General features: G+C 37.1%; 4 protein-coding genes across 6 annotated transcripts in view; 2 read left to right on the forward strand and 2 right to left on the reverse strand.

Annotated features, from left to right (window-relative positions):
* Positions 1 to 3,551: 3,551 nt before the first annotated feature.
* Positions 3,552 to 7,923, reverse strand: LOC121410207. Of its 2 annotated transcripts, none has more exons than XM_041602136.1 (4): positions 6,853 to 7,923; positions 4,919 to 5,540; positions 4,051 to 4,583; positions 3,552 to 3,721 (listed from the first exon to the last, which is right to left on the reverse strand). In XM_041602136.1, exons 1-3 carry the CDS (start codon positions 6,858 to 6,860, stop codon positions 4,098 to 4,100), a joined length of 1,116 nt encoding a protein of 371 aa, XP_041458070.1. In that variant the 5' UTR covers positions 6,861 to 7,923; the 3' UTR covers positions 3,552 to 3,721; positions 4,051 to 4,097. The 2 variants fall into 2 exon arrangements, with proteins under 2 accessions (XP_041458070.1, XP_041458069.1); XM_041602135.1 differs by having other exon boundaries at positions 4,051 to 4,586.
* Positions 7,924 to 46,104: 38,181 nt separating this feature from the next.
* LOC121411963 lies at positions 46,105 to 47,487 on the forward strand. The gene has a single exon (XM_041604874.1). The coding sequence runs from the start codon at positions 46,105 to 46,107 to the stop codon at positions 47,485 to 47,487; it is 1,383 nt and encodes a 460-aa protein (XP_041460808.1).
* A 5,054-nt stretch (positions 47,488 to 52,541) lies between these two features.
* On the reverse strand, positions 52,542 to 57,056 carry LOC121410208. Of its 2 annotated transcripts, XR_005969288.1 has the most exons (5): positions 56,611 to 57,056; positions 54,935 to 55,102; positions 54,001 to 54,122; positions 53,153 to 53,584; positions 52,542 to 52,851 (listed from the first exon to the last, which is right to left on the reverse strand). XR_005969288.1 is itself a non-coding variant. In XM_041602137.1 (4 exons), exons 1-4 carry the CDS (start codon positions 56,689 to 56,691, stop codon positions 53,419 to 53,421), a joined length of 537 nt encoding a protein of 178 aa, XP_041458071.1. In that variant the 5' UTR covers positions 56,692 to 57,056; the 3' UTR covers positions 53,082 to 53,418. The 2 variants fall into 2 exon arrangements, 1 of the variants encoding a protein (XP_041458071.1); XM_041602137.1 differs by lacking the exon at positions 52,542 to 52,851 and having other exon boundaries at positions 53,082 to 53,584.
* A 5,419-nt stretch (positions 57,057 to 62,475) lies between these two features.
* LOC121411964 (dedicator of cytokinesis protein 3-like) overlaps positions 62,476 to 72,089 on the forward strand; it is a 52,361-nt gene continuing 42,747 nt past the window's right edge. Inside the window, exon 1 of the mRNA XM_041604875.1 lies at positions 62,476 to 62,726. Within this exon, the coding sequence (XP_041460809.1) occupies positions 62,684 to 62,726 (43 nt within the window). The 5' untranslated portion in view covers positions 62,476 to 62,683. The remainder of the gene's footprint in view (positions 62,727 to 72,089) is intronic.

A 72,089-nucleotide genomic window follows, 5' to 3' on the forward strand; every position in this document is an offset into this window, starting at 1 on the left:
ATTAGACATGCCCCTTTTTGATTGATACTAGGATTACCAGATACTATGATATATTTACTTCCATATCTTTTATCAAAAATGTCATACATTACATATTTGGCACCTTTTTGCGGCAGATTGTCGCGATCACAGATAGCTCGAGGCTTTTCAATAAACTGACAAAGATTATTAATAGGTTGTTTTCTTTCTTGGGAGGAAGCTATTAAGCGCTTACAACAAAGAGTAACCATATTCATCTCCTTCTGATAACTTGAAATCTTTCTACGAGTAACTTTAGGTTTCGCGAATGTTTTCAAATGATGCTTTCTTAAAACTGGATTTTCAACACTACTATCTTGCAAGATTTGGAATTTACAGAAGTACGAGTAAGCATCCTCACCTATCTGTCTATATGAAAGCAAACTAGTTTCTTGTTCCTTAGAAGCAGGGACTCTAGTAAATACATGACACAATCCTGGTTCCTGATCTGGTAAGAACATGCGGCTCTCAAAAAGTTTGCCAAAATACAACTTCACATTAGAAAATTCAGACTCGATTACAGAATGCGAGAGATCTCTATGGACAGATTTTGATGGATTATACACTTCTAATTGTTCCTGAAAATTATTTATTAATTGGGCTTGGTACTGTATCGTACCAGCTATCTTTTCCATATTTTTAGTAAGGCTTCTTGAGAGGGCCATTTTGCAATGATTGTTGATCAACATCTCATGAGCCTCATCTAAAGCAGTGGATGAAAAGTTGATCCCCTTTATATTGGATACAAATGCACCATTCCTAAAATGTGCAAGAACATGTTCAGGCAAACCTTCCATCATACTCAAATGGACTGGAATCATTTTGGAATAATTTTGACGATCACAAGCATGAAACAAAGGGACAATTTCTTTAAGAGCTGCATTTCTCAATTCCCAGTTGCCAGAACGTATAGCAAGATACAAATGGATGTATGACATACAGTCCTTATGAACGAAATCATTCCAATATTTGAAAGTGTGAAGTTTTTCAGACATTTCAGTGCAAAATGATGAGAATTCTTCCTTCACAGAAATATACATATCTGAGTTACGGAAATCTTCTTGTAATTTAACAAATCCACTGGTATCAAAAGTATCACCTTCTATTTTAACTGACGAGATTACAGATAGAACTCCTTCTAAAAATACTTCATTTGAAAAGGTATTGTTTGTTTTGCCATCTCTGTTATTCAGAAAACAGTTAAATTGAAACATAAAAAGTGCTTCATGAACTTGTAACAGGAATTTATGGGTTCTTTTAAAGTTTGAACAATGTGAAAGGCTATTGAGTGTCATGCTTTTGTGTGTAATTTTTGCTAGGTCCTTCAAACCCCCATCCCAAAATATCTTCATAAGTACTTCCTGATAGTTCTTAAGAAGATGCCAGTCACCAATATATGGAATCATCCAATCAAGTGCTTCACCGTATTCACGTTTTATGTTGAGTAGAAGTTTAAAAGTTGCACCATCACCCAAAATTACTAAATGATTGATCTGCTTGGTGATTTGGAAAAGATCATACAAAAGTTGGATTGACATCTGAAGAGTTTGTTTGGAATCGGCTGGCTGGTCTAATATATACAGATAAGAAAATTTAGACTTTTCAGTTTTGTCATGTTTACTATTGAGGAGCAGCTTGCATTTAAAACTGGGTAATAATGTAATTGATTGCTCCTCATTTCTTACAGGTAAATATCTCTCCAAGTCATAAAGCAACATGTCATTGTTGATTGTTTGTAGCATCTTTTTTTCTGTATCTGAAAGAATAAAAGTTTCCCAGGACACCTGTGATCTTAGATATGTTTTGAAATGAGTAAGTTGGAAATATTCTTTTGTAGGAGCATCAAGAGAGTGAGTGAGTTTGATCTTTTTTCGAACAGATGGTTTTCTTTTTGGAACTTGTGCAGTAGAGCTGGCACTTGGATCTGAGGAGCTTGTACTTGGATTGGAAAGCCTTTCAAAACGACTGTCTAAAATTTTGGTGGAAGGTTTTGGTTGCTGTGCCATTATTGATGTACCATGCCAGCTCCTTTCTTTGTCTGCAAACACACCTGCATGTGATGCCAGAACATCAATGTTATCAATAGTAACTAGTGTAAGAGCATTAGTATTAAGAGTTGACAAGGACCCATTTACATCTCTGACATCCTTTACATGTTGCAAAAACCTCTCAAGGGTTGATTCAGAACATGACAATCCTAACTTGTTCATTATTTTTAGTAGCTTTGAAGAGTGGGACATTCTCTTTACAACATTAGCAATAATAATATGAAAGGGGTATGTGCATGTATCACTCAATAAAAATTGCAAAATGAAAACTACAACTACCCTTCTGATTTTTCTTTGTATGCCAGATGATGAACTTTCGTTTGGAAAACATATATGGTCTTTTGTAATGCAAAGAGAAGATTGTTTGAAAAAATGTGTTTCTTCTGAATTTGAAGTAAGCAAACAGACAATATTCCAAATAATAGGATCAAACGATGCTGCAGCGTCGAGAAGAGTAAATTCAGCTACTGAAAGTGGATTAGGTACAAAAATATCATTTATACTCTTAGCCTGACTCCTAAGACGTTTATTCCCATCTTCTAAAAGTGAACGTAGAGAGCCTTCCACATGAACAGACTTTGTACTATCTTTATCAAAAGATACATCTTCAAACTGATCATCTCCTCTACTAAATGTCGGATCTTTGAGTGAGCATCGTGTAAACTTGTAAGTAGTTGATCAGGTGAAATGTTTTTTACATATATCAAAATTCCTTTCTTTTTGGATGTTCTTTGAACCGAAAAAAGATTTTCAAAGGTACTCAAAATTTTGGTCATCAGCCAGGGACTAGTTTGATAAGAATCCTGATATGCTTCAGAATCAGGAGGAAATTATTTTTCTAGTTCCTTGAGAAAGAAATCATATGCATTAGTCAACAAAAATGCATAATCTGTTTTAGTCCATACACATACCTGTTTCAAAGTAGTATGACATATTTGTTCTAATTCCAAATTTGAACCAGATAGTTTATCTTCATCTATGGCTATTACACTATCCATGATTTCTATATTTACTTCAGATTGAACTCTACCTTTATATGAAAATCTATAACATTCCCTGCATAACGCCTCCCTTTCACTCTCAAGGAAATCAGAATTGATTATTTTCAGTTTGTCTTTGTCAATGTTTTCATTATCGCGCCAGTTGTATTTCTTTTGTGATAATTTTACTACATAACCACATACAGCACATTTACAATTTTGGAGTATCTGGTAATTTGACATTTGTGCCCTATGTTTTTGACAAAACTCAATAGATACTGGAATTTCCTGTAAATTGAGAGAGAAAGCAGAATTGAATTCATCTTATGATATACCTGATGTCTCCACTGTTGAAATACCTGCACATTTTGACATATGTGTCAAAATACATATACCCCTTTCTCCTTTTAGCCTTGTTTTTTTAGGAGTGTATGTACTATTTTTTACTTTTGTGCTATATTTTTGTCTACATGCATTACAGATACAGTCTGTGTCACTGATGCTTAAAATGTTCATGTATTTTATCAATCAGATCTTGAGAATTTATTCCACTAATGTGACAGTACCTCGTTGATTGTCTATTACAGAGTGTGCAGGTACCACATTTGTCTTTTCCGCATGGCCTCACCCCAACAGAAGACTATGGCAGCAGTAGCTTGAGTAGAAAAGGTCCATCTGGAATGAACATCAAAGAGACAAATAGGAAGCAAAGGTTTTAAAGAATTGCATTATCAACAAAGAAGAAATATCTTTTAGGAATGACTATCTGTTTTCAATACTACTTAAATCTTCATCACTTCACAATGGTGAAAACAAAAAAAAAATAGAACACATTTTGTTTTAATTCTGCAATTTTTTTTATTATAGTATCTTGATAAATATTAATATGTGAATTCCAATAATCTGAAACTACATGTATCTGTACTTTGCTCGATACTCCATCTGCAACTAGAAGATAATCAGTTATGAGGTTGAAGAAAACATGGATTATAAAATACATTTACCTTTCTTCTGTCTCTCTTTCGTTTACTTGATCTCATTCGACTTTTCTTTAACCGGAGATGAATCTTGGTACGAACATATCCAGAATGAGGTCTGGGAAGGTCTTCGAAACTGTATGAAACCTTTGGAGGCAAAGGAAATCGCACGTAGGGGATGAAGTACAGCATGCTTGTATTTGGCCTGTGTTGGTTAGGTGGAAGTGGGAGATAATCTGGTTGCTTGGCTGGGTATTTCGGCAAGATAAATCCATTCTCAAAGCGCGGCAATTTCTTCCTCTACGTTTCTTTCGATTCTTTGATGAACGGTGAAAGGACTTGGGAGATGATGTTTGAGAGTTATTAGACTGGCAAGAGGATGGCATGGCAGTAAGACAAGTCTGGCTAGCTGATGTTGAGTGTGACTGGGTCTCGCGAGATGATGGAGGGGACATTGGTAGCCGGGATGATGATATTGGGATAGACTCATCCCGGTGAGATGGCGGAGGAGGTGTACATGTATTTTCCCGTGTCTTCTGACATGATGGCAGTGACTCGTTCTGCTGGATAGGTGGAAAAAAATTTTTCAAAAGGTCATGGTTACAGGTCAATCTAATGCTTGATTCTGAATCTGATTTTTTTCTTTGACATGGAAAGTGCATTGGACCTATCAACTACGTGTACTAAACAATAGACACAAAAATGTTGTTCACATATGGGGCAAAATTTGAGATTAGAGTTTGGAATATTCATTAGGTACACGTAGCGAACTAGGAATACATACATGTAAATGTACATTTTCATCAAAATGTTAAAATAAACACAATTCATTATCAATGACAAATAGAAGAGCAAATTTGGACAAATCGTTCATTACATGTAAACAAATATTTACCTTCTTTTTCCTCAGAGGGCGAGGTGTCCACAGTTTCTTTAACTCGGGCGGTACATACTTCCTTCCTGTACTGGGTTGTATCGACTTCACTATTCCTTTTCGTACCTCTTCGGAAAATATCCTCTTTCCAAAAAAGTTTAAATGAAGTCCATCATATGCAAAAAGATCGTCATAAAGACAAAAGGGCGAAGAAAAATCCAAGAAAGAACAGTTCCAGAAAGAAGTAGTAAGAGAGTGGAGATGTAGATTGTAAAAAAGACTGGCCTCGTACAATAGTTCGCAGTCCCAACGGGGAAGAATTGCACTAAAAATTATTTTTGATGAGGGATACCTCTCCCGAACAGTCGTATATAATTTTGTGTAGGATTTTTTGTCCCAATCCCACACATTCTTTGACAAATTGTTTGTTCCTATATGTAACAAAACGACTTCCACGTCTTCGACGTCAAAAATGTCCTTGTCTCTAATGAATGTCCTTAAAGATGACACCGTGCCACCAGGCAAAACGAAAACTTCACAATTAAAATCTAGCCTTTCTAGGTTGTCTTGCAGATCCCGAAAAATAGAATCACCATAGATATGGACTTTTCCTTGAAGCGATGCCTGCTGATGCTGGGGATACCTGTAATATTGTGACAAAAGAAAAGTAAAAGAAAAAATAATGATCGATCAAGGCTATAGTCATAAATGAAAAGTTGAACAATTGTGGACAGCAAGGCGCTGCATTTCATGAAAATGTCATGTACTGTAGTCTAGCTATTTGTACCATAAAAGCATACAGCTATTGTGATAAAAGTATTTACATCGTATATTACACAGATAAAATCAAGCTGTTTGGATATTTCAAAACATTTTTGGACTTTTTACATTACCTGTAAGATGAAGACTGAAGCTTTTGGTCTTAACTTTTTTGACTGGATCTATCGTAAAAATAATTCTATGGGATTTTCAGGAAGTTGAAAGCTTATGAGTATAACATAAAATGCAGCCCAGAAATATAAATGAAAATCAGCCATGCACCTTTGTTTTGCCCTTAAACCTGGCTTATGCTAAACACTGCTGTCAGCATAGGCCTACCCAGTTGTGTGTCCGGAAGATCGCAATCAAATTTAGAAAGTCATTTGGAAAAATTTACAAGGGAAGTTTCATCAATTTTTAGTACAAAATATTGGGAAATATTATAGAGGACGAAATAGAAGATGATTACAACTATTGAATTCATATTTTAGAGAAATCCATAGCAAAAAAGAAGGCTTCAAAATAAAATTATATGTCTGGATGGACACCCGACACCCACTGGCACTGCCCAAGTAGTACTTACTAACCTAGACCTAACCTACCTAGGATACCTAGGGAAGTTTCTGAATGTAGGCATGTTATGCCTCTGTAGTAGGTAGGCATATACAAAAGAGTACATATTTAACAAGTCAGATTAATGTTAGCATGGACCTGGTGCATGTCATGGAGGTGAGACTTAGTCTGAGGGCGAGAGTGAGTACGATCGCGATCGATGTACTCCCACGACATAAGCAACAAAAATATCTACGTATGGGACTGACTTCACTCTGCACCGCACAGATTGTAAGCATACGTCCGAATCCCGATTATACAATCATATTGCTTTTTTGAGAGGTCATGTGACTGTCCCACGTTCGTAAAATTGCAAATTTCACCCTCATTTTTAACATATTTCGTTCCGAGGGTACCATCGAATTTGGTACCACTCGAAAGGGGAAAGCACGACGAATGTGATGAACATATCACCAAATTATCTCCCTTTTTAGATGGGTCAGCAGCCAGCTACAAACTCAGACATTAGAAAAAAACAGAAAAAACACTATCATCTTCAACACACATTTAAGATGGCAAAAAATCGTTCAATATTAACGGAAAAAGGCTTATTCGAATCATGAGAAATTAAACTTCATGCTTACCCCAACATTTCGAAGAAAATGTGCACACAGTTTTGTACATCGCGTTACAAACTCAGCAGTGGAATTGTCTCGCAAACTGCGAGACTCGAACAATGTCCGAGAATGTACGAGAGGACTTGGATAAATTTGACGGTTTTGCTCATTAGCATACGGGCTTGCGGACTGACTGTATTTAGAGGGCATGTCTCAGATCGGTAAGCTAGTGGGTCCCTTGCGTTCTTTGTGGCTTCAGCACTTTGGCTTTCCATTAGATCACTTACCTCTCTCAATTCCCGCCACATTTTTGGAGACCTTGTAGATAATTTCAAGCATGTCAATGATCTCTTTAACTTAGTGCACTTCCTTAATTGTGTCTCCAGCAGTGAGCTTGAGGTGATGGGCCAGATAATGGACCGATACAATCCAGGAAAATTGTGTTTTCAGTCTTGATGCCAAGCCTCAGTTATCCCTTGCGTATTAGCTCTGTCTGCCAAGTCCAACAATCGCATCCCACCAGTCAAGGGAACCAGCATCGCAAATAACTTCAGGGGTAGAAAATGTAAAGCAAGCATAATATCTTGAAGTGTCAGTGATAAAGATTGCTAAGTGTAATGCTTGTTTTAATTCAGATCATCATCATCACAGTTGTAGGTTATATATGACTGGATGTATCTTATCTTCAATTTGTATTATATGAATGATGCACAGATATGAGTGCATCGGTAAGTTTTGTGAGCAGAAGGTAACTATGGAACTGTTAAACCCACTCAGCTGCACCTCATAGGTTCAGACTAGTTTCCATAGTTACCTTATGCTCACTAATCCTAAAAATGCATGAACAAAACTGTGTATCATTTGTTTTATAGAATAGTGGATTTTTTGGGCGAAAAATAGATTTTTATCAATCATGCATAAGTACATAATAACCCGATGATTGGCTAGCTGTGCATTAGTAAAGCAAAAAATGCATGGTTGCAACAACAACAAAAAATCAATTTTTGCACCCTGAACACATTAAAACTTATTATAAAACGGGTTCAAGGATGTAGCCAATGGAGAGTGCGTATTCAAGTCACGTGTTCATGCTTTAATTACGCGCAACCTTCCAGTCGTGCATTTTTCGTGCAGCACTGCATTTTTTGTGCAGCACTGTGCATTTTTTGTGCAGCATTAGTTCCAATAGCACGTAAAAACTGATACGCGTTCAGTAAAAGAGGCTGGCTAGGATTTTGACGCGCTTACTTAGGCGCGCATAGTAGATACGCCTGTGATGTCATAATTGACAGTCTTGTGATCTCTTTGTCTGTGCGATCGTACACAATTTGGAGGGATTTGAACAAGATTTCCATGAAAAAAATTCATTTTGCTGACCCGTTTTATAAAACAATGCACATTTTAAGATTCGTGATGTTAGTGACGATGCGAGCAACTCTCGGGCATTCACAATATTATGCAAAAGCACTCGGCGCAAGCGCCTCTTGCTTTCGCATAATTGTAAATACCCTCGAGTGTGCTGCATCGTCATAACACACTCATAAATGTGCATGAATTGTATACTATTATTTAGAAATTGGTAACCTCTTTATAATGACCCTCCTCACTAATCTTGCTTGTACTGTACTTCTTAAGTGAATACATGTACTTTTGTGTAGATAACTTTCCACTCCTCCCATGTTATGGCAATCAGGAAAAGTTTACAGGTGAAATATACCAATTATTCATGAGCTATCAAGTTGAAAAAGGAGAGGATACTAGTACACCATGTTTATTGATGATGTCTGATACCCACCTGTAAAGATAAAACCAAAGTCAATGGAAATAATACTTACCCAACTGCCAAATAGGCAGGTGCATACATGTACATGTATGTACGAATGTATATTTATGTACGAGAACGAAGTTGGCTCAGTCGGCAAAGCGCTCCCTTCTAGGCAACCCAGATTGGCTGGCTCCTCCAATGCGCCTTTGAATGTCTTTGACAGATATATGGCGCTATAAAAATGCTGTGCATCATCATCATCATATGTTAACTACACATTCAGTGAGTAAATATAAATGTAGATCTGAACAATTTAAAATTACACATTTCCATTTAATCTCCTTGTCAACAACAGTATCTCAAACCCTAATTTTTACTTATGTAAATGTTATATAACCCTGCGAACAAATCTTAAAAGGGACATATAATAAAAACATTGTACTGTTTACCATATTAAAATCTTTTGTGTTCTTATAATGCCAAACTCACCTCTGAACAAGAGGATCAAGGAGAGCTTTGGCTGTATGCCATGTTAACAGCAGAGCAGTCATCTGCATACATGATTTTATTAACATGTGTTGTGAAGGCACTGTGAGCCTTCTCAACACCATGCCTGGCTTCCCAAAGCCACTGCCAAACTGAAAATAGACTTGCAATTGATCGCAAGTTTCTTGCAATGCACCATTAGTATGAAAATGGTATCATGCTTACACTTGACTCTGTATCAAGTTTCTTATATGTGACTTTACCTTTATTGACAACCAGAACTATTTAATTGGATCACTCTCTGACATTTTACTTGGCCTAACCTTTGACCTACTAGTAACGTCTAACTTAAACAATGTGTGATCAAATTCCACACTGTATTCCTCACTACTACTACTACTGGAATCATGTAACTCTCTAGCTTCCTTCCAGCATTACTGTTAAACCTAGTTCCTTGTTTTCATGCATTTAAGGTACATCACCAAAATTATTTCTTCTTTTGACCTTTACTCTTTGTGACTCATCTTAGATTTACAGTCTGAGTGTACTGTTTGTTTCATTTCATTCTTGCTCTTGGTTTGACACTTTGAATGTGTCCTTTCATTTTAAAGTATCTGCATGTTTCGGACTTGAACCAGCACTCCGCTGGTGCATGGTGTCGACCACAACGATAGCATTCTTGCTTTCACCTGCTACCTTTCTGACCAGATTACTGTTTACCAATGAAATGCATGAAAACTGGACTTGTTGCAACCTGAACAGCCCTATAAACAGCATCGCCCAGACCATTTCTTTCATATTAGTTTTGTGCTTCATCTCATCATCAATTTTTGCCATTGTTATTGATAAAGCCATTATTGATTCTTGCGATTGTCATAATTTAAAAAAAAAATACCATTAAATTTCACAAACTTGAACAGCTTTAACTCACCTGCTGCTCCTTCCAGTCTTTTGGCAGCCCTTTCTGACTGTTCAAAGATTAATGATCAACATTTTATGAAACAAAGTGGACATTATGCACTCATTTCATTGTGACATGTTCAAAGACTTTATAACAATTGACCTATACAAACCTTAAAGAGAACCTTTTGATTGGAAGTCTGTCAACCATTGTAGCACATTATTCTCACTTGCACATCAAAGTCTCAGGGCTGCCAACCTTTGAGAAGAGCTTGGAGTGAGACATTGCGAGGAAGCGAAGCGACCAAGCCCGAGGGCGGGGATGGTGTGGAAGGGGGATATCCTCCCTTCCACGGTAGGGAGCTTTTACAATTTTGCAATTTAAATGGTGCAATCTGGCACATACTTTTAACTCTGATTCCATAAATACATAAGGCAGGATTCAAATAGGTTAATTGATTATTTTTAGTGAAGTTCGCTTACCTTGAAAAGAAATCCACATTTTTAAGTGCATTATTCCATATCAACTCTCTTTATAATAGCAGTGAAACCTCAACCTGTGATTATCTGCTGCTCCCCAAGACGATACTAGAACAAGTGGTCATTATGATGGCTGTCCATACTGGGTGTCAATTAGCAAAGCCATTTCCCTACCTCTCATCCAGTTAAATTAATCTAATGGGCTTTGTTGTAACTGGAGGTTGCTCTCCGCGATGCCATCAGTACCTCTGCTGGTGGCTCAAACTTGAAACAGGGCTCCGATGCTGCCATCTTGATCGTCATGATGGAGCTGAGCGTTCCATCTAAGTGGAGGGCATTCCTGGTGTCTGTCTTGTTTAGACCGATGGAAGAAAAAACCCGCTCAGCATCAGCATTGCTGTGGGGAAGACAGAGCACCAGCTGAGCCACCTTAGTGAGCCTCAAAAACCTCGGCCGTCCAGTTACCTCGTTCTTCAGCGAAGACAGGTGGACCCACAGCTTGTCAGCTCGAAGAAATTAAAAGTTGATCAAAACATATTTTCAAGACAAGAGACAACTTACCTACCGGCTGAAATCTGAAGTAGAAGTATACTGAGTTGCGCGGGCGCCGGCGCGGCATCTCAGCGCCGGGCCGGCGGGCTATCGCATGGCATGGCTGCTGGCATTGCATTGACACTCGATCGCTCGTTGTGCCTCGTGCGCACAAAACCCCCGCTTCATAGTAAAATTTCGACGCCACCCGCACTTACACGCGGAATACAGTAAGCCAATCGCAACTCAATATTTTGTCTTTGCGCGGCAAACCGAAACCAATTTGCATTGATGGTATATTAGCTTTGCGCTTGTGTGGTTAAAAACTTTCGCCTGGCCGGGTTATAATGTTATTGAATATCCGATATAGGCTAATAAACTTTTTTCTCTCTATTTTCGGGGTTCAGCGTGAGAATTCCTATGATCAGCGTGAGAGTGTGAGAATCGGGTGAAATGCGTGAGACTCATGCAGATTGCGTGAGAGTTGGCAGCCCTGAAGTCTAAGTGATGCTAAAAAGCTACTCAAATCCAATTGCTTCACAGAACACTTGTGGTCTGTGTATTACCAATAAGCCAACCTTAGGCTTAGTCATGTCTGGAAAAATCTTGTAACGGTCTAAAGTGAGGTGCCATCCTATTAACACAAATTTTGTCTCAGATGCTATTCCTTGGACTACCCCTACCCTCTCTATTTTAACGTTAGATATGGGGTCTACGGAAGCCAACAGCTAGGTCTGCATTAGGAGTAGTGAAAGCTAGCATTTACTCGTACTAGTGATGCCCACTTTATAGAATGTCAGGTTTACAGTCGCTTGTATTCATTTCAAAGTGTATGCTATTCGTTATCTAATTTATAACTGTAACATGTTAGACTATAGTACATGTTCTATCTTTTATTCTTCTGAGTATATGCAAATTAGTGCATAACTAGTTAGCTGAAATATTAATTTTTCTGCCCAATTTCTTATTAGCATTAGGGCCTAACTACGAACAGACCTACATGTATATTATGCACAAACATTTCTTAACTGTAACCTAACTATCTGCTTAGGAAAGTGCAGTGACGGGTATATGAAACCAAATTTAGGCCTATGCTGCTAAAAAAATATCCACTTATCCCACTCTTTGTTATTAACAAAAGGTTTTTTAATTCACAATACAGCAATAATTTAAAAACATACAGCCTACATGTAACAAACACATCATGATAATACATATATTAAAATAAATCAATTATCAGTAGACTAACTTTGACTTGGCTGTCATTCTGAAGCAGACCTGCCAACATTTGAAAATGGAAAAAAGGAGTCCACAAATCGCGCAGAAAGCCAAACTCCCAACTGCGGGGGTCAAGGGGCCCGCCTTAGGGCCCCTTGTGGGGTCCAGGGGCAAGGCCCCGGTGGGGGTGCTGGAGGACATTTAGGAAATTTCACCTTAAAAACAAGCCTTCTGGAGCCCTTCTTGAGCTTTTTATGCCTTGTCCTTTTTCTGGAGCCTTTCATATTCTTGATGGTCCTTGTAAGATTAGATGAATCACAATCTGCGAGGTGACTGATAATGTGTGAGGTCTTGGTTCTGGCACAACTGTATTCTTTGGCAATTTTGGAATCAGGGAACATCTGACGGAATAAGGGCCCTGCATGATCTGCTGCTGCCAATGGCAAACTGTGCTCTACTAAGAAGTCAGTAAATTTCACTTCTGCACTTATTGTTGCAATGTTTTCTGATGATGAAGAGGGGAAAAGGGTAGTTATTTTGTTTGAAGTTAGGGCTGCCTTCTTCTCAGCTTCTTCATTTTGTAGATGTTTAATTGTTAAAACATGGTTATCAAGGTCTCTTATTCCTCCATGTGCAACTTTAATGTCACATCTACATATTCGACAAAATGCAAATTGTTCTCCCCTTGTACTAGATGACGTCATACAGGGAAATTTAGCTTTGTAAACGTCGCGAAACTTTTGAGTGTGCCCTTTTGCTTTTGGCATAATGGATCATTCACACAGTCATGACAGTTCACAGACTAAAAAAAAATACAGCAGGGGTCTAAAAGTTTGCAAGAATCGGCACTGAAACGGCAGACTTGTAAAATCCTAAGCATTTAGCTCACTAAGCACAAAGCACATATAAAAATATCAGGACAAAATATTAGTTTAAAATGTTACCGTTTCTAAACCCTCAGCTGGCGAAACAATCCATTTCCCACACGGTATTCCAGAACGGTAGTAGTATAGTAGCGGAGGCACGCAAGCGCTGCGCTGCATCGTATACATAGAGTTACATTCGCACTACACGCGCTATGAATCCTCGCGATCGCGGGCGAACTGTCCAATGTCAATACACACGATCGCTGTCCGATAAATAGCGCGCTGGCCGTGGCTTGTTGCGCTTCGTATATGCACACACGGAGCACAGGCCCATCACGCGTTCTTATCTATTGAACTCTGAACTCCACGTACGCGCGCGTAGTGCATGCGTTTAATTAACGTTACGCACGGTATATAGATACGATCCAACACACGTGCATACGTACGTAAATGTAACATTGAGAGGACTCAGAGAGAGAGAGAGAGAGAAAGAGAGCCGTAGGCAGACGGAAAGTGCGTCATTTCCCAAAGAAAAAAGAAAATCATCTGAAATACAAAGAAAACGGAGTTCTCCGCTTTTGGGCCGCTATAAAATCTGAAAAACGGAGAAACTCCGGAAAAAACGGAGAAGTTGGCAGGCCTGCTGAAGGATAAGTCATATTTCAAGACTTGGGTCATGATCGCCCTTCTCCTTGGTGATAGCAGCAGAATACTTTCAATTTTTCATCTTTCAGATCTTCATTCATGTATGAAGGAAAAAATTTGCTCTTCACGGTACTACTACCGGATCCACCAACATTACTTGGTCCGGCTGTACCGGCCTCTACATGCTGACCATGGCCAGCCAATTCACCAACATCCATAATTGCTCCTTGAATTACTATTTCTCCATTGTCTTTTACATGGCAATGAAACTTCTCTGCAACAACATTTCATTATGTTCTCAAGAGGCATCTTCATTAAACAAATAAAAGAAAAGATACTCTTCTACGTTTCTTCTTGTCATTGGTTAACGTGCCTTGCCTTTGCACACAACAGTGCTTCCATAGCACTGATCTGAGGCCCGTCTTACAAAGAGTTGCGATTGATCCGACCAATAGCAACAATGGAAAACCAGCAAAGTCAACAAATAAAATGGAAGTTTGTTCGAAAAAAATTCTAGATATGAATGTATATCCATAAATTCATTGATTTCTTGACAATTTGATGTGTTCTCCTTTGTATACATAGGACAATTTACAAATTTCCTGTATTAAAAATTACGACACTGATGGATTTCAATAGAGTTACGATTGATTGGATCAATCGTAACTCTTTTCATAAGACGGGGCCCTGGAATACCATCCCAAGCAATCCTTGCCATGCAGATGTGGGTTAGCATCATAGTTTGGTCTGTAAATGACGATAAGCTCACCATTGCCTTCTTCTATGACCTTGTAATTATGAAAGTGATAAACCTTTTTTCTTATCAATGTCAGTAGCTTGTCTTTCTCTTTCCAAGGTTTTGTTGCCATGTACTGAGCAACCTCAACATCATGATCATATTAGGAATGCAGATGATCAGGAAGTTTCTTTTGTGGCTTTTCACATACCATACAAAAAGCAACCCTGTCATACTTCTGGCTACCAAAATTATCAGTTTTCATTACCAATATCTTCTCATTGCTCTTGCCATGAATTTCTGTGCTGCTTGATACCTCTGCTTGGTTTGGTTGTTTTTTTCCTGCTATTCTTTTTCTGGGGATGGAGATAAATTCTTCAGTAGAGTCAGAATTATCTTCAGTTTCACAGATGAAATCTGGATCATCACACTTCTTCATCATCATACTCATCAGTACTGTCTGTACTCTCCTGGGTTATATTTTCCATCTCTGAAGGACTCCATGAAGTTGTCACAATCTCATGGACTACTATGTTTTCTGTCTCTTCAGGACTTTCTGAAGTTTTTGTACTCTCTTGGGGTATATTCTTGTCTCTTTGGGATTCTCTGAAGTTGTTGTACTCTCTTGGAGTATATTTTTGTCTCTTTGGGATTCTCTGGAGTTTTTGTACTCTCCTGGAGTAAATTTTTGTCTCTTTGGGATTCTCTGAAGTTGTTGTACTCTCCTGAACTGTGTTTTCTCTGATCTCCATAGGACTCTCTGAAGGACTTCATGAAGTTGGTAAAGGAGGAAACTGAAAGTTCTTTGCAACTCCGTAATCGTATAGTAATTCTTCATCTTCATTAATCTTTCAGAGAGAGCACAAGTTCAGGCTTTCCACATTTGTTTTCTATTGTTTTCATTCTTCGCCAGATGATTAATCCGAGCACGCTCCATGAGGGTGAGAAAATTTACGCGCCGAGCTGAGGTGACAAGTTCTCCCACCTCCCTAATGTATGCAGGGGTCATAAATTTGACCCCCCCCCCCTTACGGGGAGATATGGAGAATCCGTCTCCAGCAATAGCTTAGGAACCTTCCTCAATGCGTCCAACTGCTCCCCAGTGAAATATTTCACCTTGCAGCCGAAGATAAAGTAGGTGTTGTGGAAAATTTTTCCCCAAGCCTCGACCTCTAGAGGTCCAAGCGTGCAACAGTGGATATGAATCCGCTGATGTCTGTTGACCCTTTTTCTGGTCGCTTCTCTAACGATCCTAGAGGGGACATTGGAAGTGTTTCCGTCTTGTCCCCGCAGATGCAGATGCCAGTAACCCCGATCTGCTCTAAGATGGTCGTATAGACAAGCAACAGCTCCGATGTTATATTACCCTGTGAACAAACCTTAAAAGGGACATATAATGAAAACATTGTACTGTTTACCATATTAAAACCTTTTGTGTTATTATGATGCCAAACTCACCTCTGAACAAGAGGATCAAGGAGAGCTTGGGCTGTATGCCATGTCAACAGCAGAGCAGTCATCTGCATACATAATTTTATCAACATGTGAGTGAAGGCACTGTTAGCCATCTCAACACCATGCCTGGCTTCCCAAAGCCACTGCCAAACTGAAAATAGACTTGCAATTGATCGCAAGTTTCTTGCAACACACCATTAGTATGAAAATGGTATCATGCTTACACTCTGGGATTCTCTGAAGTTTTGTAATCTCCTGGAATGTATTTTCTGTTCCTTCAGGACTCTCTGAAGTTTTTGTATTCTCCTGAACTGTGTTTTCTCTGCTCTCCATAGGACTCTCTGAAGGACTCCATGAAGTTGGTAAAGGAGGAGGAAACTTAAAGTTCTTTGCAACTCCGTAATTGTATAGTAATTCTTCAGCTGCATTAATCTTTTTCAGAGAGAAGAGCACAAGTTCAGGCTTTCCACATTTGTTTTCTATGGTTTTCATTCTGCAATTAACTTGACCTCTCCATCCATGATTAACTAGTCTTCCCATCTGTAGTCCTCCTTTTGGTTCTACTGAAGCATCACGACTACAGAGTAAAAGAAAATTGAAATACAAAAAAATTAATGCCTTGTTTATACAGCTGGAATGCATCTGACAGTCCTGCCAGCATTACATAATTCAATATATACATGTAAATGTAGCATGCATTCGTCAAGATTTTTGACCTGTCCTTGTTGGTGTTTCTCATAGAAGCCTTGTACACCTTCGCGATTGGGTTCCTGCTGTTGAGCACATCGAAAACAGCATCAATGTGGTGAAGAAATTGTACTGTTGCTGCACAGCCTCTGAACTAGGGTAAGTTCAACTCCTCACAAAATTCCAGTGCATCAGCAAAACTGGAGCTGAAAACCTGGGCAGCCAAGTTGACCTTCATCTTCTGCTTTCTCCACTGTATGTGAGCACTTTTGACTTTGTTGCCCAGTCGAAGTCCCTGCTTCGATTTTGACTTTTTTGGGGGAACTCGGCATGCGGAGGTACAACTTCAGGTGCTTCCCACGGAATAGGCCAATCAGCATTATTGTTCCCATCCAGTTAGTGGAGAGATCAGTGGTGGTAACTGGTCAATGGTAACTGGGTATCACTGGACAGCACTTGGGGTTGCTGGGTTACTGGTACATTTATGTAAATGTATTTGTAAAATCATTAATTCTTAACTCAAAATCAATATTTCTGATGATCACTAATTCAGAAAAGCATATATGGGACAGTGTATTAATGTAGCATTGAAAAATACCATACATTTGATGGAATTCCGAGCTTATTTCTCAGCAATTACGCATTTTCTGCCATGAGCTATTTGGCACAATTTTTTTTTATTCATACAAACACTTTGGCGGTGTCATTGGATTCTGTTTAAACTTATTTTGATATCATTACAACTTGTATTTATCTTTAACTTCAGAAATAACATACTAAGAATCAATCAAAATCACCAAAAATTACAACAGGAAAAGTTGATTTATTTAAAGAAAAAGTGAAGCCTTATTCATCACTTTTTGTGAAGAATAATTTAACATGGCCCACAAGTTCTCTAAATAAAGCAACTTGTTCCTGCTGCAGGGCCAAATTCTGCCTCATGATCTTCATTTTTTCCCTTTCAATATCAATAAAATCTTTGCGAATCTGCAAACTCTCATCAACATCATTTTCTTTCTTCGATGTACTAGTACTTCTACGTTGTACTTCGGGTTGGTGAGAACTCGATGGCTGAGTATCAATTGGCTAGAGTATCGCCTGTTGGTTGCTGATGCTCCCCGTCAATGACTGGGTTTCACTAGACAGGACTTGCTCAGGTTGAACTGGCAGATTCATAATTTTCTCAAAAGTGGCAATCCCCACTTCATCATCAGAGCTCTGTATAAAAATGAAGTATAAGACACATAATCTATTGAAGAAAAGAATGATTATGTACAGTACTATTGAGTATGAAATGAAATTGAATAACGATGCATGCCTAATTCGATTCAAAACATCTGAAAAAGGTGAAATAAAGGTAATTATATCAAATGGTGAATTTAAAAGATTTCTGGTCTCTTGTTGCCAGTTTGTCTATATTTTATATGAAATATTTTTAGCAACTTGGGTAATAACAGAAGTTTTACAATAGAAAAAGGCAGTCTACTAATTATATTAATTGTGAACTCATACTGCTCTGACTCAGGCCAAGCTTTATAGACGGACCAAGCACGCCATGTCTTGATTGGGGAGCCATTGCCTCCAATACTGCCTTGAGTGCAGGTTTACACCTCAGTTCTGGGCCTCCACCATTTTGAAAGAGGTGACAAAATAGAATGATAAAAGGGCGATCATTAAGTTAATTTTTCCATGGAAGCAGTTTGTGTCCCTTGGGGAAATGTTTTTTGACTAGGTTAATGAATTTCCCTCCAATTTTGGTTTAGACATTACTGCTGTAGGATGGGTTGAACCTTGTAACTCTTCTTAGGCGTTTTTCCTGGTTTTCTTGGACTTTTGATTTGTAGCGAATTTGATGTCACCATTGTAACCGCTGTTGCTCAGGCCTTCCTTGTATACCGGTGCTGCAGTCTTAAATTTTTCTTCATTTGAAGATAGGGATGAGATTCTTGTTTGTACTGATGTGGCAATTTGCTTAGTGATGGTAGGGGGATGGTTGGAGTTGGCATTCACATACATCAGGGTGTTGTTGGGTTTTCTTAAGGGTTGGTAGGAGTTATTCTCGAGATCTAAAGTTACATCTAGGTAGTCTACCCGTTTCAGGTTGGTTTGCACTGTTATTCTCAGCTCGAGCTCTTGGAAGACTTTGATGAGTGTTTTTCTAGCTCTGTTGGCCCTGCTGCCTGAGATGCGTCTTAAAGTGGCCAGTCCATCATTCCTGTACAGACCGACACTGTGTTTATTTGTTTTGGTTTCCAACTGCGATAGGGCATATAAGCCTACCAGTTCGCAGATTTTAGCCCCGTCGTAGGCCCCCATTGAGACATTGAATTGGCGTTGTGCCTCCCTTTTTATCCAAGGTTTGTTGCTGTTGTCAAAGAGGAGAGTTCTCCTAGCATGCAAGATGATGTCTCATTCGATATTACTGAGAGAGGTGTACCTTTCAGCCCACCTTCAGCATTTGAGGAGGAGGTCTTGGGAGATAGAGGGGTAGAAGTCGACTATGTCGAAGACCAAAAAAGTGAGCATGTCTTTATCAGGTAACTTTGTAAACCATTTGATGACATTCGCAGTGCTAATCCACTGGTTTGCTTTATTTTTCTTCCTAATGTTGTTTATATGATGAATTCTGTTAACTTATTTTACCTAGTTCGGATTTAGTGGGGTTTATTAGTCTGGCTTTTGGGTTGTTTCTGAAGTTTTCTTTATGGTCCTTCAGGGCGATGAAGGCTGGTTGATGAGCAGTGTTGCCTATTCTGTCTTGGATGTTAAGGGCCCCAGCTATTTGGTCGAATTCCCTGTCGATGTCTTAAGTTACTTCTGGTTCTGCTCTCCTTTATTTTTGAGTGATATTATCGGTTAGTAGTTTATCATAGTTTTCAGGTTTCATCAAATACATATTTCTGGTTTCATCTGCCTGGACAAAAACCTTCTCGGAAGTGTTTTCTTCCTCTGTCTGGCAACTGGCGTCGCAGCACCTTGATGAAGTCCTCTCTGCAGATCTAAATCTTTGGTGAGATTTTCCTCAGTCATTCCGATGAGAAGATTGAGGTGTATTAGATGCGGGTGACCTTTCCAGACTTCTTGGTGATCTAGGTGCTGAGTGGGATTATCTTCCGCTCTCCCAAGGAGATCAAGGGCTCCTATGTCGTACTGGTGATTTGTCTGAACGGGACCTAGATTCCGGAGTGTGAACTGGAGTTTTTCCATATTTCCTGGTTGGGACTGGCTCTGCATGGGTCGCTTCATGTTTTTCCAGGTCACCCTTCCTTCCACATCTGTAATCGCATTTGGTGCATCTAAATCTTTTCACATGACATTAATGGTGATGGCGATTTAGCTGTGTCAGTTTCTCAAATGTTGTGCTGCATTCCCCACAGGAGAATTCATTGCGTGATACTTTGCTGGAAATGCTGATCTCGTCGTCACTCACCATCTTCTGCAATACAAATTGGAGAAGAGCATAAAATTGGTCATAATTCTGTGCCCGAAATTAGATTTAATTTGTAGCATGAAACAAAACAGTTGAGTTTCATATTCTTCATCTAATTTTACATCTAAGCGACAGAGGGCATGGTCAAAGCGAAAATCCGTCTGTTGTTGGTGAATAATCATTCGACTGTGGTCGTTGTAAGCTTAGTTGTTATTGGTTGTTTTGAATTGCCATACTGGAAGCTCAACACCTTGGTATTTCTTCATGCGATCTGCATGGACCCCAAGTGGTAGAGATCTAGGAGATTGTTGAAGACGGAATGTGACAGCAGAGAGCTTCAAAACGATAAGAAACGGTCTGAGCCATCGGGGTTCCAATTTTGCAGATACTCCTTTTTTCCTATTTTTTTTCTGAGCCACACATTGCCCCACGTCGAAGTCAGCCTCGGATGCCCTCCTGTTGTATAGAGTGCGTTGTCGGCTTCCAGCATCCTTCAGGTTTCTTCTTGCTCTTTCGTGTACTGTCCGTAGTGCATCTCTGAGTTTGAAGGCGTAATCAGTATTTACGTCTTCATTATATAATTTGACATAATATTCAGAGAAAGTCAAAAGGGGTATTGGGTGCAAACAGCTTATTTTCCCGAGGGCACCCTAAGGTAAAAGGTCAAATGCCCTTTTTAGGCACAAAGGGCACATTTCATTTTGAAAAAAAAAAGCATTTCCTTCCTATGGGAATTTTAGGGGGAAAGTGCCTCCTTCCCTCCGGTTCAGTGCCCCTGCAGAAAAGAAAGGGCGCTATAAATTGCAAATACATTACATTAACAAACTTGACATTTTGAACCAACTAGAAAAGAAAAGGGACATTTATTAGAAGTAAATGAGGACATATTCACAGGGCTCGAATTAAGAATTTAAAGGGGCAAGGCCATTTTTTTAAAGGGCACTTAAGGGAAAGGGCAGGCAGTTTTCACTTTATGGGACATCCAAGGCCACCAAAAAAAGGGCATCAATAATAAATGCACTTTTCAATGGGGCACATGCACTGGATTACCGCAGGGCACCAAGGCCACAGCAAAAAAGGGCAGTTATTTTGGCCTTAAGTCTACAAATATTTGAAAGGGCATCAAGGCCATTTCTGAGGGCATCTAAGGCCATGGCCTTGGATGGCCTTGGATTAATTCGAGCCCTGTATTCAAATGGAGCACTTGATCAAATGTAGAAAGGGGCACACTGCAGAGGGAAAATCTCATTTTGAAAAAGGACAACTGAAGGGGACACAAACATTTTGATAGGATTTTTTGAAAAAAATGCACTTGTAAACTCAGAACGGTAAAATGAAAACGGATGCTGGTCGGGCATAAAAGGGCAGCTTATCTGATACGAGAATGTGCACTTATAAGAAGGGAATTGGGCACTTGTTAACACATAAAATTTGGTCCTTATAAGATGAATGCGGCACTGAATGTATTTGTAAGGAGGCATTTTTAGTGGGTAAAAAGGGACACTTTTTCAGTGCTTCAAAAAGTGGGGGGCACGAATGCCTACATGCAGGTATTTTGAGATGTGTTGGTTATTGCAATGACGATCTTGCTTTATGATTTACTACAAACAGTATATCTTTTACGTTTGGTGGACGTATTGAGGGCTAAATGTCATTTAAATTATTTACATTATATATGTGCCTTTATTAGCTATGTTTATGTTGTAAGCTCTTGTGTTACTTTGACCTGCCATGTGTTCATATAGGGTCATATAGGACCATGCACCTGGTGCATTTGTCTACATGTTTTTTCATTTGATTAATAAAAACATGATTACAACTTAACAGCTGACGTAGCATCGTTACAAGGTTACAAATTGAAGGTAACCCGCATTTGCCAGCTTGATTGATTCATCTCGAATATGATTGGTCAAAGAACTTTCACGTGACACATATGGTAAAATTTACCGTTTATCATTGCCTCGAGTGTTTGTGTTTAGCTATCATTTGAACTATTAAGGTAAAATTATAGTAACCCCAAACCCTGTGATAGTACTTCGGGTAACTCTCGCGATGATACGGCAGGGAACAGTTTCCATTTCCGCTGACCACTTACATGTAAAGGGCAAGTCCAACCTGGGAAAAGTTGAAGATGTCACTCACTATTTCTTTTGTTTTTTATTGTTTGAATAATACAATATTTCAATTTTCATAGATTTGACGAAAGGGACCCTGTTGGTTGAACCACAAAATGTGAAAACAGTAGTAATTCCACATGTTCAGGAAGGAATAAAACTTTGTTTCTCATGATTGAAATATTTCATATAATTAATATGGGCAATTCCACAGGTTGGTGGACATGAGCTTAAAAATTCAAATTCAATATTTTCTTGAATTTTTTAATACGTTAAGTCCTTCATACATGATAGTTTCAGGAACAAGAAATAAAAAGTTTATTTTCATATGTATACTTTGGAAAAAAAAGGGTCAAAAGTTGTGTCTTCCATTGTGTACCAAAATACAAGAAAAATAGTGAAAAATGAAATATGCCTTATTACCATTTTGTTGTTGCAACAACATACCACTTTATATATTTCTAAAGTTTAGAAGAGTCAAATTACTTAAAAAAAACAACCCCTTTTCAAGTAAATTTGTAGTACTCATTCAAAAATAAATATTGCAACCTGCTCAGGTGATGTAACGTGAGTAACCGAAAAAACTGAGAGAAAAATTCTTCTGAGAGAAAAATTCTTCAGTTAATTGGTGGGATTTTAAATTCTCTTCCTTCAAACAATCTTTGACACAATGATGACTATCAAAATCATTAAAAAGTACAATTTTTTTATAAAATTGATGAAGAAAAACTGTAACGTGAGTAACTTTGAAACGTGAGTAACCATCATGTAATGTGAGTAACCAGTAAAAATTATTCAGTTCGGTAACATTTTCTGTAGGATGTCAAGTTTTAAGTCTCATGGTGAGTTGTGAAGTTATTTTTTATTAATTAAAAGCAAAATGAGGGTACATCTCTTTGATGCGACTCTTTGTTCATCAAAATATCAGTGGTCATACAATCACACATAAAAAATGAATATTAGTAGAAGTATTCACAATGCGAGGAGTGCATTAGTAAGACTTGGTTTTGATTAACCTAACTTTAAAGAGTGTTTGAACAACACATTGAATGCCCTTACCTGTAACCCTATCTAGGCAGGGGTATTTTAGGAGTTGATATGGCCGGGGGTGGGGGGAGGGGGGCTCCCAGGCCCCCCTTGAGATCTCGGCCATTGGCCGCACAATCACGCCGAAAATTTGCGTGCAGGTTGTCTTGGACATAATCTACAATACTATACAGTAATTTATTTCATGCAAATTGGTATTAAGCGATTATGCTAATTTATGCATAATTAGTAAGTGAAATCATACTTTTCCCTCCTACTCCCTAATAAAGCTCCAATTGTTCCAATTTTTGGTATAAAATCTCTTTTAGATGTTCCTAGCAATGAATTTTACACACATTATTGAATTTTTAATGACATGTGTGTTGTTAACCATACATGGACAAAATGTAACGTGAGTAACCATATTATCTGCACCCCAAGTAAAAACCATGTGTTCTTTATTTTTTTAATTATATACAAAGTTTGTCTCCCTAATATACTTCTTCGAAATGGATATAATCAACTTTCATAAAAGCCTTGTATGAGGAGACTTTTCACTTATGTTGACTTTTCATTTTATGCATGTCCAAATCATGTAACGTGAGTAACCGACACATTCCAAATATTTGCCAGGAGCATAATAGAATTTCCCAAGTTTTGTTTTTATACGAAGGATAGGCAGACTGTGTACTTTGTTGTGATAAGGAGATGTTTAGTTCCTATCAATAATAATGGAGTTACAGCTCCAAATATGAGTCAAGGTGTCTCCAAATGTAACGTGAGTAACCGTGGAATAGCCCATATACAAAAGAAATAGTGAGTGGGTGATGTCATCAGTCCCCTCATTTTTCATACCAACCAGGATGTGCATATAACTGTTTTGTGAAATTAAGTGAAAATTTAAATTACCATAACTTTCTTATTTTACATCCAATTTTGAGGAAATTTTCAGTGTTTGTTTGATCATTTTTCTCTTTTTTTTAATATTGACTTTTTGTTGGGGTGGACTTGTCCTTTAAATTTCCATGGGCACAGTGTGTGGACTTCTCTTCCATTCAGCACATAAATCACGTTGGATTTCGCCGAGTTGGATTTTTGATGTTGGACTTTTCTTTAATTTAGCGTTAGATATTGACTGATCTGTATTCGGTCGATGATGGAAATTATTACTCCCTTGGTTCTAAAACCTCTCGGCTCCACCATGGATGAGAAGGGCCTAAATATGAACAGCACATCAAGAGTGATAGTTTCCACCATTATCATCATGAGCAGTCAATATTTGTATGATATCATGTTCATGAAATTTGTGTCACTATGCTGGTTTGGTAACCAATGAGTTATAAGGTGAAAATACACACAACACATGCATGCATGCTCCATACCCAGAACTTTCAACCTGCATTATAATACGTATTATTTCAATCAGGATTTATGCTTTGGATCTGAGCTATGACAAGCTGGAACAGCTGATGAATTCATGGCCAGCATAAAAGGATTTTTAAATGTCATTAATTTTTTTTCCATTTAGAAAATCAGAATTTTGTTAGTTGTAGTGTTAAAAGTACTGAAAATGAGTAAATTAATGTCAACTATCACTTTGGAAAGGAGCTCTTCATTTATCCAATTATATTTATGTCATGTCAACATACAATTTTGAGTGTATAAACAGGACCAGATTCCATATATATATACACAACAAAAAAAGTAAGTCCCCCCTAAATCAAATTGCTGTAACTTTTTAACCAAATTATTTTGAGATATGATATTTCATGGGTGGTTTCCTACACTCATTATGCAACTTCTGGGGGAAAATGAGATTGATCGGTTGAGTCATGCATGAGTAATTAAAGATTGAATTAAAAATGACCATATTTGAAAGTCACAAGTGTCGTTTTTCAGATTGTGCAAATAAAAATATTGGGCAAAAATTGCTTTTAGGTGAATTTTATGGTGTTATGCTGTTTTACTATCCATCATTTAACCACTTCACACCAAATTTTGATATCGTATGTTCATGGTTGAGTGAGCACGATGTATTGCAGGGGCCGCGGAAGCGGGGGGGGGGGGCTGTGGGGCTTCAGCCCTCCACTTTTTTCCAAAAGCAAGTGCAAAAATGTAATACAATTGTGATTTTTGGCATGGTCAGCCCCCCCCCACTTTGAAAACTGCTCTGTGGCCCCTGTGTTGTGACGTATCATCATGGGGGGGGGGGGGTTGGTAGTATCTTCTACAACTTGTTAGATCATGTTAAAATTTGAAAATGTTGATGGCTCCCCCGATTATAGGCCCCTCCCCCATTTAAAATTCTAGATCCACCACTGATCTGTCCATACATTCAACTGATCCTTAGAAATTGTTAGGAAAAGAATACATTTATGCAGTATAGTGTATTCATTCCTAAGTTTTCGAATGTGCTCGCTCAACCATGAAAATGGCGAAAGTTCGGAAAGTGTTTGGTGATAGAAATGATGGATGATAAAAACAATAGCAATTAAAGACACATTTGAAACCAAATTTGCCCCCAATACTCACTTTATTACCCTTTAAAATGAGGCTGTGACATTGAAAATACTAATTTTCCCACTTTGATGCGTGCTCACTCATCCATAACTAAACAAATCGATTTCATTTTTGCACAGAATTCTGCCCATAGGTTGATAAACATTACTGCCTAACGACATTGCTAAAGACAGCCTTAAAAAAAAGTTCCACCATATTGAATAAGGGGTTACATCCCGGGGGGGCCACTTACATTGACGAGTGGATACCATGCGCGACCAAAAAAACACGTAAAAAGGATGTCCTTTTCACGATAGGGCACGTTACGTACGTAACGTGAAAAGGGTGTCAAAAACACAAAAATAATGAAAAAAGGGTATCTATTTCGCTAGGAAAATTACGTGTTTAGGATCGAATTTGCGGGGATGATAAAACAAAATTAAAATGTTTTATAAAGAATGTCCTTTTTGCCCCAACACTACGTGTTTAGAGTCCTATTTGCGCTAGGTGTAGAAGGTGGGGTCGTACTAAACCAAATAAGGAAAAGCCGACAACCAAAGGACCCGTAACAATAAAACATTCCTGTACTTGTTTAGGGGTTCATTTCAGGGAATATTTGCCAAGAGTATCGATTTGTTTCCAATACTTGTTAAGGGTAGGGTTTGACACGCCAATACTTGTTAAGGGGTGCATTTTCAGAATATGGAAATTACGTGTTTAGGGTGCTTTTCGAGACCCCATGGTCGCGCATGGTATCCACTCGTGAATGGAAGTGGCCCCCCCGGGGGTTACATATGCTTAAACATACGCACCCATAATGTACACAAGTCTATGAGAGAGGAAGTCAAAATTCTAACAAATATGAAATGAGGGTTTGTTTCATGGACGGTTTTTGTTACTTCTGCTAACAGTTATTTCATGAAACTTCGCACATGGCTTCTGAGTAACACTATCCAAAAGGTGCGCACACCAAAATAACCATTCGATACGGTACAGAGTGGGGCCAAGGCCTTGAACTTTCTTCTCATTTGTATAATTTTCGAATATTGTGTGCTCACTGATGCATTAAGCATCGGGATTTTCATAAAAATCAAATCAAATGAACTGTACAAGGAGTTTTGTGACAGATATCCATAGTTACAAACTGCATTTTTTCCAATAACGTAAAAAAGAGCTAATCACATTCCACATGTTCAGTCAAGCGTAAATGTTTAATTTGAAACCTTTGAATCATTGAAGCAAGTTAATTGGTCATGAACATAACAAAAAAGTTGAGAAAAGATCATTTTCAGTTACCAAAATAAAGCAATACTTGCCTACGATATTTTAAAATCGCATTTTTTGTTTCCAATAAATGTTCATTGAACCGTGAAACAATGAATATTGTTGAAGATAATCTTCCCCAAAATAACTGTCATCATATTCTAGCATTTTTATTGATAGAAATGTGTAAAAATCCAATTATGGCCAATTTGGACTTGAGTTTATTCAACCGTGAAATTTAGTTTAAAAAGTTGTATTGTCTTTTAGAAACTACCTTTTACAAGCCTTCTGACTATTTTTCATGATGAGAAAGTGGAATTAGTTCTAATAAAATGGAATCAAAGTCATGATATTTTGCTTGTGACTTTTGAAAAGTGACATTTTTGCCTTCTGACGTTGCTCACTGAAGCATGACGTAAGATACGTCCACAACATTTACTCAGAGGGTAACTTATAAAATTACCTACGTACACGCTCATGTAAAAATATATCAAAAACTCCCATTGGTTCGGAAATTATTGATGTTTGTTTAGGGGGGGACTTACTTTTTTTGTTGTGTATATATATATATATATATATATATATATATATACATATATATATATATATGGTACAACAACTCGGGTCAGCAGGGTCAGATTTAGGAGACAGGTTTGGGTCCAACACATTACAGGTTCAAATACACATCAGTGTAAAATCTTCATTTCTTTCGATGGGACTCCAGGATTTGCTTCTAAGGGCCCTATTAAGAGCTCTTGGGTTTTTGCTCTTTGCTCACCCCATGTCAGTTTATTGATAATTATTTTGATGTAAAATGTCATATTGGACAGTTAACACTTTACTTACTGACCAATGATTCACAAATAATTTGTGATGGTCAACAATAATACTTTGAAAGTTATTTGATGTTCAAACTTGTCACACGCACCACGAACCGTCCTCTCTGCGAACTTAGATGCGCGATAGCGCACTGTATCTATTCCACGAACCGTCCTCTCTGTTACGATGCCCACTGTGGCATAAATAATTAATTTCAAGAAAATATAAAGATATGGGATGAAACCTTAGTTCCTGAACTTTTGAACGAAGACGCTGGTAAATAATTGGCTCTCCTGGTAGGTGCACTTAATGCTGGTTTTAAAAAGCTATCTTCAAATGCGTTTTCTGTAAAACTAACTTTCGCATTGAAGTGCGCAGAGAGGACGGTTCGTGGTGCATGCGACGAACTGTAGGTATTGTTGCATCAGTGATAAGCCATCATTGTTCAATCAATTTATTGAATGTGTGATACTATATTTCTATGCCAAACCATTGTGACAGTATCTTACCTGTTAGAATGGGGGTTATATACTTATTACCTCTGTATTTCTGCACAGCAATATAAAATTCTATTTCTATATTCCTTCAAAACAAGGGAATCTCTCTTGTTCTCTATACAATATTAGGTCTAGGCGGCTTACATCTCTTGTATGTAGAAGCCACATCTTCCTCTATCTTATTGAACTCAAAGATTTTTGCTAAGTTTTGTCAATAACGGATATATGTGATGAGTAAATCATAATAATTTTGCTCCAATGAAAATGTAAAAATGTGTGTTGTTGATGACAATACGATAAGTACCCTTCGTCATGTTCGTAGAACACTTTTATTACTGAAAGTCAGATGATTCTATGTTTCATTTTTAATATGTTAAACATGTTTACATTATGTACAATAAACTGATTATTTTTTTGTGTTTTTGTATTTAATAATCTTTGTGAATGTGTTTTTGTTTGTAAACACCTTGATAGTTATTATTAGTCTGAGTTGTTGAGCATTGATGTTGATGATTTTTCTTTTGTTGATTTTAACTAAGAATGTTGCAGTTATACACAAAAGAAATGCATGTACAATGTATTCAAAGAAGACGGGATGGGAAATAGATATCAAGAGATGGGAGAGAGAAAGCAAGAAAAATGAATAAGAAAGAAAAGCAGAAGGAGAGAGAGAAAAGGTAATTCAATCCAAGGAAAAAGTTGTTTAAAAAGATAAAAGATAATCAGAAAAGCAAAATACCATTAATGAAAGTTTGATCAAAATGAAAAGAACACAAAAATTGTTGAAATCTCTTAAGGTAAGGATTTCAAATTAGAGGAACAAATTCACCATAATTTGTACAAGATTCCTAAATGTCATTTTTTTTTCACAAGTTTTGATAATTTTTTTTTAATGTTTTGTGATGACTTATGATGATAATTTCTCTGAGTTGTATTGCCAAATGCTTAACACATCTCTTGAGAGTTAAATATATTTCTAATGGAACCAAAATTTAAAAATTCACATCATTGTCACAATTATTCACAAAGTTTCCAACTTGAAGTTTGCAGAGTGTCAGTGATCTCTTTGTTTTCATACATTTATTAATTTTCCAATTTATTTGTATTTATTTTCACACCACTTTGTTGTTCTAATAGAAGTGCTGATACAGAGGCTGGAAGATGTTAAGAAAGAAAGATAGGGGAGAGAGGAGGGGGACATGATATACAAAATTATGAAGTAATGAATGTGTTGTTGATTCCCTGACCTGAGGCTTTATGTGTGTGTGGGGCATAGAGTTATATAAACCTAAACTGTGGGGTCCAATAGGCTGTATGGGTGCGTGTGTGTGACTGTCTCTCTCTCTTCTTTTCTTTATAATCTTTCATATTTTCTATCTAAACACAACCAAAAGTGACTAACTCCCATTTTCAAAATACAATAGCTTAAGCAAGGTTTCCACTTTGGCGAGTTGGAGTTGCGAGTCATACGTGAGCTGCGCGAGCTCTAACTCGCCTTAGCTCGCACAAGCTCGCGTGAAATTTACATTTTTTCCTGGAATTTGCTTCAGTGACAAAATACTCAACATCGAGTTCACTACGCTCGCTGTACGAGTGAACCGAGCGCGAAACGAGTCAGGCCGAGCTTAGTATGAGTTGCAGTGACCTTTATACGACTTAAAGCGAGCTATGAACGAGTTATCAAGATTTTGTTACGAGTGATAAGAGTTTCATACGACCAAGGGACGAGATATGCACATTTTTTGGCACTCAAAGATGGATGCCGGCGGCGGTGGCGTCAACACCAAATCTTAACCGAAGGTTAAGTTTTTGAAATTAAATGGCATCATAACTTAGAAAGTATATGGACCTAGTTCATAAAACTTGACCATAAGGTTTATCAAGCATTACTGAACATCCTCTTTGAGTTTCAAATCACAAGACCAAGGTCAGAGGTCATTTGTGGTCAATGAACTTAGATCATGTTTAGGGAATCAACATCAAAATCTTAACCTACGGTTCAGTTTTTGAAATGTCATCATAACTTAGAAAATATATGAACCTAGTTCATGAAACGTGGACATAAGGTTATTAAAGAATATAAACATCCTGCTTGAGTTTCAAGTCACATGTCTAAGGTCAAGGTTCATTAGGGTCAATGGACTTTGGCTAAATGGGGTATTTGTTAAATTAACATTATAACTTTGAAAGTTTATGAATCTGATTCATGAAACTTGAACATAAGGGTAATCAGGGGAGCGTTTCATGAAAGGACTTGTCGGATGTTTTATCCGACAAGTCCTGTTTTATCCAACAGTTACTATAGGAACAGGGCTTCTCAACCAATCAGAATCCAGGAAAGTTGTCAGATCTGACAACTTGTCGCACGAAAATATTGATGAAACGCCCCCCTGGGGAGCGTTTCATCAACATTTTTGTCCGACAAGTTGTCAGGTCTGACATCTTTCCCTGATGTTGATTGGCTGGGAGGCACTGTTCCTATGGTAACTGTCGGATAAAATGGGACTTGTCGGATAAAACGCCTGACATTCATGAAACGCTCCCCAGGTATCACTAAACATCCTGTGCAAATTTCAGGTCACATGTCTAAGGTTAAAGGTCAATGAACTTAAGTGATGTTCGGGTGATCTGTTGAATTACCATCATAACTTAGAAAGTTTATAGATCTGATTCATAAAACTTGGATATAAGAGTAATCAAGTATTACTGAACATCCTGTGAGAGTTTCAGGTCACACGACGGTCAAAGGCCATTTACGGTCAACGAACTTTGGCCATGTTGGGGGTATTTGTGGAATTACCATCATAACTTTGAAAGCTTATGGATATGATTCTTCAACTTGGATATTAAAGTAGTCAAGTATCACCGAACATCTTAAGCCAGTTTCAGGTCACATGACCAAAGTCAAAGGTCATTTAAGGTTATTGAACTTTGGCCATTTTGGAGATTAATACTATATTGCTGTCATAACTTTCAAAGTTTAGATACAGTTTATAAAATGTGGATATAGGGTAATCAAGTATCACTGACAACTGAAGTCTTAGGTCACATGATCAAGGTCAAATGTCATTTATTGTCAATGAACGTAGTATTGTATGATTGTATGAATTGTGTTTTTGTGAATAATTATTTTATAGTAGTTTTCAAAGTCAGCACTGCTACTATATTGGATAGCGTGATGCAGGTTAGACTGCCAGAGGCGCTCCACTTGGACCTTGTCTAATTTGATGTCTTGTTCTTTTACCTTGGCTCTGCTCGTCATTGAACTTTTCTTCCGTTTCAATTGTCTCTTCCTGCACTTCTTCTACCCTTGTTTGAATGTCATCTTCTTTCGCTGTTTGCCCTACCTGAATGGCCACAACTCTTGGATCTTTTGGATCGAGGCATATTTCTCTCCTTATTTGTTTAAAGTTGTAATAATGCAGTGGCAACAGCCTTTTTAAAAGTAAGTGAACATTGCGTGGGTCAGTTAAAATGTTCACTTTAAAATAAACTCCCTCCTCGCGGTTTCAATAAATATCAATTGTTATTAATATCAATGATTAGATCATCTAATTTTCTTTAAAATGATTCCCTACATGATATGATTATGGTTCACATGGAGATGCAGTGCCTTGAAATGTGGGGCAAGGTCAAAATTCAAAAATTAAGTTGCAAAGTGACACAATAATGAAAGTCACTGTTCCTTTTTCCGTGGTGATGAGTGAGTTTTTAAGCGGTTTCTTTTGAGTTTGATCGGTAATCTCGCCTCGGTCTTAGTAAATATCAATGAATAGTTCATTTAATTTTCTTTAAAATGATACTTTCCATGATGTGATTTTGGCTCACATGGAGGTGCAGTGCCTTGAAGTGTGGGGCAAGGTCAAAATTCAAAATTTGCAAAATGACATAATATTGAAAGTCACTGTTCTTTTCATCCATGATGATGCTTGAGATTCTCAGCAATTGTTTTCATGCACCTTATCATCAACATTCAAATGGAATCAAACATACCACTGCACAAGCAAACACACAACAAACAAACATAAACCACAAGAAAACATTATGAAATTAAAAAGCAGGGCCAATGGACTTTCATCTGTATTGACACAGACAAAAGAATCATGTTCTGTATTGACCCTCCATGATTATTTCTGCTCGTTTTGCAGCTTTTTACTTCAGACCTCATCCAACACTTTTCAATTTTGCTCTTTTTTATGGCATGATCATAACAAGCATGGGATCATTTTAAAGGGAATCAAATGATCTTTTGAAAGATATCAAATATGCATTGTGTAAAATTTGGAGTCGGGAGAAATTAATGGCCAAACTCAGATTTCCAAACTTTTTTGCTCGTTTTGCAGCTTTTCAATTCAAACTTCATCCAACACTTTGAATCCTGCTCTTTTCGTGATGACATGATCATAACAAGCATGGTATCATTGTAAAGAAAATCGAATGACCTTTTAAATGATGTCAAATATGCAATGTGTAAATTTTGGAGTTGGGAGAAATTAATGGCCAAACTCAGATTTCCAAACTTTTTTTGAGGGGTTTATTATGTTGGGAAAATATAGATCACTGGACAATTATCATTCAGCTGGCATGCCTCTGAGCCCTTGCCACGAACTCGGAATAAACTCATACGAAACTCGCTGTAACTCGGGGTGCTCGATCTAAAGTCGCGCTTATCTCGTGGGCACCTCCACTTGACTCGTAAAACGATCGCAATGCTCGTATCTCGCTCTTGAAAACTCGGAACGCACTCGCGTATACTCAGATGTGGCGAGTTATTACGAGTTATTGTGAGTTTATCTCGAGCTTCTTACGAGTTATTACGAGTACTGCGAGTATACAACGAGTTTAGGTGAGTTCAGCACGAGTTACAGCGAGTTAGCAAAATTTTTGAACATGTTCAAAAATTTTGAAACTGCTCACGACTTCAAGGAGAGTTGTCCCGAGCTTGAACGAGCTCCGCCGAGTCATGCCGAGTTGTCGCGAGTTATCCCGAGTTTCATGGTGAGCTTTATGCGAGTTATCGCGAGTGCCTCATTTTGGCAACTCGCTATAACTCGCCATAACTCGCGATGTTAACTCGCCAAAGTGGAAACCTTGCTTTACTTTCCACTTTGGCGAGTTGGTGTTGCGAGTCATACGCGAGCTGCGCGAGCTCTAACTCGCCATAGCTCGCACAAGCTCGCGTGAAATTTACATTTTTTCCTGGAATTTGCTTCAGTGACAAAAGACTCAACATCGAGTTCACTACGCTCGCTGTACGAGTGAACCGAGCGCGAAACGAGTCAGGCCGAGCTTAGTATGAGTTGCGGTGACCTTTATACGACTTAAAGCGAGCTATGAACGAGTTATCAAGATTTTGTTACGAGTGATAAGAGTTTCATACGACCAAAGGACGAGATATGCACATTTTTGGCACTCAAAGATGGATGCCGGCGGCGTTGGCGTCAACACCAAATCTTAACCGAAGGTTAAGTTTTTGAAATTAAATGGCATCATAACTTAGAAAGTATATGGACCTAGTTCATAAAACTTGACCATAAGATTTATCAAGCATTACTGAACATCCTTCTTGAGTTTCAGGTCACAAGACCAAGGTCAGAGGTCATTTGCGGTCAATGAACTTAGACCATGTTTACTGAGGGAATCAACATCAAAATCTTAACCTAGTCTACGGTTCAGTTTTTGAAATGTCATCATAACTTAGAAAATATATAAACCTAGTTCATGAAACGTAGACATAATGTTATTAAAGAATATAAACATCCTGCTTGAGTTTCAAGTCACATGACTAAGGTCAAAGATCAATGTCAATGGACTTTGGCTAATTGGGGTATTTGTTAAATTAACATTATAACTTTGAACGTTTATGAATCTGATTCATGAAACTTGAACATAAGAGTAATCAGGTATCACTAAACATCCTGTGCGAATTTCAGGTCACATGTCCAAGGTTAAAGGTCAATGAACTTCAGTGATGTTCGTGTGATCTGTTGAATTACCATCATAACTTAGAAAGTTTATAGATCTGATTCATAAAACTTGGATATAAGAGTAATCAAGTATTACTGAACATCCTGTGAGAGTTTCAGGTCACACGACGAAGGTCAAAGGTCATTTAAGGTCAACGAACTTTGGCCATGTTGGGGGTATTTGTGGAATTACCATCATAACTTTGAAAGCTTATGGATGATTCATCAACTTGGATATTAGAGTAGTCAAGTATCACCGAACATCTCATGCCAGTTTCAGGTCACATGACCAAAGTCAAAGGTCATTTAAGGTTATTGAACTTTGACCATTTTGGAGATTAATACTATATTGCTGTCATAACTTTCAAAGTTTAGATACAGTTTATAAAATGTGGATATAGGGTAATCAAGTATCACTGACAACTGAAGTCTTAGGTCACATGATAAAGGTCAAATGTCATTTATTGTCAGTGAACGTAGTATTGTATGATTGTATGAATTGTGTTTTTGTGAATAATTATTTTATAGTAGTTTTCAAAGTCAGCACTGCTACTATATTGGATAGCGTGATGCAGGTTAGACTGCCAGAGGCGCTCCACTTGGACCTTGTCTAGTTTGATGTCTTGTTCTTTTACCTTGGCTCTGCTCGTCATTGAACTTTTCTTCCGTTTCAATTGTCTCTTCCTGCACTTCTTCTACCCTTGTTTGAATGTCATCTTCTTTCGCTGTTTGCCCTACCTGAATGGCCACAACTCTTGGATCTTTTGGATCGAGGCATATTTCTCTCCTTATTTGTTTAAAGTTGTAATAATGCAGTGGCAACAGCCTTTTTAAAAGTAAGTGAACATTGCGTGGGTCAGTTAAAATGTTCACTTTAAAATAAACTCCCTCCTCGCGGTTTCAATAAATATCAATTGTTATTAATATCAATGATTAGAACATCTAATTTTCTTTAAAATGATTCCCTACATGATATGATTGTGGTTCACATGGAGATGCAGTGCCTTGAAATGTGGGGCAAGGTCAAAATTCAAAAATTAAGTTGCAAAGTGACACAATAATGAAAGTCACTGTTCCTTTTTCCGTGGTGATGAGTGAGTTTTTAAGTGGTTTCTTTTGAGTTTGATCGGTAATCTCGCCTCGGTCTTAGTAAATATCAATGAATAGTTCATTTAATTTTCTTTAAAATGATAATTTCCATGATGTGATTTTGGCTCACATGGAGGTGCAGTGCCTTGAAGTGTGGGGCAAGGTCAAAATTCAAAATTTGCAAAATGACATAATATTGAAAGTCACTGTTCTTTTCATCCATGATGATGCGTGAGATTCTCAGCAATTGTTTTCATGCACCTTATCATCAACATTCAAATGGAATCAAACATACCACTGCACAAGCAAACACACAACAAACAAACATAAACCACAAGAAAACATTATGAAATTAAAAAGCAGGGCCAATGGACTTTCATCTGTATTGACACAGACAAAAGAATCATGTTCTGTATTGACCCTCCATGATTATTTCTGCTCGTTTTGCAGCTTTTTACTTCAGACCTCATCCAACACTTTTCAATTTTGCTCTTTTTTATGGCATGATCATAACAAGCATGGGATCATTTTAAAGGGAATCAAATGATCTTTTGAAAGATATCAAATATGCATTGTGTAAAATTTGGAGTCGGGAGAAATTAATGGCCAAACTCAGATTTCCAAACTTTTTTGCTCGTTTTGCAGCTTTTCAATTCAAACTTCATCCAACACTTTGAATCCTGCTCTTTTCGTGATGACATGATCATAACAAGCATGGTATCATTGTAAAGAAAATCGAATGACCTTTTAAATGATGTCAAATATGCAATGTGTAAATTTTGGAGTTGGGAGAAATTAATGGCCAAACTCAGATTTCCAAACTTTTTTTGAGGGGTTTATTATGTTGGGAAAATATAGATCACTGGACAATTATCATTCAGCTGGCATGCCTCTGAGCCCTTGCCACGAACTCGGAATAAACTCATACGAAACTCGCTGTAACTCGGGGTGCTCGATCTAAAGTCGCGCTAATCTCGTGGGCACCTCCACTTGACTCGTAAAACGATCGCAATGCTCGTATCTCGCTCTTGAAAACTCGGAACGCACTCGCGTATACTCAGATGTGGCGAGTTATTACGAGTTTTTGTGAGTTTATCTCGAGCTTCTTACGAGTTATTACGAGTACTGCGAGTATACAACGAGTTTAGGTCAGTTCAGCACGAGTTACAGCGAGTTAGCAAAATTTTTGAACATGTTCAAAAATTTTGAAACTGCTCACGACTTCAAGGAGAGTTGTCCCGAGCTTGAACGAGCTCCGCCGAGTCATGCCGAGTTGTCGCGAGTTATCCCGAGTTTCATGGTGAGCTTTATGCGAGTTATCGCGAGTGCCTCATTTTGGCAACTCGCTATAACTCGCCATAACTCGCGATGTTAACTCGCCAAAGTGGAAACCTTGCTTAGTAAAGCAAGGTTTCCACTTTGGCGAGTTGGAGTTGCGAGTCATACGCGAGCTGCGCGAGCTCTAACTCGCCATAGCTCGCACAAGCTCGCGTGAAATTTACATTTTTTCCTGGAATTTGCTTCAGTGACAAAAGACTCAACATCGAGTTCACTACGCTCGCTGTACGAGTGAACCGAGCGCGAAACGAGTCAGGCCGAGCTTAGTATGAGTTGCGGTGACCTTTATACGACTTAAAGCGAGCTATGAACGAGTTATCAAGATTTTGTTACGAGTGATAAGAGTTTCATACGACCAAAGGACGAGATATGCACATTTTTGGCACTCAAAGATGGATGCCGGCGGCGTTGGCGTCAACACCAAATCTTAACCGAAGGTTAAGTTTTTGAAATTAAATGGCATCATAACTTAGAAAGTATATGGACCTAGTTCATAAAACTTGACCATAAGATTTATCAAGCATTACTGAACATCCTTCTTGAGTTTCAGGTCACAAGACCAAGGTCAGAGGTCATTTGCGGTCAATGAACTTAGACCATGTTTACTGAGGGAATCAACATCAAAATCTTAACCTAGTCTACGGTTCAGTTTTTGAAATGTCATCATAACTTAGAAAATATATAAACCTAGTTCATGAAACGTAGACATAATGTTATTAAAGAATATAAACATCCTGCTTGAGTTTCAAGTCACATGACTAAGGTCAAAGATCAATGTCAATGGACTTTGGCTAATTGGGGTATTTGTTAAATTAACATTATAACTTTGAACGTTTATGAATCTGATTCATGAAACTTGAACATAAGAGTAATCAAGTATCACTAAACATCCTGTGCGAATTTCAGGTCACATGTCCAAGGTTAAAGGTCAATGAACTTCAGTGATGTTCGTGTGATCTGTTGAATTACCATCATAACTTAGAAAGTTTATAGATCTGATTCATAAAACTTGGATATAAGAGTAATCAAGTATTACTGAACATCCTGTGAGAGTTTCAGGTCACACGACGAAGGTCAAAGGTCATTTAAGGTCAACGAACTTTGGCCATGTTGGGGGTATTTGTGGAATTACCATCATAACTTTGAAAGCTTATGGATGATTCATCAACTTGGATATTAGAGTAGTCAAGTATCACCGAACATCTCATGCCAGTTTCAGGTCACATGACCAAAGTCAAAGGTCATTTAAGGTTATTGAACTTTGACCATTTTGGAGATTAATACTATATTGCTGTCATAACTTTCAAAGTTTAGATACAGTTTATAAAATGTGGATATAGGGTAATCAAGTATCACTGACAACTGAAGTCTTAGGTCACATGATAAAGGTCAAATGTCATTTATTGTCAGTGAACGTAGTATTGTATGATTGTATGAATTGTGTTTTTGTGAATAATTATTTTATAGTAGTTTTCAAAGTCAGCACTGCTACTATATTGGATAGCGTGATGCAGGTTAGACTGCCAGAGGCGCTCCACTTGGACCTTGTCTAGTTTGATGTCTTGTTCTTTTACCTTGGCTCTGCTCGTCATTGAACTTTTCTTCCGTTTCAATTGTCTCTTCCTGCACTTCTTCTACCCTTGTTTGAATGTCATCTTCTTTCGCTGTTTGCCCTACCTGAATGGCCACAACTCTTGGATCTTTTGGATCGAGGCATATTTCTCTCCTTATTTGTTTAAAGTTGTAATAATGCAGTGGCAACAGCCTTTTTAAAAGTAAGTGAACATTGCGTGGGTCAGTTAAAATGTTCACTTTAAAATAAACTCCCTCCTCGCGGTTTCAATAAATATCAATTGTTATTAATATCAATGATTAGATCATCTAATTTTCTTTAAAATGATTCCCTACATGATATGATTATGGTTCACATGGAGATGCAGTGCCTTGAAATGTGGGGCAAGGTCAAAATTCAAAAATTAAGTTGCAAAGTGACACAATAATGAAAGTCACTGTTCCTTTTTCCGTGGTGATGAGTGAGTTTTTAAGCGGTTTCTTTTGAGTTTGATCGGTAATCTCGCCTCGGTCTTAGTAAATATCAATGAATAGTTCATTTAATTTTCTTTAAAATGATAATTTCCATGATGTGATTTTGGCTCACATGGAGGTGCAGTGCCTTGAAGTGTGGGGCAAGGTCAAAATTCAAAATTTGCAAAATGACATAATATTGAAAGTCACTGTTCTTTTCATCCATGATGATGCTTGAGATTCTCAGCAATTGTTTTCATGCACCTTATCATCAACATTCAAATGGAATCAAACATACCACTGCACAAGCAAACACACAACAAACAAACATAAACCACAAGAAAACATTATGAAATTAAAAAGCAGGGCCAATGGACTTTCATCTGTATTGACACAGACAAAAGAATCATGTTCTGTATTGACCCTCCATGATTATTTCTGCTCGTTTTGCAGCTTTTTACTTCAGACCTCATCCAACACTTTTCAATTTTGCTCTTTTTTATGGCATGATCATAACAAGCATGGGATCATTTTAAAGGGAATCAAATGATCTTTTGAAAGATATCAAATATGCATTGTGTAAAATTTGGAGTCGGGAGAAATTAATGGCCAAACTCAGATTTCCAAACTTTTTTGCTCGTTTTGCAGCTTTTCAATTCAAACTTCATCCAACACTTTGAATCCTGCTCTTTTCGTGATGACATGATCATAACAAGCATGGTATCATTGTAAAGAAAATCGAATGACCTTTTAAATGATGTCAAATATGCAATGTGTAAATTTTGGAGTTGGGAGAAATTAATGGCCAAACTCAGATTTCCAAACTTTTTTTGAGGGGTTTATTATGTTGGGAAAATATAGATCACTGGACAATTATCATTCAGCTGGCATGCCTCTGAGCCCTTGCCACGAACTCGGAATAAACTCATACGAAACTCGCTGTAACTCGGGGTGCTCGATCTAAAGTCGCGCTTATCTCGTGGGCACCTCCACTTGACTCGTAAAACGATCGCAATGCTCGTATCTCGCTCTTGAAAACTCGGAACGCACTCGCGTATACTCAGATGTGGCGAGTTATTACGAGTTTTTGTGAGTTTATCTCGAGCTTCTTACGAGTTATTACGAGTACTGCGAGTATACAACGAGTTTAGGTCAGTTCAGCACGAGTTACAACGAGTTAGCAAAATTTTTGAACATGTTCAAAAATTTTGAAACTGCTCACGACTTCAAGGAGAGTTGTCCCGAGCTTGAACGAGCTCCGCCGAGTCATGCCGAGTTGTCGCGAGTTATCCCGAGTTTCATGGTGAGCTTTATGCGAGTTATCGCGAGTGCCTCATTTTGGCAACTCGCTATAACTCGCCATAACTCGCGATGTTAACTCGCCAAAGTGGAAACCTTGCTTTAGTAAAGCAAGGTTTCCACTTTGGCGAGTTGGAGTTGCGAGTCATACGCGAGCTGCGCGAGCTCTAACTCGCCATAGCTCGCACAAGCTCGCGTGAAATTTACATTTTTTCCTGGAATTTGCTTCAGTGACAAAAGACTCAACATCGAGTTCACTACGCTCGCTGTACGAGTGAACCGAGCGCGAAACGAGTCAGGCCGAGCTTAGTATGAGTTGCGGTGACCTTTATACGACTTAAAGCGAGCTATGAACGAGATATCAAGATTTTGTTACGAGTGATAAGAGTTTCATACGACCAAAGGACGAGATATGCACATTTTTGGCACTCAAAGATGGATGCCGGCGGCGTTGGCGTCAACACCAAATCTTAACCGAAGGTTAAGTTTTTGAAATTAAATGGCATCATAACTTAGAAAGTATATGGACCTAGTTCATAAAACTTGACCATAAGATTTATCAAGCATTACTGAACATCCTTCTTGAGTTTCAGGTCACAAGACCAAGGTCAGAGGTCATTTGCGGTCAATGAACTTAGACCATGTTTACTGAGGGAATCAACATCAAAATCTTAACCTAGTCTACGGTTCAGTTTTTGAAATGTCATCATAACTTAGAAAATATATAAACCTAGTTCATGAAACGTAGACATAATGTTATTAAAGAATATAAACATCCTGCTTGAGTTTCAAGTCACATGACTAAGGTCAAAGATCAATGTCAATGGACTTTGGCTAATTGGGGTATTTGTTAAATTAACATTATAACTTTGAACGTTTATGAATCTGATTCATGAAACTTGAACATAAGAGTAATCAAGTATCACTAAACATCCTGTGCGAATTTCAGGTCACATGTCCAAGGTTAAAGGTCAATGAACTTCAGTGATGTTCGTGTGATCTGTTGAATTACCATCATAACTTAGAAAGTTTATAGATCTGATTCATAAAACTTGGATATAAGAGTAATCAAGTATTACTGAACATCCTGTGAGAGTTTCAGGTCACACGACGAAGGTCAAAGGTCATTTAAGGTCAACGAACTTTGGCCATGTTGGGGGTATTTGTGGAATTACCATCATAACTTTGAAAGCTTATGGATGATTCATCAACTTGGATATTAGAGTAGTCAAGTATCACCGAACATCTCATGCCAGTTTCAGGTCACATGACCAAAGTCAAAGGTCATTTAAGGTTATTGAACTTTGACCATTTTGGAGATTAATACTATATTGCTGTCATAACTTTCAAAGTTTAGATACAGTTTATAAAATGTGGATATAGGGTAATCAAGTATCACTGACAACTGAAGTCTTAGGTCACATGATAAAGGTCAAATGTCATTTATTGTCAGTGAACGTAGTATTGTATCATTGTATGAATGGTGTTTTTGTGAATAATTATTTTATAGTAGTTTTCAGAGTCAGCACTGCTACTATATTGGATAGCGTGATGCAGGTTAGACTGCCAGAGGCGCTCCACTTGGACCTTGTCTAATTTGATGTCTTGTTCTTTTACCTTGGCTCTGCTCGTCATTGAACTTTTCTTCCGTTTCAATTGTCTCTTCCTGCACTTCTTCTACCCTTGTTTGAATGTCATCTTCTTTCGCTGTTTGCCCTACCTGAATGGCCACAACTCTTGGATCTTTTGGATCGAGGCATATTTCTCTCCTTATTTGTTTAAAGTTGTAATAATGCAGTGGCAACAGCCTTTTTAAAAGTAAGTGAACATTGCGTGGGTCAGTTAAAATGTTCACTTTAAAATAAACTCCCTCCTCGCGGTTTCAATAAATATCAATTGTTATTAATATCAATGATTAGATCATCTAATTTTCTTTAAAATGATTCCCTACATGATATGATTATGGTTCACATGGAGGTGCAGTGCCTTGAAATGTGGGGCAAGGTCAAAATTCAAAAATTAAGTTGCAAAGTGACACAATAATGAAAGTCACTGTTCCTTTTTCCGTGGTGATGAGTGAGTTTTTAAGTGGTTTCTTTTGAGTTTGATCGGTAATCTCGCCTCGGTCTTAGTAAATATCAATGAATAGTTCATTTAATTTTCTTTAAAATGATACTTTCCATGATGTGATTTTGGCTCACATGGAGGTGCAGTGCCTTGAAATGTGGGGCAAGGTCAAAATTCAAAATTTGCAAAATGACATAATATTGAAAGTCACTGTTCTTTTCATCCATGATGATGCTTGAGATTCTCAGCAATTGTTTTCATGCACCTTATCATCAACATTCAAATGGAATCAAACATACCACTGCACAAGCAAACACACAACAAACAAACATAAACCACAAGAAAACATTATGAAATTAAAAAGCAGGGCCAATGGACTTTCATCTGTATTGACACAGACAAAAGAATCATGTTCTGTATTGACCCTCCATGATTATTTCTGCTCGTTTTGCAGCTTTTTACTTCAGACCTCATCCAACACTTTTCAATTTTGCTCTTTTTTATGGCATGATCATAACAAGCATGGGATCATTTTAAAGGGAATCAAATGATCTTTTGAAAGATATCAAATATGCATTGTGTAAAATTTGGAGTCGGGAGAAATTAATGGCCAAACTCAGATTTCCAAACTTTTTTGCTCGTTTTGCAGCTTTTCAATTCAAACTTCATCCAACACTTTGAATCCTGCTCTTTTCGTGATGACATGATCATAACAAGCATGGTATCATTGTAAAGAAAATCGAATGACCTTTTAAATGATGTCAAATATGCAATGTGTAAATTTTGGAGTTGGGAGAAATTAATGGCCAAACTCAGATTTCCAAACTTTTTTTGAGGGGTTTATTATGTTGGGAAAATATAGATCACTGGACAATTATCATTCAGCTGGCATGCCTCTGAGCCCTTGCCACGAACTCGGAATAAACTCATACGAAACTCGCTGTAACTCGGGGTGCTCGATCTAAAGTCGCGCTTATCTCGTGGGCACCTCCACTTGACTCGTAAAACGATCGCAATGCTCGTATCTCGCTCTTGAAAACTCGGAACGCACTCGCGTATACTCAGATGTGGCGAGTTATTACGAGTTATTGTGAGTTTATCTCGAGCTTCTTACGAGTTATTACGAGTACTGCGAGTATACAACGAGTTTAGGTGAGTTCAGCACGAGTTACAACGAGTTAGCAAAATTTTTGAACATGTTCAAAAATTTTGAAACTGCTCACGACTTCAAGGAGAGTTGTCCCGAGCTTGAACGAGCTCCGCCGAGTCATGCCGAGTTGTCGCGAGTTATCCCGAGTTTCATGGTGAGCTTTATGCGAGTTATCGCGAGTGCCTCATTTTGGCAACTCGCTATAACTCGCCATAACTCGCGATGTTAACTCGCCAAAGTGGAAACCTTGCTTTAAGCAAGGTTTCCACTTTGGCGAGTTGGAGTTGCGAGTCATACGCGAGCTGCGCGAGCTCTAACTCGCCATAGCTCGCACAAGCTCGCGTGAAATTTACATTTTTTCCTGGAATTTGCTTCAGTGACAAAAGACTCAACATCGAGTTCACTACGCTCGCTGTACGAGTGAACCGAGCGCGAAACGAGTCAGGCCGAGCTTAGTATGAGTTGCGGTGACCTTTATACGACTTAAAGCGAGCTATGAACGAGTTATCAAGATTTTGTTACGAGTGATAAGAGTTTCATACGACCAAAGGACGAGATATGCACATTTTTGGCACTCAAAGATGGATGCCGGCGGCGTTGGCGTCAACACCAAATCTTAACCGAAGGTTAAGTTTTTGAAATTAAATGGCATCATAACTTAGAAAGTATATGGACCTAGTTCATAAAACTTGACCATAAGATTTATCAAGCATTACTGAACATCCTTCTTGAGTTTCAGGTCACAAGACCAAGGTCAGAGGTCATTTGCGGTCAATGAACTTAGACCATGTTTACTGAGGGAATCAACAGCAAAATCTTAACCTAGTCTACGGTTCAGTTTTTGAAATGTCATCATAACTTAGAAAATATATAAACCTAGTTCATGAAACGTAGACATAATGTTATTAAAGAATATAAACATCCTGCTTGAGTTTCAAGTCACATGACTAAGGTCAAAGATCAATGTCAATGGACTTTGGCTAATTGGGGTATTTGTTAAATTAACATTATAACTTTGAACGTTTATGAATCTGATTCATGAAACTTGAACATAAGAGTAATCAAGTATCACTAAACATCCTGTGCGAATTTCAGGTCACATGTCCAAGGTTAAAGGTCAATGAACTTCAGTGATGTTCGTGTGATCTGTTGAATTACCATCATAACTTAGAAAGTTTATAGATCTGATTCATAAAACTTGGATATAAGAGTAATCAAGTATTACTGAACATCCTGTGAGAGTTTCAGGTCACACGACGAAGGTCAAAGGTCATTTAAGGTCAACGAACTTTGGCCATGTTGGGGGTATTTGTGGAATTACCATCATAACTTTGAAAGCTTATGGATGATTCATCAACTTGGATATTAGAGTAGTCAAGTATCACCGAACATCTCATGCCAGTTTCAGGTCACATGACCAAAGTCAAAGGTCATTTAAGGTTATTGAACTTTGACCATTTTGGAGATTAATACTATATTGCTGTCATAACTTTCAAAGTTTAGATACAGTTTATAAAATGTGGATATAGGGTAATCAAGTATCACTGACAACTGAAGTCTTAGGTCACATGATAAAGGTCAAATGTCATTTATTGTCAGTGAACGTAGTATTGTATCATTGTATGAATGGTGTTTTGTGAATAATTATTTTATCTGTTTATAGTAGTTTTCAAAGTCAGCACTGCTACTATATTGGATAGCGTGATGCAGGTTAGACTGCCAGAGGCGCTCCAGTTGGACCTTGTCTAGTTTGGTGTCTTGTTCTTTTACCTTGGCTCTGCTCGTCATTGAACTTTTCTTCCGTTTCAATTGTCTCTTCCTGCACTTCTTCTACCCTTGTTTGAATGTCATCTTCATTCGCTGTTTCCCTACCTGAATGGCCACAACTCTTGGATCTTTTGGATCGAGGTATAATTCTCTCCTTATCATGTTGTTTAAAGTTGTAATAATGCAGTGGTAACAGCCTTTTTAAAAGTAATTGTACATTGCGTGGGTCAGTTAAAATGTTCACTTTAAAATAAACTCCCTCCCTCCAGTTTTAATAAATATCAATTGTTATTAATATCAATGATTAGATCATCTAATTTTCTTTAAAATGATACCCTACATGATATGATTATGGTTCACATGGAGGTGCAGTGCCTTGAAATGTGGGGCAAGGTCAAAATTCAAAATTAAGTTGCAAAGTGACTCAATAATGAAAGTCACTGTTCCTTTTTCCGTGGTGATGAGTGAGTTTTTTAAGCGGTTTCTTTTGAGTTTGATCGGTAATCCCGCCTCGGCTTTAGTAAATATCAATGTTAAATTAATATCAATGAATAGTTCATTTAATTTTCTTTAAAATGATACTTTCCATGATGTGATTTTGGCTCACATGGAGGTGCAGTGCTTTGAACTGTGGGGCAAGGTCAAAAATTCAAAATTTGCAAAATGACATAATATTGAAAGTCACTGTTCTTTTCATCCATGATTATTGTGTTCATACAACACATTTCATTCTTCATCAAACCATCCTTTCATTCTGTCATTTTATCATGCTATTAATTCATGCCTCATTATCTCAACTACTGTTTCCATCTCCGTTCATAAGCTCACTATCATCATGTTTCCACCCCAGACCAGTTGTGTAAATATTGACCATGCTGTATTACCCCCACCATGAACAACCCCTTGTTCAACTCCATCTGTTTATACTTTCCTTATCACTTTGCCTTCCTCAGAATATTATGTAACTATGTACAGTGAATTATATATTGTAGTTTAGTATAGAGAATAAAGTTAGTTGTGAATGTGACTCCAAGCCAAGCAGACATGCCTAGTTATTGAGTAGAGATTGAGACCGAGTATGAGTTCAAGTGTGTATTAGAGTTAGAATACGCATACACAAAATTGGCGACTAGAATAAAGACCTGAAAAGGCAGAGAAAGTATGGCTCGACGCGTGGACCCTTCGCAGCCAGCACCCTTTGATGTCAGTTCGTCTAGAGCAGGGATTGCATGGCCAAAATGGAGGACATTCGAGTACTACCTAGCAGCATCAGGAGTTTCAGCAGATGGTCAGAAGCGGGCCCTTCTACTACATTGTGCTGGACCAGATGTTCAAGAGTTGTATGAGACACTGGTAGACGAGGATGAGCCTAAATATGAGACCACGATGAAGGCTCTGACCACATATTTTGAGCCCCGGAAAAATGTTGTATTTGAGAGACATGCTTTTCGACAAGCAGTTCAAAGTGATGGAGAGACTGTCGATGAATATTGCACTCGACTTCGTGTATTGGCAGCATCATGTGCATTTGGTGAACATACCGATGAACATATACGTGACCAAATTGTGGATAAATGTACATCTAGCTCACTTCGAAGGAAGCTACTCAGGACAGATGACCTGAAACTGGATGACTTGCTATCGATAGCAAGAGCTACTGAATCTGCAGACCGACAGGCTGGAGTGATGGAGGCCTCGGGAAGAACTTCGGAATCTGCATGTGTGATTAAAGGAGGACCAGTGAGACAGCCTAATCGCAGTGATAGGCAGGTAAAGCAACCAAAAACATCAGAGAGTGTGAACAATCATGATAATATATGCGGAAACTGTGGAATATTGGGACATCGACCAGGAGATCGAGGATGCCCCGCCCGAAATCGTGAGTGTCTGGTCTGTAAACGGGTTGGACATTTTGCACGTGTTTGCCGTTCGAAACTAAGGTCTGGTAGTTTGAGTTCGAGACAAGCTCCTATCAACCATGTCACCAACAACGAATTTGCTGGGATTGGGGACAGTGCAAACTTGGGAGCGAAGACGAGTGACGATTTGATTGAGACCTTCAACTCGGATGATGATGTGATGTTTAGCGTTAGAGAGGAGGGGAATGCCCTTCGTAAGAGGTCGATTATTGTGAACAATACAAAGATTGATGCCCTTGTTGATTCGGGATCGTCAGTCGACATCATTGATGAGAGTACTTTTTGCTGGATGAGAGGCCGGTGCTCACCACTCCGGTTGACCCCCAGTCGCACGAGATTATACGCGTATGGAAGTCGCAGCCCACTTCCGCTCCTAGGACAATTCATAGCCAAAGTGTCGACAGCGTCATCGTCGACCACGACTCGATTTGTGGTAGTGCGAGGCAACAGCGGATGCGCACTCAGTCGGAAGACATCAACAGAGCTCGGACTGATACGGTTAGCAGGAGGTGCTCAGACACAGGAGCAGCACGTTGATAAGGTGGACGATCACGAGCCATGGACCGTTGTCCAACGAAAGAGGAATAAGAGGAGGAATGTTCAGAGGAGGAATATTCGGCGCTAAAAAAAAAGTTGAGAAATATGGACTGATAACTTGATTACGGAACTGGACTGATTATGACGTACGGAACAGAACTGTGAAACTTTGTAAATAGAGTAGTAAAGCAGAGAAAAAGAAGAACTGAAAACATTAATTTCTTTTGACTTATTCCATTAATAGCTAAAGCTAGGTTCACATGTGACTTGTTATTGCCCTCAAATATTACAATGCCTCAAGGACTAGCAGAAATTCATTTATAGAATATATGTTCCAGAAAGATTAAATAATGATAATGTTGATTATGAGTTTATGATTTTGTTAATGAGATCCAGTGATCGAATTTTTGAGGATCTTTTGATGGTACAAGTTTTATTCCAAACAAGGGAGGGATATTGTGTTCATACAACACATTTCATTCTTCATCAAACCATCCTTTCATTCTGTCATTTTATCATGCTATTAATTCATGCCTCATTATCTCAACTACTGTTTCCATCTCCGTTCATAAGCTCACTATCATCATGTTTCCACCCCAGACCAGTTGTGTAAATATTGACCATGCTGTATTACCCCCACCATGAACAACCCCTTGTTCAACTCCATCTGTTTATACTTTCCTTATCACTTTGCCTTCCTCAGAATATTATGTAACTATGTACAGTGAATTATATATTGTAGTTTAGTATAGAGAATAAAGTTAGTTGTGAATGTGACTCCAAGCCAAGCAGACATGCCTAGTTATTGAGTAGAGATCGAGACCGAGTATGAGTTCAAGTGTGTATTAGAGTTAGAATACGCATACACAAAAATGATGATGAGTGAGATTCTCAGCAATTGTTTTCATGCACCTTAACATCAACATTCAAATGGAATCAATCATACCTCTGCGCAAGCAAACACACAACAAACAAACATAAACCACAAGAAAACATTATGAAATGAAAAAGCAGGGCCAATTGATTTTAATCTGTATTGACACAGACAAAAGAATCATGTTCTGTATTGACCCTCCATGATTATTTCTGCTCGTTCTGCAGCTTTTTACTTCAAAGTTCATCCAACACTTCAATTTTGCTCTTTTTTATGACATGATCATAACAAGCATGGGATCATAAAGGGAATCAAATGATCTTTTGAAAGATATCAAATATGCATTGTGTAAAATTTGGAGTCGGGAGAAATTAATGGCCAAACTCAGATTTCCAAACTTGCTCGTTTTGCAGCTTTTCAATTCAAACTTCATCCAACACTTTTGAATCCTGCTCTTTTCGTGATGACATGATCATAACAAGCATGGTATCATTGTAAAGAAAATCGAATTACCTTTTAAATGATGTTAAATATGCAATGTGTAAATTTTGGAGTTGGGAGAAATTAATGGCCAAACTCAGATTTCCAAACTTTTTTTTAGGGGTTTATATGTGGGGAAAATATAGATCACTGGACATTTATCATCCGGTCGGCATGCCTCTGAGCCCTTGCCACGCACTCGGAATAAACTCATTCGAAACTCGCTGTAACTCGGGGTGCTCGATCTAAAGTCGCGCTAATCTCGTGGGCACCTCCACTTGACTCGTAAAACGATCGCAATGCTCGTATCTCGCTCTTGAAAACTCGGAACGCACTCGCGTATACTCAGATGTGGCGAGTTATTACGAGTTATTGTGAGTTTATCTCGAGCTTCTTACGAGTTATTACGAGTACTGCGAGTATACAACGAGTTTAGGTGAGTTCAGCACGAGTTACAGCGAGTTAGCAAAATTTTTGAACATGTTCAAAAATTTTGAAACTGCTCACGACTTCAAGGAGAGTTGTCCCGTGCTTGAACGAGCTCCGCCGAGTCATGCCGAGTTGTCGCGAGTTATCCCGAGTTTCATGGTGAGCTTTATGCGAGTTATCGCGAGTGCCTCATTTTGGCAACTCGCTAGAACTCGCCATAACTCGCGATGTTAACTCGCCAAAGTGGAAACCTTGCTAACAACAAAACAGTCTTTATCAAATTAATTTATTAGGAGTTTTGCTACACTTATTAGCTAACTTCTGTATAAAAAATAATGCCACTCTTTCAAGTCATGCAGAAGTGAACACCTTATAAAGGCAAAAACTCATCTCAAAAGTCAAATGGGTCAATTTAGGTGAATTTTTCATACACGCTTTTGACAATCTTGTTTTGGGGGTGTTGATTAAGCAATATTAATGTTAATCTTCTATCCTTTGAACTCTTAGCACATCTCATAATACTAGTAATGTTCTTTACAAAAGCACAACTGAAGAATTATCTTTTGCATAAAGAAATACAGTGGTAAAAGCCATTATATATATTTTGTGGGGGACAAAATGTAACTATTCTGCAAAATGTTTGTTTACATGTTATATGATCTCTGGAGCTTATAACCATATCGTTGAGAGAATACACTTTATGAATATTTTTTCATATATACATGTATATTGTGTTCTGTAAGTTTGACACTAGAAATAACTCCTAACTTGAATAGTTACAATATGAGTAGAAGAGGTACTCTGGGCTAAAAAAAAAAATTATATCTAAGATATAGTAAAATTCACACGGCAAAACACTATTTCTCATCAAAATCAATGACAACAAATAAAAAAAGTTATTGAATTTTAAACAGTTGTATGCATGCCATCATGTATTATAGATGGGCTGGTGCCTATTTTTCTACTTTCATTTTTCTATGGTATTACATGAAATCATAATTATTTCATATTTTCATTATTGTGTGCATTGCACCAATGAATATCATTTCATTGCATTAAATCAAATGTAATTCTATTATTATCTCAATTTTTAGGGACAAAATTTGAATAAATGTAATTTGAAATAAAAGAACTGTAATCCCCAAAGAAGTTAATCTTAGTGCATATTCATGAAGACACGAATATAAATGTTTCAACAAAATAATAATACAAAACCTTGAAATGTCATAAATTTATTTCTTGTCCGATTTTGATGACATGTTCATTTTTTTCAAATCATATTATGTTCAGATAATAGAATTCCCCCACTAAATGTTCGCTATCTCAAACGTGTTTCAACAGATCAAAGAAATAGGTTAGTCAGTTGGTGTAAAAATCATTGAATTATTTAGCTCAAACTTCTGTTATAAAATATTTATGATATTTTGAAAAGGGGGGAAGTGTCAAATACCACGAGTACATATCCAAATTAATGCAGTTCAATAATTCAATATGCACCAAAGTTACATCTTCTAATAAAATCAACTATAAAGTTTTTGAACAGATTTTTAATGACATGCAAGTGAAAGTATACTATTAATCATACTCGAAGGAATAGAGTGCATGTATATGTACATACGAGTTATAACAAACAATTTGCATCTACAGAACACATAATCACGCGCAATCACCTAGCTAATATTTATTTTTACGTGTATAACTTGTTTTTCACAAATACACAAAACAAACTTTTTCAATCGTCTTTTAACTGAGAAAAGGGTGTGGTTTTTCAAGGACGTTTTTTTTTCCAAGGAGCAATATACACACAACAGTCTATCGGGCTCGAGGAAACACAAGTGCATTTCATCTGCAATATTTTCATTCTGACGGTTGTTACGATCCTCTTTAGAACCAACCCCAACAAAATATGCCTATCATGTTGGCATGGATTTTATTTTTTTCTTCTCCCAACTTCCCAATCTAAAATGATTTAGGATCGCGCTATTATAAATCGTATTTCATAAGTAATGAAAAGGTAGAAATTCAAACAAAATTATGTTGATCTTGCAGAGACCACATTATTGACAATGAGCAAATTATACGAATTCTACATTAATCACACTGCAAACTAGTCAGGATACGATTTTAAAAAGCAATTTCGACGAAAGTGGGAGAAGAATTGATGCAATCAATTCGGCACATCATACCAGATGCATTGTCGTTCGTTTACCATTTAATGCGATTTACCACACCAGACGCGTTGACGGTCGTTTTACAAACTTCCTCTATTTAAATCCCATCTTCATATAAATTTATATACATTCTCAAAAAAAGTACTGTTATTATTTTTTTACATATTTGATCTATTACATATTTACAAGATCTATATTTTACTCACGGACTCAACTTCGAAACAAGAGAGTTTTCGCTCCACGCGAAGCACGACGGATCCAAGAACATAGATTAAAATGCCCGTCAAACTAAGCTTGGAGGCCTTTGTCGAATTGGTAAACCCGAACAACAATTTCGTTTTAGTTTTCAGAGCGGAACAAAAATTGCAAATATGACGTTTGCCCCGAGTCCAGGATGAAACTGCTACTTTGATTCACAAATTTTCAATGAATATTTAATTATTGGTTGTGCTTGGTTGTTAGGGGCATTGTTGACAATACATTTTCTACGTTCTTGTGGCCGTCGTGCGTTGTGGAGTTAAAACTCTCAAAGATCTTTCATTAACTTGATGTAGCAACTTTCAACAACAAAAAAAAGACAGCTTGCCTACAAGATCGCCACTGGATCTTGTAATTTCGTTGGAGGTGAGTATGGCTTTTGATGTAATGATCACAATCCGGAGCAATATTCGGGGTTTTAATACTGAACTGCGATTAGCTATTCATACTTTTCGTATCACAAATCGTAGACAATAACCGTGTATTTCAGGGGGGGGCTGCTAGATCTGAAATAAACATAAATTTGGTTTATCAAATTAAGTCGGCTAAACCAAGTGACTCTGAACAAAAATACACTTAAAAATCGCAATTTTTGTGAAAAATTATTCCACGTCCTGATAATGTATATTCACCAAAATGATAATTATTATTATAATTATTATTTGGCGTCACCTGTGCCTGCGCAGCAAAAACTGTGGTGTTAACCGGTGTACATATAGAGGACCACACCATTTATTTTACACCCTTGTTAAATTGGTGGTGTTAGTTTTACACCTATGGTTGTTACATTTACACTCTTTGGTTTTATGTTCAATTTCTAGGGTGTTATTTTAACACCTCAGGGTGTGGTCCTTTATTAACACCAATTGGTGTCAATTTTAACACAACAATTTTTACAGTGTGGGAGGCGAAAAGCGAACTGAATCACTATGACCTGCAGGTCTCTCCTCCATATATAACTGATGGGGAATGCAGGTGGACCACTACACCGGGGTTTCCCCCTACTTCAGTAGGTTTTTCCCCTACTTCTCTCGCCCCACCTACTTCAGAAGGTTTCCCCCTACTTCATTTGTACATGGTATAATATGCATGACTGCAACGAATTATCTAGATGTCCATGGATCCATATTCCTACATCAATTGCAGTAAACTTTATTGCACGTGAAAATTGACAAAAAGTATATTTATCAAACAATTTTTAGGTCAATTAAGTTGAAATTATATTTTGCTATACATTTTACTGCAATTATAATAATAATAATAATAATAATAGAGGTATATTTACCCAGGGTAGCCACTTCAGTTCCGAAAACTGTTCTCCCAGCGGGCCCTGCTGTTATTACCCGGCTAAGCTAGGCTACCTATTCAGGTGCACACAGCTTTTTGAGGAATAACTTCCTGCCGGTACCCATTTACCTCACCTGGGTCGAGTGCAGCACACTGTGGATGCATTCCTTGCTGAAGGAAATTACGCCATGGCTGGGATTTGAACCCACGACCCTCTGTTTCAAAGTCCGAAGACTAATCCACTGGGCCACAACATGCAATTCATGCATTGATATCTGGATTCATGAAACACAAATAATATTAATAATAATGATAATAATAATAATGATGATGATGATGATGATGAATTGGCTTTTATATTACGTGCAGTAAGTATATAGGCCTATCCTTCGATCCGCAGAAAATGGTATCAGATTATTTGGGACAACATGTTCTTTTCAAGATATCTTTCTGTACTCATGACAAGGTTTGGTAATTTTGAGGCCTATTCTTTCTGAATAACTCGGTATAATTATATTTTTCATATTCTTGGAAATATAAGACATTCTGGTGTATTCGATTCCCTTTGCTCTCCTTCAACCAAACTCAAATCAGCCAGCATCGTCATGTTTCGTTTCATAGCAAGGCTCCCGTCTAGATCGGGTAGATTTAATACTCCTCTCTCCATAGCCTCTAGTGACTCTCGTCTAGGAACAAATAAGAAACAGCTTAAAATCAACAAACTAATATTTATAGATACATTATTCATTAAAACAATTGGGATTTTTCCACATTAGTTACGAGGTATCATATTAATCGCTATCCCATCCCATCCTCCTATACAATATACATTTGGGACCACGTGACAGATCCCTTTGACCAATCATTTTCAATGATCACGCTGAATAAAAGAACCGGTTGTGCAGCCCCCCCCCCCTTCTCTCTCTCTCTCTCTCCCTCTCCAGTTTGTATTCCTTTCCGTTTTCCTTTTTCTTATTCTTCAATTTGTCCCATTTGTAGGCCTATCACTATCGATCCGCTTTTTTCCTGCTTTATTCTCGATTACGTGAGGATATTATTAATATTGTTTTAACTGTTGAAAGACGAAGCCTGTACATTCTACCTTGCAGGAATAAGAAGTCGTTTGGCACGTTCAAGGCGTGGATTGTAGGAGCTCATTCTGTCAATGTGAACTTTAACCTCACTTTTTAATGAATAGTAGTAACGACCTCGTTGCGAAACCACCTGAAATAAAACAAGAACGAATGATGATGATCACATACCTTACATATTATTTTGAATCCTTAGAGTAATACACATGTATGATGTTGCTATTTTTCTTTTCATTTATCAAATCAGCAAGTTTTAGAGGCAAATGCGAGAAATTATAGCAGTTCTGTTCCACTATGCATTCATTGTTTGAAGTCCCTTGTGGCGCCGTTAACTCGTACATATCGTATTTGAATCCGCTGCACCACAGGCCTTCCTCCCTGCATACACTATCTGCATTGTGTTTCGTATTTTCAAAATTATGCTTGAATAAATGAACAGAATCTTACAAATCATTCAATAAATTAGATATTGATAATACGCTGCGTTAGCTTTCTGAATGCATTAAACATATAAGAACAGCAATGTGATGTAGGCAAGTAAGTAATGTTTATCGATCTTTGCAAGCTGACTGACATCGGTTTGATAGCATGATGCAACTTACAGAATACTTTACAGCCAATTTTTTTATTTCTCTTTGTATGGTATAACTTGTATGGTATGGTATATTGAGGGGCCCACATTGTACAAGCATTGCTTTTTAGTGGGTCCCTCCATTTCCATCTTAATTTAATTTCTATTGAAAAATAGTATACTTTAATATTTGAAACCTCCAATGTGTTGCCCAAATTGTGTGTTTTTTTCTATTATTTTTGTTTCTTTGCAACGGATACAAATACTTATGTTTATATTTGGTATACAATTGTTTTTGTTTGATGGAAGTGAAATAAATAAAATTGAATTTAAATTGAAAAATTTAACTTAATGATTGATGAGAAAAATCTTACTTTGAGCATATCTCTTTGTTGACTTTCATCCATACAGTTGAGATGCCTGAAGCTAACTGCATGTGATTTCATGGCTAGTTTATTAGCTTTTAAATCAATCAGATCATGACGAAGTTGATCCTTGATTCGATCAACTCGAAATTCAGCCAGTCGAGATGCCTTCTCAATCTGGTATCACCAAAAAAAAATGGAAGAAATAATTGAAATATGTATCAGTCAGTAGGCATATCTTCTCCATATTACGAAACGATTTTCCGCTTTGATTCTTTGTGTATTATAACACTGATAAAGAGTTCGTTTGATTTTCGTTTTATGTATATCGATGATTCAACCGACTCGTGTTAGCCTATAATTAAATCAGGAGAAACATATAAAACAATAATAAGAAGATCAATTAAAATCAACTGCTCCCCTTAAACGAAAGCCTTCACACAGAGAGCAATATGGTACCCCTCCCCCCCCCCCCATCATAAACACCGATCGACAATCGTGCTTACAACAAAAATAGCAGTAACTATAAAGAAACTTTAAAGTGCAAAATCTTGATAAACACAAATCATATCAAGTAAAACGAGACGGTTCAAGGAAAAAAATGTTCATAAAACAAAACATTACTTGTGATACTCGATTTCTTTAGTGCCGATTTTGCATGGTTATTTTTTTAACGTTTTTATTTAAGTATAACCATCTCATACACATATCACAAACAAGTTTGATAACAATATAAAATAACAGTGTACAGTATGGATAAGTTACATTTTGATAAAAAAAATACATACAAAACCAACAAAAGGAAAAGAAAGAAACATAGAAAAGCAATACAGGTCTGTTCGTCTACATTACCCAAAATCTAATAGATTCCATTTTTTAACAAATCTATACAGTGTCCATATAAGCAATACATTTTTCTGTTTGGTACACTTGTTTTAATTTACTGATAAACAAGTCAAAACAAGGAAGGATATTAATATATCTACACAGATATAAAGTTTTCTTTGCTACAATAAGGCAATGATTTAATAACACATCTTGCTTGTTTTTAATTCCGAATAAAATCTCTTCATCCTTTACTTGGATAGTTTCCTTTTTAAATTTAGTATGCCACCATCTTAGAAATTCATTCCAAAAATCTCGAGCATGCGAACATTCTACCAGTAGGTGTTCAATTGTTTCCTGTTCTTGTTTACAAAAAGAACACATCTCATTGTCTACAACTTTCATTTTCTTTAACTTTGCATTTACTAGTAGGCATCTTGTATTTATTTTATATTGAAATATTCTTGTTCTTGTATCTGGGATAACTTTAAAAGGCAATTCATAAATAAAACTAAAATCTTCTTTACTTATATCATACCTTGATCTCCAATATATTTCAGAAGTAGGAGTTTGGTATTTATTTTCTTTTAATATCATTTTTATGATCTTAGTTGACAATTTTGATATAAACATTTTTTTATTACCAAAAACTAAAATCACATAGAGCTATTTTCACAATCGTTAATTAAATTCGCACCAACGCAAGTATGAAATGTTCCATGTTAACATAAACGATATCAACGAATCTTTGACATCTTTAACTTTTTTGCATGGTTATTGAAAATTTAAATAAAGAGAAAATGAAATCGCAAGAAAACGGCAATTGTATGATTGAATAGTCAATTTTGAAGTATATTTACCTGTCGTAGTAGTAACTGAAGCTTTGTCTTTGCGTTGGAGTTGGATTGCCCCGTCTTTGGATATGCTGCACTCTCTGTCATTTTACATTGTTGAAAGATGATATACAAAATTTGAATAAATCTCCTAGGTAATGAATTGATGCTTTTTCGTTATCAAAACTACATCATGAATCTAAACCTCAATATCACAATAGTTTAGGTCACATCCAGTCGGTTCAAGCGAAGCTCCGTATTATACGGGCCGTATTTAATTCTTCTTATCTAGACCAAGGAGATATCACTCTCCTTGTCTAGACCAAATTAGTTTCAGCTTATAATGTATGCTTTTGGCAGAATGTAGTCCGTCCACTAGCTGTTTGACTAAAACTGTTCAGTAATTTCAAGTTCGTATTCGATTCTCTATTAACTGCTGCAGAAGAGATTATCCATCCGTTTGATTTCCATTGGGAATCGATTATTGGCTGACGGAAGGTGATGACGATAATTGTGATGAATCGGGTCGGATATTGATTTCTTTAAATGAAGGAATAAAGATTTAAAGATTGCTTTCATGAGTTCCCAACGGGTTCACACCTGCACGGTGAATAGCTTGATAAACGAAAGAAAATATTAAGTCAATGTCGATGAGCTTTATAGACTCAGAATGATGATATTGCCACGAATACCTACGCTCAATGTACATACACACGTAAATGTATTGGAAATGTTTTATAGAATCGCTGAAATATCAGAATGAGCTATAGCTGAAAAAATGTCGTGCTTTCCGATGAATTTTCAGAAATCAGGATCTGAAAAATAAATGAACGTCACGATAATGATGCAGAATACCAAAATTCCGTACCTTTTCATAACGGAGACAGGGTGATGCCCCCCTCCTCGGATAATGACTACATATTCTTGAGATCCTTCTTTCCCTAAATCGAACATGTCACTAAATATTTAGCAAATCGACGTGCTCATTGATGCATCCACTTTGTTTCTTAATTATTGTACTCTATGTCTTGCTCAAAACAGCTTGGTGTTTACCCCTGGAGCGAGACATATTTGCAGAAAGAGAGGCATCAAACACTCGACGTACAATTAGCTGGTTACCGCTAAAGGCGTGAAGTATTGTTTAGGTCGTCAACCCATTGAATGTAACCAAAATGGTCAAGAGTTCGAGGTGTGGTGTGAGTAATTTGTTCTGCACAGAGTAACGATAACTGTAGTAAATTCAAAAGAAATCGGAAACCAATACCTTAAAAAAGTTATAATTTGAAAAGCAGATGCTGACTTGTTAGCTTGGAAATAAAGCATCCTTTGATATCATGGCATGAAAATGCTTCTTCCTCCTCCTCCGATCTTCTTTAGTTCTTCTTCTTCTCCCTTTTCTCCTTCTCCTCCTCATTCTTTTTTTCTTCTTCTTCTTCCTCTTCTCCTTCTTCTTCTTATTATTCTTCTTCTTCCTTTTCTTCTTCTTCCTCCTTTTTTTTTCTTCTTCTTAATTCTGCCTGGGTTTCGTCATACTAGGGTCACCAAAATAGGACGATAAGGAAAAAATGCTAAACCTTTATATATATATATATATATATATATATATATTGTCATGTTTAATTAAAGCCAGTTCAATATCATCATGAATATTTTGCTTAAAATTTAATGAGAAATATCATTAGCATAACCTCAGAGTAATAAAAAGTGAATTTAGTCCTATTGAAATTTGCCCATTATGGCTTAAGATAGTATAGCGCCACCTATAAGTGGAAATATTGTATTAGTTTACTTACATAATAAACATCTCGACCAAAAAAGTCATTAGTTTGATGTATTTTACATGCTCTTGTATCTTATATTGGCTAGTTTCAGACGCTTCTGATAAAATTATTGTCATAAGAATCATCTGAAAATGACACAGCGCTTTCTCTATTGTAAAAAAAATGAAATGGGAGTCCTATTGGAGGTCTTCTTTAAAAAAAAATGGTCAACGGTCAATCGCAGGGTCAAACGTATTTAGGGTATTTTTCCCCCGAGCTTTTTCCCTGGGGTCATATTATGGCTACAACTTGTTTAGGGGCCAAAATGTGTAAATAAATACCATGAAAAACTTGTTTAGGAGGTGTTTGGGAATAATTTGACCAAGCGTGTGTACAGCAATACATTTGACTGCCCCATCCCCCGGGTGACAGCATTGCATTTATGTCGATTTTCAGCAGGGATTTTTTTTTTACATCAAGCACTTTGTTTCCATAGTCTGTTGTAGAAATTTCAGAGACCATGTAAGCTACATGATCCTTTTCCCATACAGATATGAGGCGGTGAACTATGAGTCGTCTATATCAAGGCAAAATAACATCGCCATAATCTTAAAGAGTTATTATGGCTCAGTGGATAAGCTTCCAGACTTTGAACCACAAGGTATATGGGGTTCGAATCCCACCGCAGCAGTCACGTCCTTTGGCAAGGCATTTTTCTACGTTTGCCACTCTTCATCCAGGTGCAGTAAATGGGGACCTGCATGGTATGAAGTAATCCCTTAAATGATCGAACCGATCAGGGTTGTCATGCTAAAGCATAATCTGATAAAAGTAATAGTATGTGGCGCTTAGAAACATAATAGGCTATTAAGTGTTATTTAAATTATGTATATTATGATTATGATGATGATTATTATTATGAAAACACTGGACAAATTTAGATGGTAGCCCCCTCCCCCCCAAAAAATAAAATAAGTAAATAAATAAAATATTTATTGGTAATTACTCACTTTTGAGCAATGTTTACGAGAGGCTAAAAGTTTACATACAATAATGCCATTCAATAAAATTTGTTCGCTTGCCAAACATTGTGAAATTGACTATATCTTCAGAAATATAAATACTATCATGACGAATTTGGTATCAAATGAAAGAGTGCATTAGACTCTTCCAGATGATTATTAATGCCATTCGGATTTGAGTATAGTTCAGGTGAAATTTTCTTTGAAGAAAAAAAGGTAATATTTGTGGCATATGGATTATATTGTTTGTTATATTTTCAAAAATTGTTTCATGGAAATATATAACTGTCAAATCAGTGATTTATATAACATTTTCAATAATCACCACTGAACAAAAAAGTGTAATCTGAAATGTTTGTGTTGAGACGGTACCGAGCACAAATTTGATATGTTTTGTCAAGTTTGTGTTGTTAATTTGTCTAAGATATGAAGAATTTTGGAAAAAATGACACCCAAATATTGTTCAACTCCTAATCACAAAGCAATGTGACAGGACATGGAATACTCATTTGTTTTATATAAAATTCGTCATGATAGTTCAAATATTTTATAAGATACAGTAAATTTCAAGAGGCTGCCAAGTGTCAACTTTTCTTTAAATTTCCTGGGTGTAGGTAAATTTCTATGCAGTGCGTATCAAAAAAAAGTTTACACTTTGAAAAAGCCCTGGGAATTAAAAATATACAACATGTGGGTAATTTTTCACATATAATCTTGGGTTTGGGTCTCATCTATCCAATGAAAGTAAAAGTTTTGTCAGAATGTTACACTTGAGTGAGCACTGTCCATTTTTGTAAAGCTCGCAGAAATCAGTTTGCGCAGAAATGCTCGTTTTCACGCTGTGTTAAGTGGAAACAGTGAAATCAAACTTACCCTGCGAAACATTTCTCATACATTTCCCTTGCACTTTTAGTCAGTTGAAATAAGATGGATACATTCAAGCATTTTGTAACGATTTTGCCACCCAAATTGAAATTTCAACACTTAGTAAGCACAACCTTTACCCTTTTGTGCCAGCTGGATCTGAGGACATCACTGAATATGAACAAAAGTTTATATCAGACATCTCCAGCATTATTTCACTAAATTTTTACCATTGAAAGTGGGTTTACATTTCATTTTTCATTTAATACTTGTTTCTCCACACTTTTCCCAAGCTTGGCAGCGATTAACAAAATGAAAATCAAGCTTAAGCCATTCCATGTAAATTACAGCTCGGTGTAAAGCAAATATCGTCACGAAGGCCTCGGTATGTGGGGGAGAGGGGTGGGGTGAAATGCTCTCTTTAAAGCGTTTTGGGCAAGGAAATAAGTCAAAAAGGTAAAAGATATCTTCAAATCAATTCTAATAGCTGAATTGTACATGTTCTTCATGATTAAGGTCTACTTTTATTCGCATAACTATTTCAAAGTTCTGCGCAAATCATTTTTCACTAACTTTTCAAAAGTAAGTGGTGCTCACTCAAGCGGAAATATTTTTCGACATTTATATCGTCATTTGATTAAATGGATCTGTACCAAAGTTAAAATGTGGAAAAATCTTCAGGATATTACAAATGTTTAATTTTATAGGATTTTTTCAAAGTGTAAACTTTTTTTTGATACGCACTGTATAAAACATGGGTCATTCTAATGGACTTTTTGAAATCAATTTTGTATTTTTCTCCTTTCCTATTTTTCTGGGGAGCGTTTCATCAATATTTTCATCCGACAAGTTGTCAGATCTGACATCTTTCCTTAATTCTGATTGGCTGAGAAGCACTGTTCCTATGGTAACTGTCGGATAAACTGGTACTTGTCGGATAAAATGTCCGACAAGTCCCTTCATGAAACACCCCCCTGTTTTCTGACACTGTGGGGGCACCGATATTTCCCACCCCAAAATCCAGTTGGGCACCGGTGGACGTAATCTGTGCCCGTCGACCCCCTGTCCCTCACTGACTAAACACCAAACTGCTGACAAACGACTATTGGAGCAATCAGATTTATAAACGTTACTGTATGATCATTTTCTCAGTTCAATAGCAGGGTTATTGATTGATCATTTAGCCCGGGGGGGCCAGTTCCATTCACGAGTGGATACCATGCGCGACCATTGGGTCTCGAAAAGCACCCCAAACACGTAATTTCCATATTCTGAAAATGCACCCCTTAACAAGTACTGACGTGTGAAACCCTACTCTTAACAAGTATTGGAAACAAAACGACACTCTTGGCAAATATTCCCCGAAATGAACCCCTAAACAAGTATAGGAATGTTTTATTGTTACGGGTCCTTCGGTCGTCGGCTTTACCTTATTTGGTTTAGTTCGACCCCACCTTCTACACCTCGCGCAAATCGGACTCTAAACACGTAGTGTTGGGGCAAAAAGGACATCCTTTATAAAACATTTTATTTTTGTTTCATCATCCCCGCAAAATCGACCCTAAACACGTAATTTTCCTAGTGAAATAGATACCCCTTTTTCATTATTTTTGTGTTTTTGACACCCTTATCACGTTACGTACGTAACGTGCCCTATCGTGAAAAAGACATCCTTTTTACGTGTTTTTTTTGGTCGCGCATGGTATCCACTCGTCAATGTAAGTGGCCCCCCGGGTCATTTAGTAACCTTTAATATTTACTTCATTGCCTCCTTTTAAATATCCCTCTCGATCCCCTATGCAGTTAGGCCTGTCTTTACTTATTCATGATTTTCGACCTAGCTCAGAGGTAATCTAGCATTCAAACGAGGGGTATGATGATTGGGGAGAAATCCCCAACCCCAGTATATTGCTCACCATTTCATGTTTTTAAGGAGCCCAACTTCCGAGTTCGCAAAAGGGCAGATTGCATTAAAAGGTCTTCGCGAGGATCGTCTTTCCTATTGCTCATTACTTATGGTGCGCTGTATGAAGGAATTCTGAAAATATATTATAAGCTATTAAAATTACTTCGTTCACCTTTTAGTCCATTTATATTTAATTAAAAAAAATATGATATTTTTTGTGACCAACGGTTATCGTTCGTTTTAACGGTAGAATAAAACACATTTGCAGGTAATTTATTGAAAAGTCGTTTCATACGGCGCATCATACTAATCAGGGATACGAAAGACGGTCCCTGCAAAAAAGACTCTCTCGTGCAATCGGGTCGGCATCGCAAGCAGTACATTATGTACTGAGCTAGCGCTACCGGTAATATCGGGTACACAAATGTACGGTGACAGTTACTACACATACTGTGTAGCGCAGAGTGGAACAGACCTTTGTGTCGGGAATCTATTTCCGCTTTTTGTTTTGTGGATAACATGTATTGGACATGATTTAAAATACCACCATGTGGCAACCGGTGAATGACAAGGAGAGAAAGTGTGGCATCGGTAAGAAAAATCAAATTTTAAATCTAGTTGTTTTAGTGAAAACACATTCAGATAAAAAGTTTGCAAAGCAAAACAAGTCAACACTGCTGTAGTGCTACGCACCCCGTCCCGGCTCGGGGCCGGGGGGAACGGGGCGCGGGCGCGGGTGGCCTGGCTTAACATTAGTTGATGTGGACAGCTGGCAGCCGTCTGTTCCGAGGAGTTTTTTAACATTTTTTTTTTCATTTCTCCTCGTACACAGACGGCTCGCTATCGTGCAGCCACCATTAGGGGACTTGCAATGCAAAATCCCCCCGTCGGGGCTTTTCAATTTTTGTCTTTAATGAATAAAAATTTCGAAAATTATAGTGACCAGAGTGTAACTGTAAATTTATATTCCCTCTTGGCATCAATTGCCAAAAAACGGAGAAAAATGAAGTTAAAAGGAACAAAAACAGTGACTTACCTCGGCTGTCGCGCAAATTCACTTCCCCGTTTTATCCGATCTTAAGTACATAAACATATGGCCATTGAGTCCCCTGTACAGATCGCGCTAGAACTTCGGTCTCTGTATTTGGTGAGTGAAGCCAACGAAGTTCAGCTGAACAACCAACAAAACAGAGACCGAAGCTTTTGGTCTATAGTTGATGTGGACCATGTGTGAAACTTGTATTTGTACATACATTTGAGCTCTATATCTAACGTTAGTTCTAAATTTACATTTATTCATGAGGACATGCATAGAACTGTTTTTATGAAATATAAATTATGCAAGTTAACTTTAACTTAGTCTTAGTTTAAGTTATATTTTTTTTGAAGATTTTATTTCTATTAAATCTTCATAACCATACAAAATTTCTTGTAATATTTTTCAAGGAATAGGGTTGGATGGTAATATTAATTTGACCTCTTTGTTAAACTTGAAACAAAAAAGTGTTATTTTATTTACCTTTCCTACAGTCTGATCTCCATAGCTGCAGGTATCTATTACTTTAATAGCTGTGTTACTGTTAGTGCTAGACAGCTGGCAGCCGTCTGTTTCGAGGAGTTTTTAAACATTTTAAATTTTTTTTAAATTTCTCCTCATACACAGATGGCTCGCTATCGTGCAGCCACCATTAAGGGACTTACAATGCAAAATCCCCCCGTCAGGGCTCTTCAATTTTTGTCTTTAATGAATCAAACTTTTGAAAATTAATACAACCGAAATGCAAATTAATATTCCCTCTTGGCATTTATTGCCAAAAAATGGGGAAAAATCAAGTTAAATAGAACAAAAACAGTGACTTACCTCGGCTGTTTTTGGTCTATTTTAGTGCTTGACTCGGCCTAACCCAGGCTGGCTCTCATGCTGGAGGGAGCCCAAGGTGCTATTCACACTATTGAACTTTTGCGATGCAGATGCATGGGCAGAAATCCCAGGACGGACTTCCCCCCCCCCTAATAAGAATAGTAGGGGGGACACTATATAGAATGTCCCCCCTACTATTTTTTGGTCTATTATCAGTATTATGATGGTAAGAAGTACATCATTCAAAATCGAAATAAAACATGTATTTTGGGATGATAACCTTTTTTTTCTTGTCAAATTTATTTTCGTCGAAATGACCTTAAATTTGGGGTGATAACCTTTTTCTTTTCTTGTCAAATTTTCCAGCCCCTCGTCCCCCCTACCTTTTGGGAGAGATTTCCAACCCTGTGCAGATGTACATGTACCCTAAAACTTAGAACACCCCCAAAAAGGACCAAATCGTTTAAAAAATGGGAATCACGCACCCACCTCAATTTTATTGATGTTTGTCCTGAGGGTCTGTATCATTAAATAGTAACGTAAAGAGCTTGTCCCTGAAAAATGCAGGGACTTTCCATGATCGCAGCGATCAAACTTACATGTACATGACTGTTTCTGGTCGAAAGAGGGCCAGAAATCGATTGGTGACTATCATAGACCAAGAAGGGATTGAGTAAACTAAACAATCGCCCCGGGCACTCATTGTAAAAACAGCGTAAAGAGAAATTTAAATATAAAGTGACAGCAATTTTGACAGCTGGAAACAGGTGATGGCCATAAAATGCTCTTGTTGAATGTCCATTTGTAGTAGGTCCATGCCTACATGTATAACAAGTATTGCCAATGCTTTGCATAATTTGCATTATTAGTTTAGTTAGATATTCATTCTGTTCATGATTGCAAATGGTGTTTAGAATATCCAGTTAGATCTAAATCCCCCACCAAAATTCTAGTAACAGAAATGTCCTCTTGATATTAATGGTCCCTCATAATAAACAGTGCTTTAGTATGATCAATTTGATCTTCATGCTTGCATTATTCTTTTTTTAATGAAATACACAATTCGTTCTTTATTTGCGTAAATGTGCGGTTTTCAGATCAGTATATAAAAGAATTTCAGCTCGCATCATTTGAAAGACCCATCTTTGTAATAGCTTGTGATGTGGCTGTGTGGCATGCTGGGGCAAGGGAAGTGGTCAAGGGCTCAGGGGAGGGGGCATCAGGCTCCCAGCCCCTACATTGTACATGTACATGTAGTCCCCCACCTTGTAATTCTACCAGACATGCCTCTTATTTTTTTGCTGCACCCTGGCATTTTGAGAGATGATGCCATCAAAATTCTAACAGAATATGATCAAATTAATGATTCAGAGTCATTTTGTCTTTCTAAGAATGCATGTACAAGTTAGCTTTTGATCTCTTTCACTTCTAGGCAGTTTCACCACAGATGGACACAGAGGCAAACAAATCAAACTGATATTCATGTCAAATGCTTTATGTTTTTTTAATAAAACAAATCAAACTGATATTAATGTCAAATGTTTGGGTGTTTTTTTTGGATAAAACAAGACCTGATTTTTCCCCGACTCTGGTAGCCATTTTTTAAATTTCAAAATGGCAGCCAAAGTATGGATACAAATTAGTGTTGAAAATTATATTGACTCATATTTTGTTTTGACAGATTTTTAAAGAACAAGTTTGATCATGATGTTTTAGCTTGTGATGCAGCTTGCTATCATAACACTTTATAAAATCCCATAGAAAGAAACACCAGTAATTCATTTATCTTATTATAAAATATTGATGAAGTATGTGATACAGTATGTAACATCAGTTACCAAAAACATGAACCTTGTTTCTCATTTCCCAGAAAAAAAGTTATATTACATGAAACTTGGTAGATTTCCTTCATAGGTAACACCCCTCCCTTCTACATCAAAATTAAAGATAACAACACTCAAGTCATAGAGTAACATTACATACATGCATGTGTAACTGTAACATCAGTTACCAAGTGGAAAATGTAATGTCAGTTACCATTATAAAACATTGGTTACCAATAGTGAAATGCAAATGTGGTCAATTTTATGGTGAAGAAATATTGTATACATGTACTTGTTATTTAAGTCTTTCACTTACTTAAATTACACCAGAAGGAGCTTACTATGAACTTTTAAAAGCCAAGTTCACAAGGGTTACTATATAAAATTATGAAGGAAGTTGCATTCCCATCGTGCAAAAAAAATTACTTTGAAATTGTTTTGCATAACATGTATGCACATGGCCTTATCAAGTTCCTAATTGTTTGTATCAGACAAAATATATTTTTTTGATTTTCGGTGTTCGGGGGAGGGGGTACTTTTCCCAACCTACATGTATTGCCTTAATCTGCAACATTTGATAAGCTTAACATTGCATTGATTGGGGTTTTCAGGGCCCCCTTTTTAGTTTCTCGGGTTCTTTTGAGCATTGCCAGGCTAAAAATTCCTGGTTTTTTTTACATGTTAGTAGTTGTAGATGTGCGATACAATTTTTTTGTTTGGTTTACAAGTATAGATGAAAAGTGAAATATGACAGTTCTGATCAATGTTGCATGGATCTACATGTACTAAAACTGTGTCTTTTTTCTAAATAGTTCACAGTTTTAGCTGAGAAACTGGAGTTTATTTTTTGTTGACAGCTAAAAAAGAATTAATTAGCAAAGAGTATGATCAAACAAATTTTGAAGAAGATTGAAAGCCGACAGATATGAGCAAGCATTGCTTGCACTGACTAGAATAGAAAATCAGTAAAATTGCATGGTTGCATGAGATTCGAAGAGGGGTAGGGGAGGAGACCCTCATTCATTTTGCCTTTTTTGAGGGGGGGGGGGGTTGGAGAAGGAAAAGGTAAAAACTAAGGTCAATATAAAACCAATGAATATGTAAATGGGTATATAGTCAGAAAAATCTATTTACATGTATGTAAATTTATACAATGCAATATGTACACTGTAGGAATACATGTCATGTACATGTACATGTAGCTGCTATTACCCCCCCCCCCCGGGTTTAGTAAAACATACAGTACATTTCTTATCTTTTGATGATTTGAAATGTGACGTACAATGTATTATGAAACCTTTATATGATTTTAAAAAGCCTTACATACATGTATATTAGTGCTAAGAAAATTATGCCTTTGAAAATCATACACCCTGTAGCAATGGTACATGTACATTTGCAATGTCAGTACCGACAAGTAATAATAAAATGTTCAAATCAAAGAAAAGAAATTAAGAATTTTTTTTTGCATTGAAATGTTCCCAGATACTTGGGTAGGCCTATACTCCACATCAAACTCACTTTTCTGTAAAGCCCTGCACAGAAGATACATTGCAATGATTCCACACATTTAACTTCCATGTGTTATCTCTATGGCAAATCTTAGTGTACCTGTATGTACATGTAGGCCTAACATTTACCAGCATGGTCGTGGAAAAATTATCATAGCCCCCAAAAGTAATAACAAATTATTTAATATTTTGACACATCTTAACCTAGTATATTTATGTATTCAACTTATTAAACTCTATCTACATGTACTCAGGGACATGAGATATTTCAATTTTACTGAACACCCTGAAATTGCATGTTCTTTTTGTGTAACATCAGTTGTACCGACACATTTTTGCTTGCTAATGCGTAACAAATGTGGTTGCATTGAAAAACTTAGTATCGGAGTATACAGCAAGGTTCACTTTATTAAGACTATCAAAAGCAAACTCCCATCTTTTGTTGTTTTAGAGAAACACAATGAACGGTGTGTAAAATTGTGCTGTGTAATGTCAGGCACCATGAAAATGCCCTTCTGTAAATTCTGTAGCTTTATTCTTTGAAAGACACCATAGGAAAAATTGGCCAGCTGTGAGTTTACACGCCATGTACACTGTACCCAGCCATTAAATCTTTTCCCTTACGGCTGCCCATAGAAATTTACCCGAAAGCTATGAACAACTTAAAGGGCCTTTTATAATAAGCCCAATATGCAATACTTTTTGTTGATTGCTCCCCCCCCCCTTGGCATGCCACACCATCACACCATCAGTGTTTTAAGCAAAAATAAAAAGGAACAAAAAATGTACAATATAATTGGGCAGAGCCTGCACTGAACTACCAAGTTTCACTCAGCCAGGCTCACCTCAGTGACTGTCCATGCTCACTTTCCTGGCATTCGGGATGAAATCCGACCCTGTTATTTGAATTTTTTTCAAGAAATTTCAGAAAGAAGATTTAATGGACACAAAATCATGAAGAAAAAAAGTTGTGACTCAGGTGAGACAACTTGGCTCCATTTTAGAGATGGGGCAGAGTTTTCCCTTCATGTACATGTAGGTCCGAGTTGTCTCGGATTCTATAACATCACCAATGTGGCCAATTTGAAGTCTCCATGGATGTAGTGATTACCAACTTTTACACCATTTAAAAAAGGTTTATTTTCAATTGGTATATTGTCGATACGTCCAATTACTAAGTGTTAATTGGGCAAAATGAACGAAAAAAATGAATACTAGACGAACTGGTTATGAGATGAAATGGTCATAGATGAACTAGTGATTAGACAAAGTGATGATTGGACCAAATGGCTATTGAACCAAATGGTTTTCAGACAAAATGTTGATGGACAGAATGGCATTAGACTATTAGTGAAGGTAGACCATGTGGTTAGGGGATGAGTTGGCAGTAGACAAATTGGCAATTTACCCTTTAAAATTTGTAACTTTCTTATTGCTTGTCTGATAATATTCAAACTTTCACCTCCATGTATCTGCTTGTCTGATTAAATTTATTTTCCTTCTAAAAACAACTTTGTTTTGGTAGGATTTCCCTTTAAAGATGTGGTAACAATCTAAAATGAGTTTGAACAGAATCCAGTGAAATTACCACCAAAATGTATAAATAAAAATTATATGTGCCAAATACATGTAGCTCTGAAAAAAATGCATAATTGCTGAGAAATGAAAAAAAATAGGCACAGACTTCCATCTAATGTCAGGCATTTTTCGAAGCAATATCAATACACTGACCCACATACATGTATGCTTTCTGTGTTTAATAGTTATCATCAGGATTGTCGATTTTGAGCTAAGATTTCATGATTTTGCAAAGATAAGTTTACATTAATGTACCAGATTTTGACTTGTAATATAATATTTTGACAATTAATGTTGATTTGAAATACTATCTCATTAAATAATTGTTTGCTGCAACTACTGTCTTTTACCTTTAAAGGACAAGTCAACCCCAACAAAAAGTTTATTTGAATAAAAAGAAAAAATCCAACAAGCATAACACTGAAAATTTCATCAAAATCAGATATAAAATAAGAAATTTATGACATTTTATTTAAATTTTTACTTACATGTAATTTTACAAATAGTTATATGCAGTTTATGCACATCCTGGTCGGTATGCAAATGAGGAGACTGATGACGTCACCCACTCTCTATTTTTTTGTATTTTATTATATGAAATAATGTAATTTTCTCATTGTCAAGTGAAACATTGATTAATTCCTCCCTGATTATACTGTGGAATTAGTATTGTTATATATATGGTTCAGTCACTTGGTCCTTAATGTTTAATCTGTAAAACATGAAATATTGTATAATTCAAACAATAAAAAAAAATAGTTAGTGATGGACATCACTGACTGACTCATTGGCATGACACTGTTGTGCATATCACTGTTTTGTGAGAAATAAGCAAAACTTAGAAATGCTTTATTAAACTTTCTTATTTTACATCCGATTTTGATAAAATTTTCAGTGATATGCTAGTTTGATTTTTCTCTATTTATTCAAATCAACATTTTTCTGGGGTGGAATTGACCTTTAAGATTAGTCTGCCCATAATAAACTGTAGTCATAGACATTTTTGCATACATTTGTGAACACTACCTGTCAAGAAATAAAAGCTCAGGTATTGTCTGAAAATTAGTTGTATACATGTACTTGTGTACAAATTAACAGTATTAGTGTTTTATAGTACATGTACAGTACTTCACCTTCATTTCATTACTGTACTGAACATGTATATTTTCTGTTACTTCCTTATTCATCCATTCCTGTTTGTATGTAATTCTGGTTCAAAGGGGAAGTATCGTGATACCGTACATGAAGGTTTTCCTGAATGAAAACATTATGCTTTGTTCATTCAATTTCACCTTTAATTATGCTTATTTTCTTCTATTTACTTTTCCATGGCAGACATGATGAAATATTACATACAATGTATTGTGAATTATCATTGTGAACTTGTCTCTCTACATATAATTTCAAATGATGAATGCACATGAATTTAAGTCAATTATTTTATTAATAGGAGTAGGGGAGATCGGGGTTGGTTGGAACGCGGGGTAAGTTGACTGTCGTATTATTAATAACAATAAATTGAGGGCAGTATTGCATAAATTTTCATGTATTTTAAAACCGTTGAAGAAAATTACAATGTTTCAAATTACATGTACCCCGCGTTCCAACTAACCCCGATCTCCCCTAACTTAGAGAGCTCAAGATTGTGGATCATTGAAGATTAGTGGGGTATTGGTCCCGAAGTTTTCACATAAAATGATTTGAAATAAAACTAAGATCAATAAATTTAAGAATAAATTCTGTACTTCATCTTGAATACATGACCTATCAAATAGTTGAAAACATACAAGCAATAAATAAATGCAAATTCATGAGCAATATATTGAAATTCAGAAAACTGTAATTCAACCAATGAAATACCATTTAACAAGAATGGTTTCAAATATTTGTTAGTCCACTACCTTTTTGTAATTAGTTTGATAAGAATCATAATGCAAATGCTATCTAGTTGAATGATGAGAGGATTGAGTGATATATAGCATGTCAAATATTTTTTTAAAATGGGAAGTACTCAGGTGCAAACATTGTTGATTTCAACAGTGAGAGTTACATGTATGCCAGCTACATGTATACTGTTTGTTCCCATGCAATATAAGATTGGTTGTGTTACGATACTGCAACAAATAACAATAAAAAAATAGATTTAAATTAGATTTTCTTCATTTTTATTACAGGAAAGTAACAATCATAAACTAACAAAACAAATATTGGTCTTACATGTACATCTCTTGAAGTGACAGATGTGCAATCCAAAGTGAAATCCTATATCCAAATAAAAATCCTAGTTGGTTGGCGAAGATTCTGTATAGTTCACAAAGATGGCGATGATGAAACTGATGTTGAATTGAAGCACGATGAATAACAAGAGTCACTGCACTTAACAAGTTGAAATGTCTGTGAAGACGATGTTGATGATGATTAACAGACAATTTCAGCAATCCATGGGTTGATTAGCATTCATTAAAATAGCTTGATAATCTCGATGAGAACTGAGAATTCCTCTCTCAAAGTAACTGCAAACAGTTCATTTATGGCGTGCAAAAAATTCCACAGAAGATAAATGTTGTATTTCATGTGGAAATAAAATATGCTCTGACATACATGTAAAGTCTGGCATGAAACTCCGAGTTCTGATCTGATGTGATGTGATTTGATGTTTGAAGAAACTGTCAGCTTATATATACAAATTTCAACTATTCTGAAAGTTTTTAGGATTCATTATTCTGGAAGCTTCTGGTATTGTCTTCAAAAAGAACATTCTCCTTCTTTCAGGAGCAATCAAATCTAGAAGACTCTTGAATGGCCTCAGTGAAATTAACAATGTCAACAAAATAGCTAAGCCTGTTGTTCTTTTCACTGCTACTACATGTAGTCTATTGTGTAGCAATCTATTTTTTAGGAATGCATTTCGAAAGTAATGCGGATAATTGTCATGGAGTGGTCACAAGGTCACCCTTTTCCAACGCAACCGCATCGGAGGGGGTGTGTGTGGTTGCCATGACAATTATCCTCCTTTTTCAGGACGGGTGCTCGTAAAAATAGTGCGGATTATTTTCGGAGTTTATGAACGCAATTTTTATTGAATTATCCGCATTACTCTTAGGCGGCTAGTAATTGGAGGATAGGTTTATGAAAGGGGTATGAGAGCTACATTAGGTTCACCAATGTTCTACACAGAGTT

This window comes from Lytechinus variegatus, chromosome 3, assembly GCF_018143015.1.
Source record: "Lytechinus variegatus isolate NC3 chromosome 3, Lvar_3.0, whole genome shotgun sequence".
NCBI lineage: Eukaryota > Metazoa > Echinodermata > Echinoidea > Temnopleuroida > Toxopneustidae > Lytechinus > Lytechinus variegatus.

What these genes read in the sequence shown, in the direction of transcription:
- LOC121410207 (XM_041602135.1), bottom strand. An exon ending in GCCCTCTGAGGAAAAAGAAG is followed by an intron (nt 4,587 to 4,918) that starts GTAAATATTTGT and finishes CCACCTATCCAG; the next exon opens with CAGAACGAGTCACTGCCATC.
- LOC121411963 (XM_041604874.1), top strand. Translation starts at nt 46,105, where the DNA reads ATGGCTCGACGCGTGGACCCTTCGCAGCCAGCACCCTTTGATGTCAGT.
- LOC121410208 (XM_041602137.1), bottom strand. Translation starts at nt 56,691, where the DNA reads ATGACAGAGAGTGCAGCATATCCAAAGACGGGGCAATCCAACTCCAAC. An exon ending in TTCAGTTACTACTACGACAG is followed by an intron (nt 55,103 to 56,610) that starts GTAAATATACTT and finishes TGGTGATACCAG; the next exon opens with ATTGAGAAGGCATCTCGACT. An exon ending in AACAAAGAGATATGCTCAAA is followed by an intron (nt 54,123 to 54,934) that starts GTAAGATTTTTC and finishes GTTTTATTTCAG; the next exon opens with GTGGTTTCGCAACGAGGTCG.